The 61,308-nt window shown below is 56.9% G+C and overlaps 5 protein-coding genes across 5 annotated transcripts; 2 read left to right on the forward strand and 3 right to left on the reverse strand.

Moving 5' to 3' along the window:
* The first annotated feature begins 26,883 nt into the window (after window positions 1–26,883).
* LOC117648660 (guanylate kinase) lies at window positions 26,884–30,731 on the forward strand. Its single transcript, XM_034391309.1, has 5 exons — window positions 26,884–27,061; window positions 27,430–27,688; window positions 27,787–28,010; window positions 28,083–28,199; window positions 28,800–30,731. Exons 2-5 carry the CDS (start codon window positions 27,435–27,437, stop codon window positions 29,174–29,176), a joined length of 972 nt encoding a protein of 323 aa, XP_034247200.1. The 5' UTR covers window positions 26,884–27,061; window positions 27,430–27,434; the 3' UTR covers window positions 29,177–30,731.
* LOC117648416 (membrane protein FAM174A-like) lies at window positions 30,732–31,943 on the reverse strand. Its single transcript, XM_034390921.1, has 3 exons — window positions 31,887–31,943; window positions 31,451–31,809; window positions 30,732–31,370 (listed from the first exon to the last, which is right to left on the reverse strand). Exons 1-3 carry the CDS (start codon window positions 31,941–31,943, stop codon window positions 31,226–31,228), a joined length of 561 nt encoding a protein of 186 aa, XP_034246812.1. The 3' UTR covers window positions 30,732–31,225.
* A 381-nt stretch (window positions 31,944–32,324) lies between these two features.
* On the forward strand, window positions 32,325–37,591 carry LOC117648658 (integrator complex subunit 2). The gene is given in 17 exon segments (XM_034391306.1): window positions 32,325–32,716; window positions 32,809–32,944; window positions 33,043–33,304; window positions 33,381–33,511; window positions 33,595–33,801; window positions 33,893–34,065; window positions 34,157–34,354; window positions 34,450–34,633; window positions 34,717–34,865; window positions 34,952–35,303; window positions 35,305–35,587; window positions 35,678–35,830; window positions 35,909–36,089; window positions 36,196–36,424; window positions 36,516–36,626; window positions 36,707–36,920; window positions 37,030–37,591. Coding segments are annotated over 17 exon segments (3,555 nt in total). The 5' UTR covers window positions 32,325–32,432; the 3' UTR covers window positions 37,338–37,591.
* A 169-nt stretch (window positions 37,592–37,760) lies between these two features.
* On the reverse strand, window positions 37,761–41,603 carry LOC117648659 (cGMP-dependent protein kinase, isozyme 1-like). The gene is made up of 13 exons (XM_034391308.1): window positions 41,494–41,603; window positions 41,277–41,419; window positions 40,665–40,802; window positions 40,404–40,573; window positions 40,217–40,319; window positions 39,857–39,995; window positions 39,660–39,793; window positions 39,266–39,482; window positions 38,964–39,195; window positions 38,625–38,788; window positions 38,364–38,549; window positions 38,156–38,222; window positions 37,761–38,066 (listed from the first exon to the last, which is right to left on the reverse strand). Exons 2-13 carry the CDS (start codon window positions 41,329–41,331, stop codon window positions 37,971–37,973), a joined length of 1,701 nt encoding a protein of 566 aa, XP_034247199.1. The 5' UTR covers window positions 41,332–41,419; window positions 41,494–41,603; the 3' UTR covers window positions 37,761–37,970.
* A 1,108-nt stretch (window positions 41,604–42,711) lies between these two features.
* On the reverse strand, window positions 42,712–50,670 carry LOC117648417. Its single transcript, XM_034390922.1, has 8 exons — window positions 50,574–50,670; window positions 48,998–49,088; window positions 48,816–48,925; window positions 47,848–48,126; window positions 45,508–45,859; window positions 45,189–45,298; window positions 44,220–44,498; window positions 42,712–42,775 (listed from the first exon to the last, which is right to left on the reverse strand). Exons 3-8 carry the CDS (start codon window positions 48,917–48,919, stop codon window positions 42,712–42,714), a joined length of 1,188 nt encoding a protein of 395 aa, XP_034246813.1. The 5' UTR covers window positions 48,920–48,925; window positions 48,998–49,088; window positions 50,574–50,670.
* Window positions 50,671–61,308: the final 10,638 nt, after the last annotated feature.

The following is a 61,308-nucleotide window of genomic DNA, read 5'->3' on the forward strand; positions in this document are numbered from 1 at the left end:
TGGCGATGCACGTGACGCCGGGTCGTGACGATACGTCCCCAGGATCCCCCTTCTTGGGGACCCTTATCGGGAGAGGCTCTTTCGCTCGCTTTCGGCCTGCCAGCCTGCCTCCACGAGGTGGAAATGCACCAGGTCGGCACACTGTCCACAAAAACAAACAGTGGGCCAGAAGACCGGTGGAGGCGGCCAAAACTGTATACGCGTTTTGAGCTCCAGAGTCGCTCAACAGGGCTCGAACCGAACGTGTGACCCCACCAATGGATTGCCCTCCGAACGAGGAATCTATTGGTGGGGTCACACGTTCGGTTCGAGTCCTGTTTAGCGACTCTGAAGCTCAAAACGCGTCTTGGGTTTTGCCGCCTCCACCGGTCTTCTGGCCCACCGTCCCGGCCGCTGCCGCCTTTTCCCAGTGCAGTGCCTTTTTCCCCCGCGTGTGTCGCCGGACAGAGGACTCGCCACAAGTCCGCCGAGTCCGATGTCCGAGTCCGAAGGCGGCAAGGCGGCAGGCGGCGCTCTCCAAGCGAAGAGAGTTATGGAGCCGTTTGAACGGAGCGCCGCCAGCAGCCCGTCTCTCTCGCACTGCTCTCCGCGCGGGCTTTCGTCGCCCCGTCTCTCTCGCACCCCCACGGGCCCTCCAGGCTCCCCGGGCCGGGCAGCGAGTGCGAGAGAGACAGTCCAGTTGATAAAGCGGCGTCGGCCCAACAAGGAAAGAGTATGGAAACAGAGGCGGTGGCGTCTCGTCGCGTCTCGCGCGGGAAAGGTGGCCGGTTCAAACGCCGGCCGCGCTGCCTGCCAGCGTGCTGCCAGCTCGGTCCGGCCGGCTGTCCGTGCATCAGTCCGCAGCCTGTCTGCGGCTGCCAGCTCGGTCCGGCCGCCTCGTTGGCATTCCCGTCGGCGTGCTCGCCGTGCTCTACACGTGGAGGGCCACAGAGGACCGTCCCTACACCGCTTTCCCCCGCCCGACTTCCGCCCGACTTCTGTCTCTCTCGCTCCCGCGGCACCCGCGCCGCACCAGGCGGGACGCCCCGCGAGTGCGAGAGAGACAGAACGACGGCCGCCTGCGAATCGGAGGGCGGGCTGCCCGCCGAACCGCCCTGCCCGGCGTGGCGGCCTACCCGCCAGGCCGCCCCACGCGCGTTCAAGTCTCCCGGCAGGCGGCCGAAACTCCAGACGCGTTTTGAGCTCCAGAGTCGCTAAACGAGACTCGAATCGAACGTGTGACCCCATCAATGGACTGCTCTCCGAATGAGGAATCCATTGGTGGGGTCACACGTTCGGTTGGAGTCCCACTTGGCGACTCCACAACTCAAAACGCGTCCGGGATTTCGACCGCCTCCATCGGTCTTCTGGCCCACTGTGCATCACCGCGATCATCCCCCTCCGCTCCCCCGGCCGCCAGATTTGCATGTGGGACTCGGGCGGCGTGATAATGAACACAATTACGTCGTGGAGTCCGAGACAGCCCCCCCCCCCCTCTCCTCTTGGTGGCCGGACTGCCGAAACAATGTGTGAGCTTGGGAGTGCTGGGAAATCGAAAGTGGTACGCTCTTTCCTCTCCGCGTCTCTCTGCGTCCCGCCGCGTCCCGGCGCGTCCCGGCGCGTCTTTCAACGTTTCATTACCGACATCAAGCCACCCTTTCTTCGCCACCTCCAGCTTCCACACAATCATCGTCTTCCTCCTCTTCTTCTCCTCCGCATCGATCCCCATAGATTGCAGTGTGTGGTCAGCGCGCGCGGATCGAAGAAAGGCGCTCAAATAATTACCAATTTTTTTTCCCACTGCCCGGCCACCGGTGTGGTGGTCAGCACCTCGCGTCGTGTGTGTACACTGCCAGTTTTTTTTTTTATAGTAGTGGAGCAGGCTTTGGATGATTATGTGCAGCATTATCGCATTAATGTCAAAAAATGTGTGTGTGTGTGTGTGTGTGTGTGTGTGAGAGAGAGAGAGAGAGAGAGAGAGAGAGAGAGAGAGAGAGAGAGAGAGAGAGAGAGGGGCAGGCCTTATTAGCAGACGACGCCCGGTAATGGCACGGACGACACCGCCTTGCCGAACACGGCGCGGCGTGTAAACGTTTTGTTTCCTGGGTCCGCGAGCCACGAGGGCGGGGTAAGTGTTTTCAAAGCGTGTTCGTTTGCTTCGCCGGTCCGGGCGATTCGGGCGAGCGCCTTGCTATCGCGGCGTGCTCAAGGACCGGGTCACTCTGGTCAGGCGGAGGTGGAGGGGGGGGGGGTCGAGTCTCATTATGGGAAAAGCTGCCTGCAGCTCGTGGCCGGCGCCTTCTCGCTCGCACGAAAGAAGGCTGTGAAGAACATGCGGCCCTTGGGCGGAGTGGAGGGCGACCCACAGTGGGCCAGAAGGCCGGCGGAGGCGGTCCTCTCGGACAAGCCCTCGGCCAAGCCCGGCCAAGCACACCCGCATCGAGAACATGTCCCGCGCGGCCTGCCTGCCTGCAGATCAAATCCAGTCTCTGCGGGCGTGGCGCCTGCCGGCCACCCGAACAGAGAGAGAGAGAGAGAGAGAGAGAGAGAGAGGAGAGAGAGAGAGAGAGAGAGAGAGTGTGAGAGAGAGCGGGCCGACTGCTTTGTGATTTGAATTCCCCGCCTCAGGCATGCGACGCTGCAGACGACGCTCGGCAGTAGTATGGGACGTCCACTCTGACGGATCGCCATTTTGGATCCCCTCAGTGCCGACGGACGCGCCGGGCTCACACTGCGCGCAGTGTACCTGCATTTAACGCCGGCCCACACCTGTGCGACTGCAGTGGCGCCTTCTTCCCGGCTCAAAGTGTGAATCGGGGCAAAAAACCGGGCGGCGGGTCGAATCGCGATGGCAGATAGCGAGGCGGCGTCAAATTATAGCTCCGTCTCTGTCGCTCGCACTGACCGACGCCGCGGGCCGCATTACGGCGCCGTGTCTCTGTCCCTCGCATTATGACGCAAAGCGCAAAAACACAACAACAAAAAACGCTTATTAGGGCTTTGTGCAACAGGGGCGGATAAACTGGAAGAGGAGAAAAGATGCGTTTCTTTTTTCTTCGGGATGGTCACCGTGCTCCTTCCTGTAGTTATTGTTGTTGTTGATGTTGGTAGTGGTGATGGCACCCTGGCGGTGCCCGTCCGCTGCCGTCCTCGTTCGGCCATCGCCGCCAACCTTTGCTGCGCGGACGACACGGCAGAAGCGGCATCCCTTAGAAGGGCCTACGTCCGCGACGGGATGCAGTCTCCTCCACCTAACCCGCGTTGCTTTCGTGTGTGTGTGTGTGTGTGTGTGTGTGTGTGTGTGTGTGTGTGTGTGTGAGTGTGTGAGTGTGTGTGTGTGTGTCAGCGCGCGTACTCGCGTCACCCAATGTGTATGTCCGCCATTAATTGCTCCAGTTCCCCTGTTGGCTGGGTTGCCGGCCTGTCATGCACCCCCCGACATGCCCCCCCCCCCCCCTTTTCGTGCTCATCCTCACAAACGGAAGCTTTCCCTAATCGGATTCCGCGCAGGGCGCCGTTCCGCGGTCGCTGCCAGACTGCGGCCGGCACACTGCAGGCACCGCGCACGCGCGCCGAGTGCTCCGAGGTTTCCTGCCAGAGCGGAGTGCACAGTGAATTTGCCAGAAGACCGGTGGAGGCGGTCAAAATCCCGGACGCGTTTTGAGCTCCAGAGTCGCTGAATAGGACTCGAATTGAACGTGTGAGCCCTCCAACGAATTGCTCTCCGGACGAGAAATCCGTTGGTCGCGATCACACAGATGAAAACGCACGACACCCTTCAGATCACCGAAACCTTTGAAAACGTTTCACCCTGGAGTAGTGTGGCAGCAGTAGCAGCTCGGTAGCGGCCCGAGCGCAGCGAAGGCGTGTGCGAAGCAGTGCGCAGTGGGGGGGGGGGGGGCTCGTGGCGGTCAATGGTGAGGCTAAGCCGTTCCCATGCACTTGACACTGTGTGCCGAGCATCGCGCTGCAAACTCACTCTGTCCCTCGCGCACTCACGGGCCGCTACGTACAAGTGCGAGAGAGACAGAGCGACGCGAACGACTCTCAGCCTACAGGTACGTGCCAGCGGCCGCCTCTGGCTGGCCTGTTGGGTGGTAGCACCAGACCACAACAAAGACGACAACAAAGTACGAGACGAACCGGAAGAGGGCCGTCGCACAGTAGAGGCGGACAAAACTCCAGGCGCGTTTTGAGCTCCAGAGTCGCTAAATGGGACTCGAAACGGACGTGTGACCCCACCAATGGGTTGCTCTCCACACGAGGAATCCATTGGTGGGGTCACAAGTTCGGTGAGCTGGGGCAAAATTGTCCCCCGGTGTGATGTCACTGGTAGTGCAAAAGGCAAGATTGTTGGTTGAACCGGCGCCGTTGACGAGCGGGACAGGCGCCAAGTCTGCATGGTTCTCCCTCTCCTGCCTGTGACGCGGTGCTTTGGGCCCACGTCCGGCCGCGTCTCTCTCTCCGTCTCTCTCGCGCCCCCGCCGGCCCGCCGGCCCGGCCCGTGAGGGCGACAGAGACGGCGCGCTAGAGACGGAACAGGTTCGCGGCAAATTACCCCGGACGGTGACGTCTGGAGGGCGACGCCACGGCGACGCACTAGACGGCCGCGTCGAGACAAAAAAAAATTGTCGAGCAAACATGATGAAAACATATGGCGCTTTCTCCCCGCACGCAGGGAAATGACGACGTATCCCTGCTTTTCTGCCTCTGTGTGTGTGTGTGTGTGTGGCAAAAAACATATCGTAGTTCTGATGGGGTAATGACTGCCGCTGTGAAGAGGAAAAAGCCAAACGACGTGACGAGTTGTCAATCCTGCCTGTCAGTCTGCCTGTCTGTCTGTCTGCCTGTCTGCCGACGCCAACGACATCCGGGCAAAACAAACGGACACTGACGATTGACCGGGTGGTCGTTTTTCGACTGCTGTTTGAGACGGTGTTGCGTCGCCGCCACGTCAGTGGGCGCTAATTCCCCCGATGCACCAATGTCACCAATCTCAGCCTGCCTATTCGACCACTGCCTGGCCGGCCTTCTGTCTGTCTGTCTATCTGTCTATCTGTCTGTCAGCGCGCTGGTCGCTGAGGGAAACGATCGCGATAAAATCGGCTCATGGCAGCGTTACAGGCAGGCGCGTTAAGCCGCCGAAAGGTTGGAACGGCTCTTGGCTGCAGCTTGCTGCCACCTTGTACTCCGTTGTCGGACACCGCTTCATCATCTACCTCGCTCACTGTAAACTGACTGCTTCGTCCGGCCGGGGACCTCAACGCGGGGTAGGACGAGGTCTGCCCGACGATGAACCTGACGTTTTCCATTTTCCAGCATGAAACATCTTTTCCGTGGGTGTATTCGACGAGTAGTAAGATAGGCCATTCTGACCGGTCGCCATTTTGGATCCCCTCAGTACCAGGAGCGTCTGGTTCAGCCTTGGCAGGGGACAAAAAAGGTCCCCACCGAAAGTCGGGGCGAGAGTCATTTAAATGCTCGTGCCTTTTCCCGGCGTGCTGCCGGGATTAGGAAGTGACCGTATCGGCCTATCCTGTCGCGCAGACACCTCCCCCCCCTTCCCTCCGGCGTGCGTTAATGCGCCGTGGTGCCTAACTACTACTGCGGATTGTCTATGAAGCTCCCCCCCCCCTCCTCTTGCAGCCTTATCCTTTCCCTTTCCGAGCAAACGACTTAGCGGTGGTGGCGCCCGGAGAGGCGCGGCGTTCTCACGATTTAGCCCATTTCCCACTACTTGGCGGGCCGTCTCTCTCTCTCTCTCTCGCTCACTCATTCTCGCTTATTCCCGCTCATTCCGACTGCCGACCGCGGCCAGCACCGACGGACAAAAGGAGAAGTATACTGTTGTTTGCTCGCCGCCAGTTTATTCAGGTTCACTCCCGGTCGGGGTGTTATTCAGATTCACTTTCGGTTTCGCACGCGCGTGCCACGCCCCGATGAGTGCATCGAGCCAGCTGGCTTTGAGGGGCCAATTTGACTGGGCTCGGTTCGGCTCGGCTATGCTCGGCTCGGCTCGGCTCGGCTGTCCGAGATGATCGCGTCGTGAGAATGCCACCGGCACTGACCCCGCTGCAAAAAGAAAAATTAAAAGTGCCGCTCTTTTGCCGCGTCTTAAAGGAATTTCTAGACTTAGCTCCGCGGCGGCGGGGCAGTTCAGCTTTCCTCCGCCGTCCCTTGTACGGCGCTCCATGATATAACGAGTTATTCGAATTATCATAAAACGGTCTGCAGTCTGCACTGACGGGTGAATCCCGTTTACCCGGCCAATTTTCGCCATTCCTCCCTTTGTGAAAGATCCACGCCCCGACCAAAAAACAGCCGAGGGCCTCCAGGGCTGCAACTAGTACGTATTGACACAGCGCGGGCCGCCCAGCAGGACGAGCAGGACGCGCAGGACGTTGCAGGTACAGAGTGAAAGCCGGTCCCCACCCACACAAACATGAGCAGCGAGGAAGGCCTCCTGCAAGTACACTGCAAGGCTTGTGTGTGTGTGTGTGTGTGCACGCGCGATCAAACGTCCTCATGCAAGTTTATTGCGCCGTGTCGCGTGCATATATTGGACGTGCCGCATGCGCTTACTTATTGTTACCAAGTGCATGACCCGACTGCCTAAGTCGTATCGTGTGTGTGTGTGTGGGGGGGGGGGCTGATGTATGTGTGAGAGTGTTGTATGCGTTCCCCCCGAAGCTCTCCCGGTCGGCAGAGGAAGCCTGGTTCTGGCCGAGCGCCCGGCGGGTAGGCCTCCGCCTGGTTGGCGGCGCTCGGGTGTGTGGCGTGGCGGCCTACCCCGAGCTCGTCAGGCGCTCCAGCCGCTGTGGCTTTGCCTGAAGGCCGGTGCAGGCGGCCAAATTTCTAGACGCGTTTCGAGTGCCAGAGTCGCTGAACAGGATTCGAACTAAACGTGTGACCCCACCCCACCGATAGATTCCTCGTCCGAAGAGCATTGCATTGGTGGGGTCGAGTCCTGTTCAGCGACTCTGGAGCTTGAAACACGTCGAGAGTTTTGACCGCCTCCGACGGTCTTCTGGCGCCGCGTCTTTTAGCAGTGCCGCCGCGCGGAGGGAGGGAGATCCATGTCGTGGACCACCTGCAGTGACTCAGCGCGGCGGCACGGCGGCACGGTGGCACAGTGGCACTCTGCTGGCGGGTCGGCTCGGCCAGCGCATGTCAGTGCACGAGAGGCGACGGGTGCTTCCCACCCAGATGCCTGTGGTGTGAAGTCGGTGCACATGCATGCTATGTCTCGCTGGCCCAACGAGCTGGAGAGTCCCTCTCGCACCCCTTCGGGCCCTAGGGCCCTTGGGGGCGCCCGACGAGGTCGATACACACCGACGGAGCTAATGCCCTGTTCGGTGTGCAGGAGGTTGACATGCTGCTCTCCCCCCTTTCTCTAGTCCAGACTCCGGTCAGACTCCAGTCAGACTCCAGTCCAGAGACACGTGGGCCGGCCGCCCGGCTAATTCTCACTGTTAGCAGCTTCTCCCGTCTAACCTGTCCCCCCCTTTTCCTCTTTCCCGTTTCCCCGGTCCGGAAATCAAATTAAAAGCTCCCTCCCGACTCGCTCCTCACTCTCCGACTAGTTCCCGAAGTCCCGCCACACTGCTCGATCCTCTGCCCTCTTCGGAAGCTGTGGCCGGGCCTCGCGAGCCGGCGGATCTTAACCCCCCCCCCCCCCCCGCGAAGGCCCCACGTTGGGAGGGGTCAGGGGTCGGCACTGCCATGCCGGTGGCCCTCGAGGATTCGGCAGGTGCCACGGGGAGAGAGGGAGAGATAGAGAAAAGGGGGGGGGGGGCGTGACCGACCGATTAGCGGCAGCGAGATGAGCTTTCCAAAAGCGGTTGTCAAAACAAGCACACCTGTCGAAAGGGAAATGCACGCCGGTCCATAACCCCATGCAGAAGAGGTGCACCGCATGCACTCTAAAAAAAGCAGCAAAAAACGCCTAAAAAATTAAACTTTGGCAAAAGTTTTTTTTTCATGACTCGGTGTCAAAAATTCTTTGTTAAATCGTCTGAACCAGCAGTTCAGGTGACGACTGAGAGAGAGAGAGAGAGAGAGGGGGTGGGGAGGGGGGACCGTTTGTCGTGTCTAATCACGACGACGTCTTAGCCCGCGCGGTCACCTCCTCCAGACATCACTCGCACCTCTAGAGACGTGCCGGGCGAAAGGTGAGACACGTGGGGTCTGACTCGGCATGTGTGTGTGTGTGTGTGTGTGTGTGTGTGTGTGTGTGTGTGTGTGTGTGTGTGTGTGTCACGTTCCGCCGGCGGGTGCGTGTACCGGTGTGCGGCTGTGTGTGTGAGCCGCACGTCCCAAGCGTATTGCAGCTGAAAGAAATGACGGGCCATTCTCTTCCGAAAGAAAAAGGAAAAGCCAGTCTTTCCCCCGCACAACCTAAGAATTTCAGGAGACTAAAATACGGCCCGAAGTGCCCGCACGGGGAGGTCTGGGGGCGGAGCCCCCCAGCGAGCGTAGCGAGTCATACGTCCTCGACTGCTGACACGCTCGGCAGTCGAGGGTCTCATCTTCGGTCATGATTCAAAATTTCAAACCAGACAGATGCTGCAGACTCCTAGAACGAAATCCAAGTTCCGCCGCGTAAAACGAATCGCGAAAAAAAAAGCGAAAGAAATAAATGTGTGAATCCTGGATCGACTCATGCGGTGCCGGGAGAGAATGATCACTTTCCCCGCAATTGCAGTTAATCTGGCGGACGGCCCTCCGCCACGCCTCTCTCTCTCGCTCTGTCTCTCTCCCACTCGCGGCCCGCGTCCCAGGGCGAGTGCGAGAGAGACAGAGCGACGGACGGCCCTGGAAGTGAGCGCGCGAAAAACCCTGCCCTCCTCGTCCCTGTAAGATCAAAACGATTTTCTTTTCTTTCAAACTAGGCTTTTCGGGCGTTTTTCTTTGCGCATTGCTTCGCGCTTGTGCAAATTGAGCTTCTCCGTTTCATTACGACAGCGGGCATGCAGACGTGGCGATGACCGCGGGAGGGAAGAAATCTCATTGGACAGTGCAGTGGCAGGCACGCCACCACAGGACGTGCAGGGACCCCCCCCCCTCCCCTTTCCAGAGGGATTGCGCCACCGCCGTTCGAATTGATTCGCACCGAGGCGAGCTCATCACTAGCCACACCTGCATCTTGTACCTCCCAGACACTGCCGCACACTGCAAAAAACAGTTTTCGCAAATTTTCGTCCTAGAGAAGAGGTGGTTTTTTTTTCAAATCGGGTGTCAGTGAGAGAATTTTTTAAAAAGTCCAAGAGTCAAGAAAAAACATATGTAAATTCAAATTCAAAGTTCGTGAAACTGCTCGTCCATCCTTCTTTGTTTTTTTCTTTTGTTTTTTCGAAAATCCTGGGTGTCGGCGAGTGAACTTTAGGAGCCAGCGAGTCGGGGATTCGGCTCGGACTGTGCCGCGTTTTTCCGGACATGACGTAAACTGCACGCCGAGTCACCGTGTCACCCGAGCGAGCGTCACCAAGACTAACGCGATCTGACTACGGACAGCCCCGTCTCTCTCGCACCCCGCCGGCACGCCCCATGAGTGCGAGAGAGACGAAGAGCGACGGAAGCGCTCTTTGCAAGCAGCCGCCGTCGTCGTGCAAGGCGGGGTGACCCAGCGGTGACCCAGGGAAGCCCCACGGACTTTCTAGGAGCAGCCTTCGGGGCCCAGGCAGCCCTTAGCAGCCCCAGGCAGCCTGGAGCACAAAATTCGAGCCGTCTTTTTGAAAAATGATGCTCCTACACCCCCCAAAAAATGGTTTCTTGATTTTTTTTGTTTTTTGTAAGAAAAAAAAGTCTGAACACGAGAAAATTGTCTGCTTACAAAAAAACTTCGCTAAATAAAATTTAAAAAAAAAAAACAAGAAAATTTGATTTTTTTGATGCAAGAAGTCATATTTTTGGAGTGTAGACCGAGGAGTCTCATCGAACTGCGTCCCTAAGAGAAAAAGTGCATTTCGAGCAGTGCACATCTCGAGCTAATAAAAGAGCCTGGCCCGGTAAACAGAAACAACAGAGGCTACTTAGAGTAACCGATGGGCGCTACCGGGTGTCGAACCCGCAACCCGCGCGAGCACGGTAGCGAGATGTGTCAGTCGGTAACCATGGCAAGGGTCCAAGCCGAGTCAAGTGCGAGTCAGGGCCAGGGGCGGCCAGGGGCATTGTTCCGTTCTCGGTCCATTGTTGTGGCTGAGAGCGGGCCGCTGTGAGACACCGCGCTGTGAGACACCGCGCTGTGAGACACTGCTGCTGGAGCCTTCAGGCTCGAGCGATGCACCCCGCTTCCTACGACACCTACACTGTCGCCGGGAAACCCGCTCCGCGCCACGCGAACGCCTCTCTTTAAAGCCGAGCCAAGTGTCAGGAGTGTGTCACGAGCTTTTTTATTTCACCAACAGTCCCCTTCGCTTTTACGTCGTCCAGTTGTCGGCGCGAACGTCATGTGAGGACGAGGAGGAGGGGGAGGGGGGGGACTACGAACAGGGCGGTCCAAGCCCGCCCGGATAAACGGATCAGTCTGCGGTAGAAAGTCAAATAGGAGCTCTAAGCAAACTTGCGGTTGTGCCTCTGTGTGTGTGTGTGTGTGTGTGGCCTCGTCCGTCTGTGTAACAGTCCGACTGCCTTTCGGCACGTGGTGTCTGTGTGCGTGAGCGCGCTCGCGCATTAACCCGACACTTCGATTCATTGACAGGCGATACTCTCTCACACATACGAATACACACATACGAATACACACACACACACTCACACACTCACACACACACACGACGAAAACCAAATAATCGGCCCCAGTTAGTCCGACGTGTCAGCGACCCCGCCGGATACGTAACACCTGCCACTTAGCCAATAACACTGTAATTTGGCTCCCGTTCTGCCGGGCCGCGGTCCTGGCTGCTGGCAAGTCCATGGGCAAGTCCTGCTGGGAATGCCGCCCGCTTCCTGACCAGATAGCCGTCGCCTACTCATTTGAATCGGGTACCGACAGCAACAGGAGGAGAGAGAGAGACTAACAGACTCACTTTTCACCCGCTGGCCAGCTTTATTGAGTCAATCCCACGAGCTCACACCGCTCCGCAGGGGACGCACGATGAGTGAAATTTTTCGCCTTTTAGAGAAACCGTGTCAACACTTTTCAACGTGTGTGTGAGTGTGTGTGTGTGTGCGGCAGCTTATTGCGTGTCTCCAGAAATCGTCGTGTCGTGAGTGTCCGGCTGTTCCCCCCCCCCTCTCTCTCTCTCTCTCTCTCTCTCTCTCTCTCTCTCTCTCTCTCTCTCTCTCTCTCTCTCTCTCTCTCTCTCTGGCCACCGCCGTGCGTTTGCCACAAAATTTCAAGGCGCTCGTATAGAGAGTCTTGCACAGTGCAGCGGACCTTTGCGGTCAGATAAAAAAAGATGAGGAAACAAAAGAAGACGCTCCTTTCTAAGCTTTTTACTGTCTTATCAATAGACAAACGCGCATAAATTTTCGCGCCCGCTCGCGTCGCGATGGCACACGCCTTAAGTGCGAGTGAGACAGAGAGACTGTCGCTGGAATGCGTTTAATAAATGTCATTTGCATGCGGGCTTGAAAGAGTGCGGAACACACACACACACAAGCACGCGCACACACTCACACAGAGTCGGCGCGCACTTAGAGAAAGTGCACGGGCATATCCCTGAGGGACCCACTATCATAAATGGTACTGGTCGACAGGCACCGGTTGTTGCTCGGCTCGGAGCCGAAGTCGCGGACCGAGACAGAGACGGAGAGAGAAAGAGAAGCTTCGCAAGGTCACGCACCCCCAGGGAATGACCTTGACTTCGCACGCCAGCCTCCGGACTTTGGCTTCTTGTTTACTGGGACACCTCGTTCGGAGGGCAATCCATTGGTGGGGTCACACGTTCGGTTCGAGTCCCATTTGGCGACTCTGCAGCTCAAAACGCGTCGGGGACTTTGACCGCCTGCACCGGTCTTCTGGCGCGCTGCGCGTCGACCGTGCGAATCTAGAGACTGCTAGGGCCCGGCACTGCTAGGGACGTCTAATGTCCGTCTGCCCCACGCCCGGCACGCCCACCGAATTTCACCACTTTTTCTCGCCCGGTGGGTTAGGTCGTCCAACCAGGGGGCCACTGTGAGGCCCAGCGGCGCACAGACGTCTCGCGGTGTGGCGTCAGCCGCAAACCCCCTGTTTCTGCAGTGATTTTAGTTTCAGTCCTCGTAACATTTGCTCTCCCTTTGTTGACAGGTTGGTGCTTTTTAAAAAAAATTGCTGATTTGATCGGCCGCCTCTGCTAGTCGATGATGTCCTTCCTGATGTCAGCCCGGGTGAGTGCAACTCACTCACGCACTGTGTGTGTGTGGGGGGGGGGGGCAGTGAGTGCTTTTGGCACGACTCGCGGGCTGCGCCGGCCCGCGCACTTCATCCCGGGGGGATTAAACTTAATGGCGATTACGGCGCACTGCGATCGCCCGCCAGTGACTCCACATCTCCATTCCTCTCTTCCTCGGATCCCCGAGATGATGCTCTCCTTCCACAGGCAGTCTGAGGAGTGGGGGGTCTCGCTTTGCACTCTGCATTGCCCGCCCCGCCCCGCCCCGCCTTGAGGTGGCGTCTCGCTGGTTCCGGAGGAAATGAAGTCGCCTTGAAAGTAAAATGTGAAATTAATGTGTCCTCGGATGGACGGGGCCAGGCGGGGCCAGGCGGGGCCGCGGTGACGGCCAGACGGTGGCTTTGCCGACTTGGCCAGTGTAGGCGTCGGTGGCGGCGTCGGTGGCGCCCCCTGATGGAGACTCCGACGACTTCCGCGGCCGAAACTCCAGACGCGTTTTGAGCTCCAGAGTCGCTAAATGGGACTCGAACACAGCGAGTGACCCCACCAATGGATTCCTCGTTCGGAGAGCCATCCATTGGTGGGGTCACACGTCCGGTTCGAGTCCCATTTAGCGACTCTGGAGCTCAAAACGCGTCCGAGATTTTTGGCCGCCTCCACCGGTCTTCTGGCAAATCCGCTGCGCGGCGCTGCTTTGCACCATAAATCCCGAGGCTTGCTTCCCTTCCTCGCCCACCTCGCGCGCCCCGCGCAAAGCACGCCCATTACTGAGTTACGACCTTCCTTCCGAAGCTCCCGGTCGCTCCACGGCCGGGTCAGTAAATCTAAGGGCCAGTAGCGAATAGGACAGACTGGGAACGGACGGCAAAAATTGAAATCCAGCCGGCTGGAGCGAAAACGACGTGCAATTCCGGTATCGGGAGCTTGTCGTCGCGCGTGCGTGCGTTCGGTGTGTGTGTGTGTGTGTGTGTGTTTGTGTGTGTGTGTGTGTGTTTTGTGTGTGTGTGTGTGTGTGTCAAGGGGAGGGGGTGCTCTTTCCGAACCCGGAGGATCCCCGTCCGCGTCGGGACGTCACGCAGGGGGGGCTTTCTCCAGGTTAACAAGCAGATGCCCTCCAGCAGTGCGAAATTCCAGGGATTCCAGGAAGCAAGACACGCGCTGGCAACTCATACGCAAAACGAAAACAACGAGAAAGGAGTGGAACGGTTTCGGCGTGGTTTTCGCGTCGTTGCAGGAGGGCGGCTGGGTGAAGGGAAGTCCATCGCGACGCAGTCGAAGCGCAGTGTGTCGCGTAAAAAGGCGCGGTAGTTGAGCGGGTCGCTGCGGCGGGGTGGGCCTTTCGGTCGCCTTCCAGCCCCTCGTTGCGGTCGACGCGATAATCCATTTCGGCCCGCATTCACGGACGCCGCGGGAAGAGCGGCGCCGAGCGGCGCGCGGTGGTGGGACTGGAGTTCCGGACCCGGAGGCTGACCTTTAGCACCCCGCCGAGGAGTCGGCCAGGGGTCAGTTACCTTTGTGGAGGCCCGCGGTCCCCGTGGTGCACGGCCACCGCCACAGCCACCTCCGCTGCACACAAGTGTCTGTTAAAATAAAGATGTATCGTGCGCGGTCTGACACCTATAAAAAGTAATTTATCGGTTGAGTCGTGCTGGCACGAGGGGGCGCCAGCAGCGAGAGAGAGAGGGGGGAGGGGGCATGCGCGAGACCACTGCATAGCACATCCTCTCTTCGTGCCCGGGGCCTCAAAGTACTGCAAAAAGACACTGGTGTGTAATTGTCCGGTGGTTAGAGTTAGACCTGAGAATCTGCGCGGCAGCAAGCGGCAGCCGCACAGAAAGTCCTTTTTTTTTCGTCCCTTAATGAAATCAAGAAAACGCCTCCGTCGCCCCTTTTACCATTTCTTTCGTTTGCTGCTGCTTAGGCAGCACAGTCGGAACTCGACGGGGCTTTACTCGCGGATCGTGGAAACGAAGTGTGATTCGTCGCATTTTTATTGGTCGGACAAAATGCAGGGAAAGTTAATTAGGTGTGATCTTCGCCCCTTGCTCTGTCTCTCTCGCACCCCTGTCGGCCTGTCGGCACGCCCCGAGAGTGAGAGAGAGAGAGGGGGGGGGGAGACGCAGAGCGACCTGCTGCGCTGGTCTAAGTGGGGGCCCTCCCCGACCGGTCGATTAATTAAACGACAACCTGCAATCGGCTCACGATTATGCATCATTCATCATTCGCTTTGTGGGGGCCATTTGTAATTTATTTATTGGAGCGACTTTGCACCGCTTTACGCGGTCGAATTTTCGCAAATGGGTAATTGATGGTACGTACGTGTGTGTGTGTCTGTGTGTGTGTGTGTGTGTGTGTCTGTGTCTGTGTGTTCACTTTCCGTGCGCCCTATAATGAATGTCGCGTCACAGAGGCAGAGGCTTCAACTGCATATTTATAGTGATTCCGACCACGCTTGAAAAAACAAAAATATAGGATCCGCGTGCAAAAAAAAATGGTTTGGAGAGAGAGTGAGCTAGGGCCGTATGGCGGGCTGGACAAAGGATTGGTGCCCCGACCTTAAGGGAAGTGGGGCTCCGATCGGGCAGCCCGGCCGGCCCCTAGTCGGGCCATAAACTTGGCCCAGCCTCCACTTTCAGCGTCTCCCAAACTAAAGACTGTCTGGCCCAGAGACACACGAAGCGGCGCCCGGCGCCCCGACGGGGCATTCCGATTTAACGTAACTCGCTCGGCTGTCCAGTGAAAGGTTTGCTGGCGGTCCGGGCTCTGGACTCCAGGCCCTGGACTCCAGGCTGGACTCCAGGGCTTCGAATCTCGTCGTCGGTGCGCGCCGATCTGCTAAAGTGCGTCCGTTTCGTTTCGTTTCCTCGACGAGGCTGGGGGCTGGGGCCGCAGGGCCTGGGGCGACTTGGCTACCAGCGGCTAGGCTCGCCGCCAAGGCACCTGCTGAGTTCAATGACTCAACACGTTGGATCAGCGATGGCTTTCAGGCAGGTTAGCCACTCAGCTGGCTGGCTCCACTGCACTACACACTACACCGCCAGGAGCCGTTTCTTGAACCAAGAAAGTTAGGTCCTGACTCACCTGATTGAACCAAAACCTCCCCAACAAAGCACTTGGCTCGGCCGACGCCGCGCTACGCGCGCTACCGTGCTGCTTGCCTAGGCCACTCCGAACTTTACAGCCCATTGACTGAGGCTGGGCCGAGTGATACCGCGGCGTCACATGGTCTGCAGCGCAGCGCTCTCTGTTCTCTATCTGACAGAGATAGCCGTTTAGATCGCCAAGCAGATTGCCCAGCCAATGGCTCTCGGTGCGTTTGCCACGCGCGTGTGTGTGCGTGCGTGTGATTGAAAATGCCCGTCCGTGTGTGTGTGTGTGTGTGTGTGTGTGTGTGTGTGTGTGTGTGTGTGTGTGTGTGTGTGGTGAGTGAGTGAGTGAGTGAGTGAGTGAGTGTTATGTGTGTGTGTGCCCCAACTTTGGCGGTGTTCCGCGCTGGGCGGGCTGCTTGCTACTTTGGATGAAACTGAGCGATAGGTGGTGCCTGCAGGCCTCGAGCTGCTTTGCCGATCTTGCTCGGGGTGTGTCCCGTCCCGTGCCCGGGGCGGTCCCCGAGGCGGTCCCCGAGGCGGGCCGGGACCCCCGCGAGGCCAGTCCGCCGCCCGCACTGCGTCTCTCTCGCGCCCCCACGGCACACGCCACGAGTGCGAGAGAGACGGCGGCGGGCCGGCCGACAGACCACCGAGACGTGTGGGGTTGCCTCGCCGCCGTCCGCTGCCCGTCGCGACACTTCCACATCCACTTTCACCGTCGGTCGCCGCTAGTCGCCGCCGGTCGCCGCCGATCGCACGAGACGAGAAGAGGGAACGGGGAGGGGACCTGGCCAGGCCTGACCGACGCGGACGCGCCTAGGCTGCGGCGGCTGCGGCGCGGCATCAGGTTCCGTTCAAGGATGTTGCGCCTGTCCACTCCGAGCCCCAGGACTGACTCCGGGAGACCTTTTATGTGCCACTTCGTCGGCAGAGCGTTTTCGCTAATGAATAAAACTCGCGACTAAAATGTGTGCCACGTTTTGCGTCCGCGTTTTCGTTCAAAACACGTGGCGTACTTTTTTTTTGTTTCGGGCAAAATGAGTGTTAGTGTTAAATTTCGAAATTAACAATTTAGAGAGCATTGAAGTACATCTATACTGACACTGAAAAAACGAGATAGTAAAGGACAAGGATACAATGACTCTTTCTAGTAACTAACAATTTTTTTTTTTTTTTCAAAAAATTTTAAAATTGTAATTTTTTTTTGTACCGGTATAAATTATTTTTCTGTTGCCTTTGTTGGTTTTTGTTTGTGAATCCCCGGTCTTTCTCGCAACGCTTACCGAGCTTGTTACCCGGGCGCCTCTCTGGGCCTCGCCGACAGGCCCCGCCCCGCCCCGCCCCGCAACGACATATCGCGGGGCCGGATCCTCCCACGCACTCGCGCGCTTTTCTGCTTTTTCCGCGGCGGGGTCGGCGAAGGGAAAAGAAGATGCCGCGAGGGGGAGGGGGAGGGGGGAGGGAGGCGACGAGGAGGACGCAGAGAAAAGGAAAGGAAAGTTACCCACAACGGCGGCGGGGCCTACACCAGCAGGGCCTACAGGGCCTTCAGGCCGCCGGGCAAAGATAAGAGGTATAGGACACAGGCGCTACCGCGGGCTTGAGGGTCAGGGCGCGCGCACCTACACACACCTACGCACACCTACACACGCGCACGTTCCGGCGGGCGGCCGCGCTCACGCACACGTCGCCGCGACAAAACGTGCGCGCGCCGAAATTGGTGTAACAGTCATCGTCCCTCCCTCTGCATCTTGATGGCGGGCCGCGGAATGGGGACCCAAACGCCGGAGCCGGGCGCTTGCGACGCAGAGAGAGAGAGAGAGAGAGAGAGAGAGAGAGAGAGAGAGAGAGAGAGAGAGAGAGAGAGAGAGAGAGAGAGAGAGAGAGAGAGAGTGAGAAGGGACAGGGTTCAGTTGTCGACCGCCGACAGCGCAATGCTCCATGGATGCGCCATTCAAGGCGTTGCACCTGACTCCGAGTGTGTGTGTGTGAGTCTGTGTGTGTGCACACGCACAGGGGCGCCGGAAGTGTATTTCCTCAGGGGGGGCAAACAATTTTAAATCCTACGTTCCTAATTACCCCCCTCCCCCACCAAAAAAGGTGCTTAAAAAGACCCTACTCTTTCATGCACCGCCTCGGGAAGGCTTTGACCGCTGATAGTTTAGGAGCAGTGGTCTCGCAAAAATGGTCAAAAAGTGAATGAATTTCAGACAATCATCGTTTTTGCTGACTTTGAGCGGTCACTGCATCCAATTTAGTTGCGGTCAAAGGCCTCCCTCGACGCCTTACTATCCTAAAGACCCTACTCTTTCATGCCCCGCCTCGGGAAGGCTTTGACCGCTGATAGTTTGGGAGCAGTGGTTTCGCAAAAATGGTCAAAAAGTGAATGAATTTCAGAAAATCACCGTTTTTGCTGACTTTGAACTGTCACTGCATCCAATTTAGTTGCGGTCAAAGGCCTCCCTCGACGCCTTACTATTCTTAAGACCCTACTCTTTCAGGCCCCGCCTCGGGAAGGCTTTGACCGCTGATAGTTTAGGAGCAGTGGTCTCGCAAAAATGGTCAAAAAGTGAAAGAATTTCAAAAAATCATCGTTTTTGCTGACTTTGAGCGGTCACTGCATCCAATTTAGTTGCGGTCAAAGGCCTCCCTCGACGCCTTACTATCCTAAAGACCCTACTCTTTCATGCCCCGCCTCGGGAAGGCTTTGACCGCTGATAGTTTAGGAGCAGTGGTCTCGCAAAAATGGTCAAAAAGTGAAAGAATTTCAAAAAATCATCGTTTTTGCTAACTTTGAGCGGTCACTGCATCCAATTTAGTTGCGGTCAAAGGCCTCCCTCGACGCCTTACTATCCTAAAGACCCTACTCTTTCATGCCCCGCCTCGGGAAGGCTTTGACCGCTGATAGTTTGGGAGCAGTGGTCTCGCAAAAATGGTCAAAAAGTGAATGAATTTCAGAAAATCACCGTTTTTGCTGACTTTGAACTGTCACTACATCCAATTTAGTTGCGGTCAAAGGCCTCCCTCGACGCCTTACTATTCTTAAGACCCTACTCTTTCAGGCCCCGCCTCGGGAAGGCTTTGACCGCTGATAGTTTAGGAGCAGTGGTCTCGCAAAAATGGTCAAAAAGTGAAAGAATTTCAAAAAATCATCGTTTTTGCTGACTTTGAGCGGTCACTGCATCCAATTTAGTTGCGGTCAAAGGCCTCCCTCGACGCCTTACTATCCTAAAGACCCTACTCTTTCATGCCCCGCCTCGGGAAGGCTTTGACCGCTGATAGTTTAGGAGCAGTGGTCTCGCAAAAATGGTCAAAAAGTGAAAGAATTTCAAAAAATCATCGTTTTTGCTGACTTTGAGCGGTCACTGCATCCAATTTAGTTGCGGTCAAAGGCCTCCCTCGACGCCTTACTATCCTAAAGACCCTACTCTTTCATGCCCCGCCTCGGGAAGGCTTTGACCGCTGATAGTTTGGGAGCAGTGGTCTCGCAAAAATTGTCAAAAGTGATTGAATCCCCGCAAGTATGATTGTCATTTCATTGGATGATGTTGATTATTTCACTGGTTTCCAACTAGACGCGCAATGATTATCTTGAGTCGGGTACCCCTTGGAATATGCTGTCCCATTTTTACCCCGTGTCCTATAATTGCTCCAACTGACCCTAATACTAATATAAATTATTCAATTCAAGGGGGAGGGGGAAGAGGCCGCCGCGCCGCGTCTCGCCGCTCACTGCGGAGATACTTTGCGCGACCGGTGCCCGCCCGCCTGGCTCGATTTTCGCAGCTTCCCACCAAAGTCCAGGGGGGGCGATGCCCCCCCTGCCAAATCCCAGGGAGGGCAGCCTGCCCACCCTGCACCCCACTTCCGGCGCCCCTGCACACGCAGGGCACCCCTGTCGAATGGGCCATATCCGTGGCCTCCGAGACGAACCACGGCGATGCGAGCGAGCCCTCTGTTGTCATGCTGGAGTTTGTTCGTTTGTTGGAGTCTTGTTGGTTCAACTCTGTACTCCTGCTCTGTGGCGGTCTTTTCTCCGCGGGTACTTTCTCGATGGCGGATTTTCCTTTTGTGAAAATTTGAGCCGGCCGTGTAGTGAGCGGCGAATTCCAGTGCCAGGGCCGACGGAGTGACGGAGTGAAACTAGGAAGGGTCCAAACTCAGCGACAGTAGTGACAGTTCGGCCAGTACGGGCTTGGACGTACAGCGTCGCGCGGCGCAGCGCTTCGAGGGGTTTTTGCCCTGGAATGCCCGCCTCCAGCGGCCTCTGGCTTGCCTCTGGCTTGCCTCTGGCTGAGAAGAATGTGCAGCTACCGGACACCATCCGGCAAAAGGAGGGGGGGGGGCTCCCGAACACGGCGAGGCTCTGCATCACGCAGGGCAGCGCCGGACAGCCGCCGGTCTAGTCGGATTTGCCCGATATCTCCATCGAGTGAAATTCCAGCTCGCCGCAACGCTGCTGGGCTGTCACGCTGTGGCGACGAAACTCCAACAGCTCGCGCGCGAGTACCCCCTAACTTATTTTCAAAAATATTTTTAAGGAGGCTTGAAGAGACACTTTTCGAAATGACCGCCCGGCGTGGCGGTGAATCCTAAAACAGTGTGGCGGAGAGGTTCGACGGTTTGACGGCGAGGTGCTGACTGTGCTTGTCTGTCTCTGTGCCCAGGTGGCCGTGCTGCTGGCGCTGGCGGCGAGCCTGGCCGTGCTCGTCGAGGCCCACAACCACAACCGGCACTCGGGGCGGCCGTCCCGCCACGTCAAGCGCCACCTGGAGGAGTTCCTGGAGCCGCCGCCGCCGCCCCGCAGTCCGGCAGGGCCGCCGGGGCCGCCGGGGCCGCCGGGAAGCGTGGTCCGCAGCCGGCGTGGCAACATGCCTCCAGGGCCTCCCGGCGCCATGGCCCCCGCGCCCCCGGGCAGCCCCTCGCTCAGCCTGGGGGAGCGCATCGCGCGGTGGTTCTACGCGGGGCCCAACGACGGACCCGGCGGCCCTGGGGGGCCCCCCAAGACGCACGGCAACAAGGGGCCCCTGCCGCCCCCGCAGCCGCCCACCATGGTGGGGCTGTCCCCGCCCCCGCCCCCCGGGCAGCACTCCGCGCCCCTCGCGCCGCCCCCGGACGCCATGCCGCACACCGCGGAGGCCGTGGCGCTGATGGAGCAGAAGCCCCCGCCCCCACAGCAGCCCCCGCAGCCCCCGCAGAGCCAGGACCAGCACGCCAGTGGCACTGAGCACCAGGCGCAGGGCTACCACGGCGGTGGCGGCGGTTACCATGGCAACCAGGGCGGCTACCAGCAGCAGCAGCAGAACTACCCCGTACTGATGCCGCAGTCGTACCTCCGCACCACGGACTGCAACCCGTGCAACAACGTGCCCTGGATCCCCATGTCGCGCGCGCACGCCACCGGCAACAGCAACGCCGGCAACACGCCGCAGGACAGCTACGGGCCGCCGGCCGCGGGGACGGGAGAGGCGTGGGGCCAGGCGTCCGACGCGGTGCCCCTGGCGCACGCGCCCATCCCCTTCCCCGCGCTGCACAAGGGGCCCCTGCCGCCGGTGTTCCCGGCCGAGGACTTCACGCGAGTGCCGCCCGAGCCGCCCGCGCGCCCCGTCGGGCTGCGCGACCACCTGGTGCCGCCCACGCCGGAGCACGACTCGGTGGTGTTCACCATCAACGAGGAGCAGCGCGCCGAGCCCGAGCAGGCCGAGCCTAGCACCAACGACCTCGGCGGCGAGGGCGAGGTGAAGGCCGCGCCGGACCAGCTCCACCAGGGCACCCTGCACCACCACCACGCGCTGCAGCACCAGGTGTCCGGGCACGCGCAGCACAACGTGCCGCACCTGGCGGCGCACCCCCAGCACCCCCAGCACCACGTGCAGCACCACGTGCCGCCCGTCAACGCCGTGCCCGACCACGTGCCGTACAGCGCGGCCAAGGGCGGCGGCGTGGAGCTGGTGCAGAGCGTGCCCATCGCGTCCTACCTCGCCTCCATCGAGTACCCCATGACGTTCATCCAGTCGCCGCTCATCGAGATCCCCGTCAAGAGCGTGCCCGTGCCGCACGGCTTCGTGGCCCCGCAGTACCAGGTGGTGGCGCCCACGCCGCTCAGCTCGGCCAGCCAGGCCGGCCAGCACAGCCAGCACGTCGACGTCCACCAGACCCACGCCGGCTCCCTGCCCCTGCAGGGCGAGCACAACCAGCCCAACCACGCCCCCAGGCTGGCCGACTCGGCCTCGTCGTCCTCCGCCGCCATCCAGCACCACAACCTGCCGCCGTGCCGCCACTACGCCGCGCTGGCTGCCGCCGCCGCCCAGGCCAACCAGTACGCCGCGCAGCAGCACCACGACGACGCCGCCACGGCCAACTCGCAGACCTCGCACGCGTACGCGCAGGAGCTGGCGCACTTCGAGAGCCAGAAGGTGTCGCCCACCGCCGCCCCCAACAACTACCGCCTGCTGGAGGACGGCGCCACCGCCAGCTCGGCGGCGTCCTCGTCCTGGCCGTCCACGTCCGCCGCGCCGCCCACCGCGGCCTGGGACGCGTCCGCCGCCGCCACCGTCACCGCCAACGGCGCCAGCGGGTACTCCGCCCCCAGCGCCCCTTCGGGGCCCGGCGCCCCCGCCGCCCCCGGCAAGGGCTCCAAGAAGACAAAGCAGATCCAGATCATCGTGCCCTACACCATCGACAAGGAGAGCGGCCAGGTAAGCGAGAAGGCTGAAAAATGTTGAGCGTTGTTCGTTGTTTCGTCGCTTTGTCTTCCTCGCGCCTCCGGGGCGCCCCGTGAGTGCGACGGAGACGGACTCCTCGGAGTGGTCTCACCGCCGTGCGGTTCCAGGTGCGGTTGCACAGCGAGCTGATGCCGGACGAGCTGTCGGGCGCCGGCGCCGAGTCGGAGGGCGTCATCTCGTACACGCCGCCGCCAGGCCTGCCGCCGTCCGCCGGCGCGCTGCCCTCCGGCCTGGAGGCCCTGGTGCAGCAGACGGCCAGGAAGGTGCCGCACCCACCGGCCGCCGCCAACCACCAGCAGCCGCAGGCCCAGGAGTCCGTGGTCGTGGCCGAGCTGAGCCCCACGCCGTGGCACTCCGCCGCCCCCCAGCAGGACAAGGCCGTCGGCGCGGCCGACCCCTTCGCCGGCCTGCAGCACATCCTGGCCACGGACCTGCGCACCCTGCTGCGCAACGAGGAGGACTCGGTGGACCGCCTGCGCCTGCAGAAGAACATCGACAACTGGACCGCGCAGGTGAGGGAGAAGTTGGCCAACTCTAACTAGCTCCTTCTCGAATAAAATTTGTCGCCTGGCAGCTCCTCTCATGGCAACTTGTATCTCTTCTTCCTTCAGGAGTACTCCTCCCTGAAGGCGACGAGGGACACTGAGGCGCAGGAGGCCAACCCCGGCGTGGTGACCTTCAACTTCACGTCCACCACGGCGTCGGTCGGCACCTCCGCCTCCTCTTCGGCGTCCTCGTCAGCCTCGTCGTCGGCATCCTCCGTCCACGGCAAGCTCAACCCGTCCAAGAACATCCCCAAGGAGTACCTGACGACGACGCCGCTGTCCGCGTCCCCGACGCCCAGCACGACGCCGGCGCCGACGGCCAGGTCGACGCCGCGACGCAAGGGCACCGAGCCCACCAAGCGGCCCGCCAAGATCCACCACGTCCGGAAGAACGCGACCCGCGACGACCGCAAGACGAAGAACGGCTGGACGCTGGTGGACAACCTGGTGGTGCCCGGGCCCAGCAGCACCGCGTCCACCGCCGCCACGCCCGACAACCACCGGTCGGAGCAGACCCGCGCGCCCTGGGAGCGGCTGCAGGTGTCCATCTCCCCGCTCACCAGGGAGAAGGTAGGCCAGTGGCGCCAGCGCCGAGGCCAGTGCAGTATCGTCCTCGCAGATGTTCAAACCCCGTCTCTTTGCAGGTGTACGTCGTGACCCCGCAGACCCCGGCCAACGGCGAGGCCACGACGCCGAGCCCCACGGCCGCGGCGTCCACCAGTGCAGGCACCACGGCCACGGACGCCGACAAGCACGTCAACATCAACGACCTGAGCCCGTTCCGCAAGTGGATGGACGTGCCAAGCACCACGCCGTCGCCCGCGCCGTCGGCGTCCTCGTCCACGCAGCACACGCGGCCGCGGTTCTCCATCCGGCCCACGCCCGGCTGGCCCAAGCCCAGGCCCCACGGCTTCAGGAGCACGCAGGCCACGCAGGCCACGCAGTCCCAGGCCCAGACCAGCGCGGCGACCACCGCGGCGCCCACCGCCGAGCGCCTGGCGTCCACAGGTAGGCAACCCATCCGACGAGGGTGACGGGCGGGCTGACCACCGCTCCATTACCATTACTACTAGAGGCTAGACCACTGTCACAATGAAATCGGACATTCGCGACGTGATGTTGAAACTGTTACCCCTCGCCTCTGCAGGTTCTGAGACGACACCCACGCCCGTCACCGACAAGGTCACCAAGTCCTCCCGCGCCACGCCGCGAGGCTTCGCCGTCGAGACCATCTCCGGACACTCAAAGGTAACGAACCGATCCGGTCGAGGGTTCGAGTCCCGCAAGCGAGTTGTGCCCAATGTCTCACTTTCCGTTTTTCCTTTCAAGGTGTTCACCGCCACCACGTCGACGTGGTCCAAGAACAAAAAGGCGGTGGACTCGGACGCCAAGAAGAGCACGACGGCCAAGCCGACGACGGCGAGCGCCAGCAGCAGGACGACGCGCGCGCTGAAGCTGTCCGAGGACAACGCCGAGGACAAAGCCGAGGCCGTGACGGTGGCCCCCGGCGACGCGCTGAGTAACCACCGCGTCGACCTGAGCGACATCGACGCCGAGGCCAGCGCCAGCGTGCTGCACCGCCACGTCGCGCAGCTCACGCCGCTCGGCACTGCCATCCTCAAGGCCACCGTCGAGGCCACCACCACGGAGCACCCCACGTCCTTCGTGACGCCCAGCAGCAGCGGCGCTGACGACGCCACCACGGAGACGCCCATCGTGCCCGGGCCCGAGATCGTTATCGTGGAGAGTCGCAGAGAGGTGACTACGGCCGCCACCACGGCCGCCACCACGGCCGCCACCACGGTGGAGACGACGGAGGCCAGCACCACGGCGTTGGACGCCTCCACGACCGCAGGCTTCACGGCCTCCGCCGTCACCGAGGCCACGTCCTCGCGGACGACGCGCGCCGTCAAGACGATCGGTCGTCGGCCAGACGGCTCGCGGTACATCCTCACGGACGAGGAGGCCAAGCAGCAGAACGGGCTGGCCGCGCAGCGCACCAAGCTGCAGGTAAGTGCTGGACGCGGTCGCCTGGCTCGCAGGGCTCCTTGCCATCTTGACTCTGTTTAGCCAACGCTTCGTCTGTTCCAGGCCGTCACCACCCCCAAGAAGTACGAGTCCCCGCCGCCGCGCCCCAAGCCCCAGAAGCAGGCCGCCGCCGAGGCGCTGTTCCGGCGCAAGCCCAGCCGACGGCCACCCCACCTCGTCATGACCCCCGACAGGGGCTCCTACCTCTGGAACTTTTCCGAGTTCTCGGGCACGTCCCACGAGGACATGGTGGAGGACGACATGACCGCCATCAAGGGCGCCGTGGTCGAGCTCAAGAAGGAGTCGACGCCAGGGGAGGCTGAAGCGGCCTCGGCCTCGGCGTCGACGTCGTCTTCGGTGACGGAGACGACGTCGACAGCGGCGCCTGCGTCGTCTTCGACACCAGCGGCCTCCCCGACGTCGCCACCACCGCCAAGCAGCGCACAGCACCAGCGCCGAGCCAGCGGTGTCGGCAGCGTGAGAGTGGCGGGCTGCGTGGCTGCGTGGCTTCGGCGCGCGCTGTCCGCCTACAAGAGGGGTAAGACACCGACGGACAGTCGCCAGACGTTGCACACGGCCCCCACGACCCCCACGGCCCACGACAGTCACGAAGGATGATGCCAGGCCATCAACGGCACTTTTGCCTCGACTAAATTATCTCAGGGAACGTCACCCAATCCTCTTCCTTGAAAAGAAATTTTGGCTAAATTGATAAGTTTCGGAGATGTTTCCAAAACAAAGACGAAAAAATGTAGATACGTAGTAATAATAATAAGTTACTTTATTTATCACATTTGTGTGGTTTCCTTGCTTATTGTAGGTAACAAGCAAGTGAAAACTCCTGCTGTACCTTCAAGACTGATTGGACCGTTTTAAGTTATTTGTATTGTTAGTCATGACAAAAGGAGACACCACAAAGGATGGGAGTATACTGTGAAATGGTGGGTTGACATAGTGATAATCTTTTATTTGCTTTAGTTTGAAAAAATTGAAGGAAAGGGTGAAATCTTTTCTACTGCTAACATTTGCCTTACAAAAAGCCTTTTGTATTTTAAAGAACCCATATTTAAGCTGGTTGAGAGTAATTCATGTTTTTCTCCTTTGTCGAAGAGACGTAAATTAATTCTTCCTTTTCTTCACTTTGCTATCAGTAATATTGAATGTCCTGTTTCAAAATACTCTTGTAAATACCAATTATCAGTCAGGAACCAAAAAAGAGGAAAACGAGGAATAGCATGATCAGGGTGTCTTATCAAGCGTATTTTCTCGGCAGTATTGTTTATAAGTGTTTTTTGATTTTGCTGAAATACTGTCACACTTTCCCTTTGTATTTATAGAATCAATATCATGTATGTGGTACCTGATGTACAGTAGCTCGGGTATCCAGAGCAAAGGGATTGAGGGCACTTATTACAATGTAAATATGACCGAAATTAGTGTTTAAGGAAATTTTAGTGCCCAAGTGTGTCAGGAACTTGCCCAGGAATTGTATTGTACAAAGGAGAATGATTTATATCCTCTTGCCCATACGGCTGAAGGCCTTCTAAGCCGCATTTGGGCTTAAAATTTTTACTGCTTTGCTCTTGCTCATACTGCACAACCATTTCCTGATTACGTTCATACGATAGAAATTTGTTAGATTAAGTGTGGTCTATCTTATTGCCATAAATTATGCATGTGTGTGTGAGTGTGTGAGTGCGTAAGTGAGTGCGTGTATGGGGAGCGTCTTATTGTATAATCCGTGATCTACTATGTATGTTTGAGCTGGATGATGAAGCAAATAGTGATTCAATAAATTAAACATATCTGAACTACAATTGTATTTGTATTTTGTTCCTTTGGCGCATTGGGGGCATCGTCAAAAATTCACTCCACAAAACAGGATTTGAATTAAGCACAACACCCACCCTACCCACCCACCCCTCCCCTCAGGAGGTCATGAGCCGGCTTCCTTTGAAAGTCGCGGTTTTCAACCTATTTTCGGAATAACCAACTTATCTTTTAGACAGCACTGAACTACACATCAAAGTGAAGGCGCTAGGTTGCTTTTCAACGAAAAGATACTTTTTATAGTAACAAAATAGATTTCACTTTTTAGCAATGTCAGTAAAGCAGAAAATCCTGTAAATTCTCCTCAGTTTGGAATAGAAAAAAATGTGTTGGCTGCTCTGAAAGGGCTCCCTTTCTGCTGAGGGTTTGTGACGTCAGAGCCGGAGAAAAAACAACAACAGAGAACGTGGTTTGTTTTGTTCATCGATGTTCTAGAGCGAGGAAGAAGGCGCACGTCGACGCACGTGTGTAGAAAACATTGAAAACGGGGGTCTTGCCCGTCTCCCTCGCGCGTGGACTGTTCGGCCGTGGGTTTGCATCTTTGGCAGGTGGGTGTCACTTGAATTTCAAGAGCGAGGAAAGCACCAACGAATTTGAACGCACTTCACACCCCTGGAAGCCTATTCTACGCCCTTCCCTGACGTTTCAAGTCATTAGGCGTGTTGTCAGATGTTTCCACAATCGATTCAGTGCTGCCTTGACCGTCATTTGTAAATTTTCCTCATTTCCATCACGTTTGAAGAATTTGTTGACGCTTGTGCAACTTCGGTGTTGCCTTGCTGGTCGAGGTTATGTTTGCTCCGTCATCATGATGATGTCAATTCTGTGTATTGTGTATTAATGCTCTGACTTTTATTTTGGAATTAGATGTATTTTAATCCCAATTTGCTTACTTCATGCCAAAATCTTCTTGCAGGTACCATGGTGCACTCAATGCGTCCCCTCGTTCTGGCTGGACCATCTGGTTCAGGAAAGTCGTCACTCTTGCGCCTTCTGTTTGAGGAATTCCCTGACAAGTTTGGATTCAGTGTGTCTCACACAACACGATCACCTCGCCCTGGTGAAGAAAATGGCAAGCATTATCATTTCACCACACTGGAGGAGATGAAAGCTGCCATTGAACGGGGTGAATTCATAGAAAGTGCCACATTTTCAAATAACATGTATGGAACAAGGTAAGCAAGTCCTTTAATGTCAATCTTAAAATTCAGTTGCTGTCGCTTTCATGTGAAAGTTTTCATTGGTTTGATTTCTAACTTTGAATGTTTTGTAGCAAAGCTGCAGTTAACGCTGTTCAAGCAGAAGGCAAAGTTTGTGTACTTGACATTGAAGTGGAGGGAGTCAAGCAGGTCAAGCTGACAGATCTGAACCCCCTTTTCGTTTTCGTAAAACCACCCTCCATGGAAGAACTGGAGAAGAGGTTGCGGGCTCGCAACACTGAAACAGAGGACAGCTTACAGAGGAGGCTGACCACAGCTCGTTCTGAGCTGGCTTACGGTATGTGCTATCTGCGACTTGGTTCAACGATCTTCGTTGACCTACTATTTTCTATTCGTTTTATACTTGCAGCCGAAGTTCCTGGAAACTTTCATCTGGTCTTGGTCAATGACAGTCTTGAGAAGGCCTACATTCGCCTGCGAGACTTTATTCTTAGTGACATGGAAGCTGCAAGCCCCAGCTCTGCAGGTAAGTTATTTCTTTGAATTGGTTAGACTGCTTTACAGTAATGGTTACCCAACATTTCACAAAATTATCGTCATGCCCTAAGAACTATCACAACTTTTAGATAGAGCACAAATTTGCATGCATTATTTGAAGTGGGTTATTTCATGTCAGAAAGTGCCATGCAATAAAAAGATTCAGAGGAAATCACTTTTGAAATATGTGTGTATTGCTTCACTGTGTGCAAAGTGCATGTGTTTGTTTTTGTTTTGTTTGTTTGTTTTTGTTGTGTTTTTTTTTTCACTCCTTGGTTTTTTTGTTTGATTTTTTTTTTCTTTGGGGGGAGGGTTTTTAATTATCTTAATGTGGGATGCATCATTCATGGCATCATTTTGAGGGAGATTACAATGGTTCTGCCTCTAGTCTAATCCAAATAAGAGTAGTTTGGATTATTTTCTTCACCACACGGCACCAACAGTGTAATGTTGCTTTACATGGGGATTCGTAATTCAGTGTTAGCCTGTTAAACTGATTTGAATAGTACTTCTGGTATTTGCTTCATTGCATTCCTTACTCTTGGTTTTTAACTGAATCAAAATGCTTTCATATGTGCTGTTGCTGCAGACTTTTGGTGCTGCCTGGGATCAACTTCATCAGATCGTACATCGGATGATTACTACTATATGTCCACCAATCAATCAGTTGCTAATGCAACGGTTTCCGGTATTAATAACTCATCTGAGAATGCTGTTGATGTCAACAATCCATGTGGAAGCCTCACTGATGATCGACCCTCATGTCAAGCGGATTCCTCTGCAGGAAATGACTCTGCTCAGGGATGTGATAACTCTGGGGAAAGGAACAATTCATGGGGGGCTGCTGATTCTAGTGGGGGTGGAGGCATTGAATCAAGTAGTGGATGCGATTCTGGTGGTGGCTTTGACTCGGGTGGGGGCTGTGACTCGGGTGGGGGCTGTGATTCGGGTGGTGGCTGTGATTAAGTGGGGAAATGCAAATATAAATGTGATCCTATAAATGCCTTCAGCTTATAAAATTTTTGAGCTATTTTTTCACTTATAGCGCAATTTCTTTACTCTTTTATAAGTTAATACTACTAATGGTTCTTTTTTTTAAGGTTCTTGTTCTACAGTCCAAGCCTGCCTCTTAAGGGAACTAAGGTCTTAACCGTACTTGCTAGCCTCTATGTGGGAAAAAAACTGAACAGAGACTGCTAATTTTTCAGCATATTTCATCTAAGGACATTTGAATATTTTTTTAACACTGTCCCTGAATTTTATTCCTCACCCATCTTATTCTCATTCAGTTTGCTGAGTTTTTTCTGACTGATGTGGGCTGGTCTTTTGGTCTATTTTTTCTCCTCCTTTCTTAAGATATCTTTTTCTTTCATACAGACACAACCAATCATGGCTAGATAGATGGGCCCCATGGAGAGACCTTGTCGTAATGACAGGTTTGAGGAAGAGTATTGGAGCAACTCAAGTTTGCCATTAGCAATACAGATTATTCTGCTGTGACTAGGAAGTTGAGCTCGTAAGGGTAGTATTTCTCCTGTTACTTCTTTTTTATCATTTTGTCCCTTTTAAAATTAATTACGTTTAGTCTCACTTTTTCTGTAGAAAGAAGTTTTGCTTACTAGGATATGGATATGTGTACTAACGTTTTTTGATTAATTTTGTGTCATTCCATATTTTTTCACTCTGTAACTGGATATCATGTAACTTAATGCCTGTTATCAAGAAAGTGTTTGTTTTTGTACTGGCTTCTTATGTCAAGTTTGTGCTTTATCAATTTCTGTCAAAAATCAATTTCTGTCTTTTGATAATGATCTTTTATCTTTATTTAGCCAGTGAATCAGACCACTAGTCTTAACTTATGTAGTGAAGTTACAGCAACTGCCTCTGATATTGTGATGTACTTGTGATTTTAACTTGTATGGGTATTCCATGTGTGCTAGTATTAACAAGGGATTGTTTTGGAATTTGTGAGGCATTTTCTGGATACCACCTCCAATATGCATTTCAGTCTACTAAGCTTGTTCTTCTTTCTCAGAATTACACACAAATTCTCTTGCCTAAAAGATGAGGTTCCATCCATTGATGTTTTAATCTCATATAATCCATAAAGTAGGACTTTTTTTACGTTGAATTTTTGTTGGACCTTCGCAGGGTACTGAGTACTCCTGGATTAGTATTAATTAAGTAGATTGCGGTAGAAGTTGTTACACATGATAAATTGTGAGAGTACTAGTTCTAGCCTGAGCTGCTTGAAAGTTAGACAACTGCCTTGCTGGCACATGCTGTTTGGGTTGCTGAAATGTTGCAATTTTGGATTGGAGTTGACATTACAAATGAAACTCGGCTCTTTCACTTCATTTGCATTTAATTTATTAGTCTGATTTACTGTTAGGCCATATTGTCCTTGTTTTTCAATTATAGTAAGGTTTTGAAGTAGTTTGTGTTAAACATTGCAGACTGTGGGCCACGAGGCAGCTGTTACTGGCATAATGTAAACCAATAAATCAATTGCTAAGACAAATATACCAAGAAGCATTTACTTCATTCCTTATTGAAGTGAAAAATATTCTCAATGTTTCCTTTCCCCTACATGGTCATAACGAGAGTGTTTAGAGAAACTTCGGTTTCCTTTCTACTCTATTATCACATAAGATTACCATTTAGGTTTTATCCTACATACTGGTCCCAACATACTTTCACAAGAGCTGACAGGCAAATGCAACTAATATACATAAACAATGTAAGAAACAAACTTAAACAAATGCTAGAAGTCTTAGTAATTAATCACAATTGGGCTGTAAACCAGCTCCATTATCATCTTAAAATGTCAGGTACATAACAGACATGCAAGACTGGAAAATCAAGCTCTCAGCAACCAAATTAAAAATAAACATTTTTTTCTGTTAAAGAAATGACTTGAAAACAAGCTTGTAAGCAATTCTCTTGAAACATGAGAAAAAGCTGGAACTGGTGTACTAAAGACAGGTCTTCCCAGAAAACCTTAAACAAAGCCGATCATGTCTGCAGTCGATGGTTACTGATATCGAAATGGGTAGTATCGTCATCATCGCCATCATCTGAATCCAGTGGAGCCATTTCCAAATCATCTCTATTTCCTACAACTCCATATCGGTGAATCTGAGTTGGTCGCTTTCCGAAGCTGCAGGAGAGAAACATTCTGAATATTAATAGACACTTCTGAAGTACTAAGGATAATAGGATACATGATTTTCTACCTACCTTTTCCAAGCAATGTAAGCCATGACTATTATGCTCAGGCCAACAAAAACATAAAATCCTCTCATTAACGCCTCAGGGTTGAGTTTCTTGGAGAGGTCATCGCTGTCGTCGGATATGTGCACTATGCCCTCAGCCTCATTTGGGAGGGATGCACTGGCGTTACTAGGGGCTTTGGCACCAACTTCACACGGCTTAGAACCACAGTCAGGTTGGGAAGCGTTTCCGGGCTTGTCCCCAACTTTAGGGACTGTTGCATCACTGTGGACTAGCACCTGACTTTGCGAAGTGTCTGGGCCCCTTCCTGGAGATGGGGCCGACAGGGACCCGTCTGACTTGAAGACGACTGAGACTGTGATGAACTATTTGAATGGCTAATCCCTACCGGCTGCACGTCACTCGTGACAGTGCCACACATCAATGACATTAAAATTACTACAAGCGACAGGACTTTGGGTGACATGATAACACTTTTCGTGGCAGTAGTAGGGGACATGGTTGATCCAAACGGAGTTCTTCATCTGGCATCCGCGACCACACGGCTGAATTCTAGTTCCCACTTCCAGCTAGAGGCTCTTAGAATGTGTCAATGAGCTCAACGAAAAACTCATTACGTGGGTCATGTTCATTTTTCTGAGGTTATCTCCAAAATGTTTGTTTACTCGGATATCGGAACTGGAAACATGAGAAATGTAGCTCTATGTTTAAACGAGCAAATCTAAAATCCCGAAGCAAATGAGAACTCAAAATATTAAATAAATATCACTTCTTCGTTTTTTCAAAAAGTCAAACGTGGTCAAATGTGTCTGCTTCACCACATGAGTCACAAACCTTCATTAGCAGACTAGTGTTGGCTACACTGTTCGGTCTTTGTTTTTGTTGTTTCAGAATTTGTTGTTGTTGTTTACCGCTGGCGGTGGCTTTTCTGCTAGATTGCTCCCATGTAAACATTTATTGTACCGTCCGTCAAAGAAATCGTTTCAGGATGAATTGCACGCCACCAGTCTCTCCTCGAGTGTTTCATGCTTTACAAAGTTTGAATGTATCAGAGCTGCAGAAGTTCACCGAAGATGAAATACGTCCGATTTTGCCCTGTCTAGTTCGCATGAGTTTGATATCTCCTTTAGAATTGAATAACAAGTGCTCTGAAAATCGCAAAAGTATCCTCACATTACTCGCTGGCATAGACGTGGTCAATTCCCTCGTGGCTCTGCTGTCAATTGAATTTCACGTGTTGGAGCAAGATGTCAAGAAAGAGCAACAGTTGAGGTTAGTGTTGACAGCTGCACTGGGGATGTCAGATGAAGTTTTCTCTTGTAACGATCAACCATTCTAGTAATTTGTTCAAATTTATGTTACAGGCAAAAGATTGGCTCTGGTCATTCTGACGGACTCAATCAGAATCTGCCCAATGGAATAGCCATTGAGTTTGAACGCAGCCCAACGATAGAACGAATGAAACTTGTCTTAAGTGAAATATTCCTCATTAACTCTCAGGTTCGTTAAGTACCTCTGGATGGCTTACAATTTTATTATTTGATGAACGAAATGACCGCAGGTACAGGATCTCAAGTACATAATTACTTATTTTGCAGATTCAAGAACATGCTCGCAGTGTACAAGTTGCCCAATCGTCTGGGCAAATCAGTGGTCCACCAGAATTTTTCATGAAGCAATCAGAGCTTTTTGATAATGCTGTTTACATTGATGAAATATGTGATGTCATTTGTATCGCACTCGAAGAACTGCCCAGTATTTTAAACCACATTGAGGTTGTGGAAATCTTCCTTCACGTACAACATGGCCCTAGAATCATCTGTACTATCGTCGCCAACCAGCCTGATGTTTTCAGAGAGGGTATGCGACTTATTCAAAATTTTTCTTACCTTCACATTTTTGCTAGTGTTTATGCTATCTTATTTTCTGCCCCTAGTGTGCACAGCTTTGATTACAAATGGAGAAAAACAGGAAGAAGAAAGCTTAAGTAACCGTATCAGAATGCAAACGTTGAGCATGTTGTGCCAAATGAATCCACTTCAAGCACTCAGTATTCGGGCCAAATGTGTAAGTTTACATTTTATCTTTCATCTTGTCTCTTTCTGTCTTGTGTTGCTGACAAATTATTTATTGCTATGCAAAATGCGCAGGTTGAGCTGTGTCGGATGCCAGCCCTAGCAATCATGTTGACTCTGGGCAGAAGCATGGAGCACTTGGAGGATGCTGACAATATGGAAATTGATGATTCCGAGATGCCGGATGACAGTGATATCGTAGCTTTTGTGTCTGGACTTCTGCTTGGAAATGATCAACAGATCCGTAATTGGTTTGCCTTGTTTGTTCGCAATGGTCAAAAGGTGGGTCATAGGCTGTAGTAAATAAAATATTTAAACCAATTTCTTCATTTATTTTTAAAAATATTTTATCATTCACTCTTTAATTTTTCAGAGGAAGTGGGAATCGCATGCTGCATTACAACTACTTCGTAGAGCACTATTGAAGCGCCTGGAAAGCATAAACCGATTAGCGGCTGCTGGTGGAAATGTTGCAGACACTCTTGTGGTACAAGCCTCATCGTTACTTCGACTCTATTGTGCTCTGCGGGGCATTGCTGGGATCAAGTATGAGTTGAATTCTGTACCTCTTACTAAATAAGACGATTGATTAATGATGAATAGAAATGTGACTGACCTTGGGCATTCTGTCTCACAGGTTTCAAGATGAAGAAGTTAATGCACTCATTCAGCTGTTGACTTGGCATCCCAATCCCTCCACAGCCGGTGTTCGCTTTGTCTCTATGGGCTTATGCATGCTCATCGCATGCCCAACACTAATATCATTAGCTGAACATGAGAAAAAGGCCATTGAATGGGTGCAGTGGCTGGTGCATGAAGAAGCCTACTTTAAAAAGTGCGTTACTAGTTTTTGTTACAAAACCCTTTTAGAAAACTTGTCCTGTCTGTGATTAATTTAAGTTGCTTGTTCTTTTTCTTTTAAATATTCAGAGCTAGTGGAGTAACAGCCTCCTTTGGAGAAATGTTACTGCTGATGGCGATCCACTTTCACAGTAACCAACTTTCAGCTATAATTGACCTGGTTTGTTCCACATTGGGCATGAAGGTGTTGTCCAGATCCAACAACATGAGCAAAATCAAGCATCTTTTCACTCAAGATGTTTTTACAGAGCAGGTAGCTCTTACCTCCAAGTAACTCTTGTATGCTTTTCTCTACCCAATGTTTACTTTTCAAGTAATGTAACATACATTTTGCAGGTTGTAACTTCCCATGCTGTGAAGGTTCCTGTAACTCCAAATCTCAATGCAAACATGCAAGGGTTCTTGCCTGTTCACTGCATTCATCAGCTCCTCAAGAGCAGAGCATTCACCAAACACAAAGTACCAATTAAAGAATGGATTTACAGGTCCTTACATCTTTTTTAAAAAAATTGCTGAAGCCTTTTTTTTTAGTGTTGAATCACTATTAACAATTTAATTTTGTTGCTTACAGTCAACTTATATGCAGTGAACCTCCACTTCATCCTGTACTCCCTCCACTTGTGGAAGTCTACGTGAATTCTATGCTGGTGCCTAGTGCCAAAGCTCCATTAGAGTCAGTAAACCAGCCCATCACAGAAGATGAAATTAGGAGTGTTTTTCAAAATTCATTTTTTGGGGAACTGTTTGAGAACAACAGCAAGGTAAATGTGAATTTCATGGGTTTTTTATCCAATGATTTAGAAATGATAAGCACTGAAAATAACTTTGTATTTTAGCACGCATCAAGAAATTCAATAGGAGCTGGAAAACCCCCGTCACTCACAGCTCAACTCCTTCTATTATACTATCTTGTGCTGTATGAAGGATGTTCGTCTTGCCAATGCTCATGCGCATGCTCAGTCTGGAGTATCACCTCGGAGCTATTCTACCGAGTTCCTAGCCAAGCTGCCCATCAAGCACCTTCTGCAACAGGCACAGCGAGACCAACACAGCTATGCGGGTCTCTTTTCACCTTTGTTGCGTTTACTGGCTACACACTTTCCCCACCTTTCACTTGTAGATGACTGGTTGGATGAAGAGCCAGCACTGGATTTGGTTCACAATCAGAGAGACAACATAGAACTAACAGCTTTCTCCGTAGACTGTGGTATGTTGGACATTTTTCTTCTATCATGGTCCTTGAATTGTTTTTATTCTTCCTGTCCGGGTTCAAACCATTGTCGTTTTTGTCTTGCAGCCTTTAACAACCTTGCCAAGGATCCTGCCCATCTGGCTCGAGTCTTGAGAAGACTAACAGTTCTCCCTGCGACAGATGTTTGGCCTTTTGCTGATACTCTGATAAACCACTTTTCAACCATGTTAGGTGATACTGTACCCCGATACATTCAAGGTAAGTTTAAGTCTTTCAATTTTTTAAAAAAAAAAAATTATTTTAAATAATCTCATTTTCAACTCTTTTTCAATGCAGAACTGTACAGAAGAGTTTGGCTTCGTTTAAACTCGGTCTTGCCGCGTTGCTTATGGGTCATGACTATCAAGGGGCTTGTCAAAGCAAGTGACCCAATCCAACAGAAAGCACTCTGTTTAACCCAAGAAAATCTCATGCAAGATCCGCTTCAAGTTCTCCGATGTGACATCAGAGTCTTTAGGTAAATCCCATTTCAGTTGTCATTGGTGTTCTTATCTTTTGTAAACTGTACTTGTATGGAACAAGTTCCTGATTTCCTTATGTTGATATTTTCCCTGTTTTTGTAGATGCGCAGCTCTTCTTGCTATTGTGTTGAGAGTGCTGCAAGCTTCGCTTGCGGCATCCAGATCCCAATTAGCGAGGCATATTTTGGATAAGCCGTTAGTGCCAGGGAAAACAGGCCAACTTACGACTGAAACTGAGCGGGAGGAACTAAAGACTGCGCTGATTGCAACACAAGAGAGTATAGCCGTTCAAGTGCTGCTGGAAGCATGTTTGCCCACTAATGAGGATAAGGTAATGATTCGCTTTCTCTTTCTTAATTTCCATATTTCTATTTTTGACACTGATTTACGGTATATTGATCTGTTCTCTGTGCCATTTGCAGGATGTCCCGGGCCAGCTGTGGTCCTTGAGGGAGGTGAGATCTGTAGTTTGCTCTCACCTACATCAAGTCTTCATTTCCGACCCATCCTTAGCTAAATTGGTCCACTTTCAGGTAATTCTCAAACCACTCTTATGTATGTGCCAAAATCATTTTCAAAAATTTTATTCTGAATTTTTTATTTTTATTTTCAGGGTTATTCTAGACCTTTACTAGATGTGACTGTGCCGGGTATACCATCAATGCACATATGCCTTGATTTCATCCCGGAACTTCTGTCACAACCAGACCTACAAAAGCAACTTTTTGCGGTTGACTTGGTTTCACACCTCGCTGTTCAGTATGCTCTCCCCAAATCGCTTTCTGTTGCGAGGTTGGCAGTCAACACTCTTTCTACACTTCTGGGAGGTATGTTCTCTAAAGAGATTTTGATGAATATCACATTGAGGTTTCTGTTTTGTTGTTTTTTTGCCCAGTCAGTATTTGTCAACACTGTCTTTGAATTATTTTCTTACAGTTCTACCCAACAATAGCAGAGTCAAGTTATACGGTAGAGCTCTTCCGGCGCTGGTGAGGATTTGTCGAGCCCTGCCACCACTCATTGATGATGTCGTGTCCCTTCTAATGCAACTAGGTCGAGTGTGCATGGCAGTTGCCTCTCTGGACACAGGATCTAGTGCCTCTGCCATACGTTATCAGTCGACGATGAATTGTGCAAAGTATGAGCAGTCCCTTAAGTTCAGTCACCAGCTTCTTTGTTTGCAAATCCAACAGGCTTTCTCTGAAATTCTAGAGAGAGCAGTTCTCAGCACAAATGTGTATTGAGGTTTTCTCCAAATTATTTCCTTAAATCATATCAATTGTGTTCGTTTGTGATTTTAATGTATAGGTTGTATTTATGAAGGTTTTGCTGGACAAAGCTCTACTTGCTGTTACTGTACAATAAAATGTTCGTCTATGAAGTAAGAGTGGATGTGATGAGTTTGTTTGTTACCACATTACATTTTGTCTATGTACCTGGTTAAAATACTTGCAAAGTATTTAAGCAACAATTGACCAATTAAAATTAAGAAAATGTGCGCTATGTGTGTAAATATTTAATTAGAGGCATGTGGGACTGTCTTCTTCTACTCAAAATTCTTGTGAAGAATCAAACCTGTAATGAAGCTAAGTTATATGATGGAGGCTTAAGTGCATACAAAATAACCCACCAGATTCTGTATTTTTTTTTTCATTTAATTTTCATCAATTATGTTATAGTTAATGTGCACATAAATTTAGTTCTCTACCAGAGATCAAGGCATGTGAGTTTAAGTCTGCTAATTGTATAAGTGTACTTATGTAAGTAATGTAAGTGGAATGTACTGTATATTTTTAATTGTGATTAAAAAAACTGTGTTTAAATTTGACTTGTATTTTCTTCCCCATTTCCTATCTTCCTACTTGCCGGCAGCCATGCTAAAAGTCAGCTTCCCAAAGAGAAAGTTCTGTCGAAGCAATATCTTCCTCCTTGCCGCTTGTGTCAAAATTCGACATATCAGTGGGACCCGATACCTTGAAACCAAAAACACAAAGTGCATTGCTATAGAAACTTCAATATCGGAACCACGACATCATAATGGGAGAGGGAGGGACCACTATACCTGTGGTACTATGGGTGGCCGCAGAGTTTGCTGGACCAATCCTTCCCAGTCAAATCCCTGGAACCACCTGTGTGGACAAGCCACAGATAAATTATGCAGTACTTGCACTTTACTCAGTCAAAAATCTCACCAACTAAACTTCAAAAAAAAAAATGGGAAAAAAAAAAAAAAGAGCAAGCACCGAAAGATGACCGTGACTAGGACGCACTTGTGCTGGCGGACGTCCTGGAGGCCGGCGCGCTGGTAGCCGAGCCGCTCGGCGGGCGCGGGCCGGCACAGCCTGCGGATGAGGTGGGCGGCAACCCTGCCCACCGCCCTGGGCATGGCCACGGCCTCGATGCCCTTCAGGATGAGGTTGTACGTGCGCATCGGGTCCGCACCAGTGAACGGCGGCCTGCAGACAGGACAAGGACACAGGGGCTCTCACTCGGGTTCAAGTTGAAACGCATTTCACAGTGGCGCGACTTACGCCCCCGTCAGCAGCTCGAAGATGAGCACGCCCAGGGCCCAGCAGTCCACGGCGCGGTCGTGGCCTCGGTTCAGGATCACCTCGGGGGCCACGTACTCCGGCGTGCCGCAGAAGGTCCACGTCTTGCTGCTGCTCACCAGCCGCTTGGAGAAGCCGAAGTCGACCTGTCGAACCGCAGGGCAGTAGACCCGTGGAGGCGGCCAAAGACGCGTTTCGAGCTCCAGAGTCGCTAAATGGGACTCGAACCGAACGTGTGACCCCACCAATGGATTCCTCGTTCGGAGAGCAATCCATTGGTGGGGTCACTCGTTCGGTTCGAGCTCCGTTTTAGCGACTTACCAGCTTGACGTAGCCGCGCGCGTCCAGGACGAGGTTCTCGGGCTTGAGGTCGCGGTACACGACGCGCCGGGCGTGCAGGTAGTCGACGGCCTGCACGACGCACGCCACCGCGAACCGGGCCTCGTGCTCGTCCAGACTGCCGCGCTCGCGCAGCATGGACCACAGCTCGCCGCCGAGGCACGCCTCCAGCAGCATGTACACGCACAGGTCGTCGCGGAACGTGCGGAACAGCCTGCGACACGGAGGTCACGGGTTCAAATCCCAGTTTGAGTGCCATTTTCGGTGGGCGACGAGCGGCTTGCCTGACGATGAACGGGCAGTGGATGGACAGGAGGATGTCCTTCTCGCCCAGGACGTGGTCCTGCTGGCCCGTCGCCACCACGTGGTTCTTGTTGAGGCACTTGAGGGCGTAGCTGTGGCCGCCGGGGGCGAGCACGAGGCGCACGGAGCCGAAGCCGCCCACGCCCAGTGTGCCAACCACGTGCAGGTCCTCCAGCCGCAGCAGCTGCACCTCCAGGTCTGCGGGCCGGACCGGCGGAGGCGGTCAAAATTCCAGACGCGTTTTGAGCCCCCGAGTCGCAAAACAGGACTCGAACCGGACGTGCGACCCCACCAATGGATTGCTCTCCGAACGAGGAATCCATTGGTGGGGTCACACGTTCGGTTCGAGTCCTGTCCGAGCGAGCTGCAGCCCACCTGACGGACCTGACGGCGACAAGTCGCTCGAGTGCACGCTGAAGGCGGAGGACGTCCGGGACAGCTGGCGGTTGTCGTCGCCGTAGTCCTTCTCCGTGAGCTCGCTCAGGGAGCCGATCAGGGACAAGAAGGACCTGGAAGACGAGGGCGGGGGTTGGCAGGCGGAGGCAGGCAAAGGCAAACCTTGTGAGACTCACTCCCTGTCCAGCGTGAGGCACTCGACGCCCGGCGCCGTGGCGACCACGCTGGCCGTGCGGTGGTCGTCGTGCAGCAGCGCCTGCTCCCCGAAGTAGTCCCCGCGGCCCAGCGTGCGGATCACCACCTCGTCCGTGGAGCCTGCCGAACGCCCAATGGCGCCAAACGGGGGAAAGTTTGAAGTTTGTTTCGTCGCGCTGTCCCTCTCGCAACCCTACGGGACGCCGCCGGCCTGCGGAGCGCCCGCGGAACGGCGGCTAGGCTGTCCCGCCACGCAGCCGCGCCCCGAGTTGCCTACCCTCCGGGCGCTCGGCAGGCTGAGGTAGGCAACCCTCCCGACTCTGCGCACAGTGTACACGCACCTGGCACTCGCTGCGTCACCTCCACGGTGCCCCCGCTGATGATGAAGAAGGTGTGCCCGGTCGCGCCCTGCCTGACGATGTAGCTGCCCGCGGGGTAGAACTCCTGCATCAGCACAGACGGACACCACTTAGACCGACTCCGAACAGCGCGCTGTCGCGTGGTCACGCAACAGAGACAGAGACTCACCACCTCCAGGACGTCGGCGACCTTGCTGAGGGTGCCGTCGGACAGGTGCTTGAGGAGGGGCACGCTCGTGAGGAAGCTCATGTTCTCCTCGATGCGCTGGATGCCCGTGCGCATCATGATCTGCTGGAACACCTTGCGGTCCAGCACCCACACCTGGAGGTCGGTGACGGCTGGCGCCAGAATCGACCGTTTCAGTCAGTAGCAGGGTCTTCTTTCAGTTTTAATTTTTTTTAGGGGGCGAAAGTGCGTCACCACTTGTACCTCGAATGCTGGCGGTGCGCGTGCAGTTGTACAGGATGGCCAGCTCGCCGAACGCCTTGCCGGGGCCCATGCGGCCCAGGACCGTCCCCTCCTTGAGGACCTCCATCTCGCCCTCGGCCAGCACGTACAGGTGGCAGCCTGCGACACACGGTCCTCACTTTCCGCGCGCCGCCGCGAGTGCGAGAGAGAGGGGGGCAGTCTCTGTCTCTCTCTCTGTCTCTCTCGCCAGGGGAAAAGGGTCCTCCCGACGGCGCAGGGTGCGGCCTGACACTCGCCAACACTCTCTGGGGCTGCGGCCCGCCGGCCCCGTCGCCGTGAGTGCGAGGGAGAGAGACAGAGCCGCGTTCTCTCTCGCACTCACGGCGCCGCCCACCCTCCAGGGCCCTCCAGGGCCGTCCAGGGCAAGAAGCGCCGCGGGTCACGCACGGCCAGATAGAGGGGTGTGCCCGTCCACATTACGTCATTATCGCGCGAGAGGACCTTGTCCGCGCTGGGAAGTTAGGTTAAGGTCGGAAAGTGGGTGGACTGGGCGGTTCGCGGTTCGCACAGCGACCTTGCGACGCGGGGCACACTGCCGCACGCTGGCCGTCGCGTGGCACTGCGAGTACCCACCTGCCTCCCCCTCCCGGATGACGTAGCTCCCCCGCGTCACGCTCTGGGGGTACATGCAGTCCACCAGCTCGCGGATCTGGCCGCGCGACAAGTTCTTCAGGAAGTCGTTGTCCAGGATGGCGGCCTTGATGAGCTGCTGCGACCTGCGCGACCGATTCGGTTACACTCTGCGGGAGCGCGCGGGGGCAGCGACGGGCAGCGAGGGAGGGAGCCGCACCTGAAGTCCTTCGGGAAGGTGGTCTGCGTGACGGCGGAGCTGCCGGGCACCGAGCTCTCCCCGGAGACGCCCTGCTTCTTGGAGGCCGGCGCGGAGGCCGGCGCGGCCGAGGCCGAGGCGCTAGAGGGCGCGGGCACGGCGCAGCCCCCGCCGGCCCGGCCGCCCGCCATGGCGTGGCGCGCCTGCAGCGACGTCAGCAGGATGCCCTCCTTGGCCTCCGCGCCCACCGCGCCGTCCTCCACGCCGTCCTCGACGCCGTCCTGGGAGAAGCTGGTGGCCTGCTGCAGCACGCTCTGGAGGAAAGACGAAGGAAAAAGCGTTGGCAACCACCGGGACTCGAACCCGCGTCCCACCGTCAAGCAGGCCGTGGCCGGCCGCTCTGGTCCGCTCACCCGCAGCTTGTGGATCTCCCGCCGCAGCCGCAGCTCCTCGGCCCTGCGCGCCTGCAGCTCCCTGCGCAGGCCCAGCACCTCCATCTCCAACGCCACCACGTCCCAGCCCGGCGACAGCTGCAACCCGAGGGCCAAACCTCCTACACCGTAGTTCGTTTGGGCAAGCTGGTTCCTTCCATATGAGGCACGCACCTGCGCGTTGGCGGTCGCGGTGCCGGCCCTGGCGGTGGCCTTGGAGGCGCTGTCCGCGCGCCCGGTGGAGCCCCGCAGCCCGTTGACGGCGTTGACGGCGTTGAGGGCGGCGAAGGTGCGGCCGACGGGCTGGCTGTTCCTGGCCGCCACCTGCACCAAGCTGGTGCGCAGGGACTGCCCCGCCGACGCGGTCTTCCTCCGGGACGCCCTGGCCGGCGAGGCGCTGTGCGCGCGCTTGTGGGCCCCGCTGGGGTCCGCGGGGGCGGCGCTGGCCTTGGCGGGGGCCGGCCCGGGGGCGGGCTGCCGGTCCCTGCTGTGGGGGCGGCTCGGCCCGCAGGCCCCGCAGGCGTCCAAGGCCGGCGCCGCCCCCGGCCGCGGGCCGCACGCACTGCAAGCAGACCGTCGCGGCGACTCCGGGGTCATCCGGCGGCGGGCCGCGCCGTCCGACGTCGAGGACGACGACGAGGACACGGTCGCCGAGGGTGTCCGCGGGGGCGGCGTGGCGGCGCGCTCCAACGGCGACCTCGGCCGCGAGGACACGCTGCCGCGTCGCGCCCGCGCGTCCGAGGACGCCGACGACGCCGTCGACGGGGACGTCCTGCCCTGGGGCACGCCCTGCGGCACGCCGGCAGCGCTACTGGCGGCGCTGCTGGAACGGCTGCTCTGCAAGGAACACGGCGGATAGAGTGGCGCCAGATCTCCAAATTTTATTTCAGTTACTGTCCCAGTTACAGCTGCTCGGTGCTCACCGTAGTGTTGGCGGGGAGGCTTCCTTTCGCGCCGGGCGTGGCCAAGGATGCCGTCTTCGCGGCGGTGGACGGCGGCGCCGACGGCCGGCCCACGACGGCGGCCTTGGCGACGCCTGGCTTGCTCTCCGAGGTCGCCGATGAGGCACCTGCGTTGGTGGAGGAAGGCGACTTGGTCGTGGATGGTGGCTGTACGTTTGCTGGAGTGTCGGAGCGTGTTGAGGGTGGCTGCACGTCTGCTGCAGAGCCAGCGCGTGTTGAGGGTGGCTGTACGTTTGCTGCAGTGTCAGAACGTTTTGAAGGTGGCTGTACGTTTGCAGCAGTCTCAGAACGTTTTGAGGATGGCTGTACGTTTGCAGCAGTGTCAGGGCGTGTGGAGGGTGGCTGTACGTTTGCTGCAGTGTCGGAGCGTTTTGAGGGTGGCTGTACACTCGCTGCTGCGGCTGCAGCCGGACGATAGGGCTTGTTGTCGGTACTTTGGTCTCCGCCTCGCTGGGTCGCTGACAGGTCGCGTTGTTCCTTGTCAGCTCGTACTCCTGCTGCACCTGGAGTCTCAGTCCCCGCCGCCCTGCCCTGGCCTTGGCCGCCCTCGTTGTTCTGACCGGCCTTGTTGGGCCCCACATTTTTGCTATCTTGCTCCGCCACCCTGAAGCGAACTTTATCCTGCTCTTGATCTCGGGACTTACTCTCCGGATTGTCCTGCAGTGCGTTTCTGGCGCGAAAGGGCTGAGTCTCTTCTTTCGCAGGTTTAGGAAGCTTCGTTTCCTGCTGGAGGTCTTTGACTGGCATTTTCTCTTGGAATGGCATCCTTACCGGCTCTCTGCCTGGAACCCTGTCCTGCCTTATTTCATTCTCTTGCTCCTTGAATGCCGCCCTGTCTTGCTGCTGGGTCGGCCCTCTCTCTTGCTCCTTGAATGCCGCCCTGTCTTGCTGCTGGGTCGGCCCTCTCTCTTGCTCCTTGAATGCCGCCCTGTCTTGCTGCTGGGTCGGCCCTCTCTCTTGCTCCTTGAATGCCGCCCTGTCTTGCTGCTGGGTCGGCCCTCTCTCTTGCTCCTTGAATGCCGCCCTGTCTTGCTGCTGGGTCGGCCCTCTCTCTTGCTCCTTGAATGCCGCCCTGTCTTGCTGCTGGGTCGGCCCTCTCTCTTGCTCCTTGAATGCCGCCCGGTCCTGCTCCAGGCCCAGTGGGGCCCTCAGCGGCGCCCCCACGGCGTAGGGCCGCAAGCTGGGCCCCTGGTCCAGGGCCCGGAAGTGGCGGTCGTCGTCCTGGAGTTGCTGGAGGCCCTGGAGGCCCTGGGCGACGAGGCTGCCCCGGCGGGGCTCCGCGGCCGCCACCCCGCCCACCACCTTCTCGGCGTGCGGCAGGGAGGCGGCGCGGGCGGCGGGGGCGTGCGGGGGCGGCGTGGCGGGGCGCGGGGGCTGTCGAGGCGCGTCCTTCTGCTTTCTGTCCTTCTCTTTCTCCTTCTCCATGTCCGGCTTGCTGCGGCCCCAGTGCAGCAGGCTCTCCAACTTGTCGCACTTCTGTCGGATGCGCTCGATGGCGGACTTCTTGGCGGTCTTCCTCACCTCCCCCTCCCCCTCCCCCTTGTCCTGATTATCACCGCCTTGCTCTTGCAGTGGCGGCGCAAGCAGCGCCGCGCCGAAGTCCTCGGTCACGCTCAGCGTCAGGGAGACGGTCCTGCCGAGCACAGCGATCACACAGTGATTGAAGAAGACCGGTGGAGGCGGCCAAAACTCTAGACGCGTTTTGAGCTCCAGAGTCGCTGAATGGGACTCGAACCGAACGTGTGACCCCTCCAATGGATTCCTCGTTCGAAGAGCAATCCATTGGTGGGGTCACACGTTGCTTTTTACAAAAATTTTAAAAGTCTTTTCCAACTCCGAGGCTGAAATGGAATGTGTCCGTTTCTGAGTCACAGCTAATTGCGGAGCCGAGAGAGACATGCCTGCAGCGCGCGTGCCACGGCGTCCCATTCATTCCGAATCACGTCTCGCGGGGCTGATTCCGCGCAGCGCGCTCTCTCTGTCTCTCTCGCACTCGTGGGGCGTGCCGGAGGTGTGCGAGAGAGACAGAGAGGAGCACAACTGTACGGCACATCAGCCTGCTGGCGGACTGGGTTCAGCAGCATGGTCAACAACACGGTGCCTGGGACTCTCTCCGTCTCTCTCTGTCTGTCTTTCGGAGCCCTCGCGAACATGCGCGACATGCCATGTGCGCGGCCAAATAACGTCACTGTCTGTCTGTCTGTCTGTCTGTCTTTGTCTGTCTGTCTGTCTGTCTGTCTGTCTGTCTGTCTGTCTGTCTGTCTGTCTGCCCGTCCGTCCGTCCGTCCGTGCGTCCGTCACTACAAGCGAATGAAACACACACTTGCGCGTTCTGGCCGGGGCGCCGGCGTCAGCAGGTGCGATAGTGGATTCGAGGTTGCCGATGAAGCCGTCCACTGAAGCTCGCCGGTGGCGACTCAGATCCATAGCACACTGGAACACAGAGCACATAACGCGGAGCGTCAAGCAGTTGCGCGCGACGAGTGGCGCGAGGCACGACCTCACCTGGAACGCGTCCGCCGTGATTCGACCTCTCGCGACCTCTGGAGGAAAGACGAAGGAAAAAGCGTTGGCAACCACCGGGACTCGAACCCGCGTCCCACCGTCAAGCAGGCCGTGGCCGGCCGCTCTGGTCCGCTCACCCGCAGCTTGTGGATCTCCCGCCGCAGCCGCAGCTCCTCGGCCCTGCGCGCCTGCAGCTCCCTGCGCAGGCCCAGCACCTCCATCTCCAACGCCACCACGTCCCAGCCCGGCGACAGCTGCAACCCGAGGGCCAAACCTCCTACACCGTAGTTCGTTTGGGCAAGCTGGTTCCTTCCATATGAGGCACGCACCTGCGCGTTGGCGGTCGCGGTGCCGGCCCTGGCGGTGGCCTTGGAGGCGCTGTCCGCGCGCCCGGTGGAGCCCCGCAGCCCGTTGACGGCGTTGACGGCGTTGAGGGCGGCGAAGGTGCGGCCGACGGGCTGGCTGTTCCTGGCCGCCACCTGCACCAAGCTGGTGCGCAGGGACTGCCCCGCCGACGCGGTCTTCCTCCGGGACGCCCTGGCCGGCGAGGCGCTGTGCGCGCGCTTGTGGGCCCCGCTGGGGTCCGCGGGGGCGGCGCTGGCCTTGGCGGGGGCCGGCCCGGGGGCGGGCTGCCGGTCCCTGCTGTGGGGGCGGCTCGGCCCGCAGGCCCCGCAGGCGTCCAAGGCCGGCGCCGCCCCCGGCCGCGGGCCGCACGCACTGCAAGCAGACCGTCGCGGCGACTCCGGGGTCATCCGGCGGCGGGCCGCGCCGTCCGACGTCGAGGACGACGACGAGGACACGGTCGCCGAGGGTGTCCGCGGGGGCGGCGTGGCGGCGCGCTCCAACGGCGACCTCGGCCGCGAGGACACGCTGCCGCGTCGCGCCCGCGCGTCCGAGGACGCCGACGACGCCGTCGACGGGGACGTCCTGCCCTGGGGCACGCCCTGCGGCACGCCGGCAGCGCTACTGGCGGCGCTGCTGGAACGGCTGCTCTGCAAGGAACACGGCGGATAGAGTGGCGCCAGATCTCCAAATTTTATTTCAGTTACTGTCCCAGTTACAGCTGCTCGGTGCTCACCGTAGTGTTGGCGGGGAGGCTTCCTTTCGCGCCGGGCGTGGCCAAGGATGCCGTCTTCGCGGCGGTGGACGGCGGCGCCGACGGCCGGCCCACGACGGCGGCCTTGGCGACGCCTGGCTTGCTCTCCGAGGTCGCCGATGAGGCACCTGCGTTGGTGGAGGAAGGCGACTTGGTCGTGGATGGTGGCTGTACGTTTGCTGGAGTGTCGGAGCGTGTTGAGGGTGGCTGCACGTCTGCTGCAGAGCCAGCGCGTGTTGAGGGTGGCTGTACGTTTGCTGCAGTGTCAGAACGTTTTGAAGGTGGCTGTACGTTTGCAGCAGTCTCAGAACGTTTTGAGGATGGCTGTACGTTTGCAGCAGTGTCAGGGCGTGTGGAGGGTGGCTGTACGTTTGCTGCAGTGTCGGAGCGTTTTGAGGGTGGCTGTACACTCGCTGCTGCGGCTGCAGCCGGACGATAGGGCTTGTTGTCGGTACTTTGGTCTCCGCCTCGCTGGGTCGCTGACAGGTCGCGTTGTTCCTTGTCAGCTCGTACTCCTGCTGCACCTGGAGTCTCAGTCCCCGCCGCCCTGCCCTGGCCTTGGCCGCCCTCGTTGTTCTGACCGGCCTTGTTGGGCCCCACATTTTTGCTATCTTGCTCCGCCACCCTGAAGCGAACTTTATCCTGCTCTTGATCTCGGGACTTACTCTCCGGATTGTCCTGCAGTGCGTTTCTGGCGCGAAAGGGCTGAGTCTCTTCTTTCGCAGGTTTAGGAAGCTTCGTTTCCTGCTGGAGGTCTTTGACTGGCATTTTCTCTTGGAATGGCATCCTTACCGGCTCTCTGCCTGGAACCCTGTCCTGCCCTTTTATTTGCATCATCTCTTGCTCCTTGAATGCCGCCCTGTCTTGCTGCTGGGTCGGCCCTCTCTCTTGCTCCTTGAATGCCGCCCTGTCTTGCTGCTGGGTCGGCCCTCTCTCTTGCTCCTTGAATGCCGCCCTGTCTTGCTGCTGGGTCGGCCCTCTCTCTTGCTCCTTGAATGCCGCCCTGTCTTGCTGCTGGGTCGGCCCTCTCTCTTGCTCCTTGAATGCCGCCCTGTCTTGCTGCTGGGTCGGCCCTCTCTCTTGCTCCTTGAATGCCGCCCTGTCTTGCTGCTGGGTCGGCCCTCTCTCTTGCTCCTTGAAAGCCGCCCGGTCCTGCTCCAGGCCCAGTGGGGCCCTCAGCGGCGCCCCCACGGCGTACGGCCGCAAGCTGGGCCCCTGGTCCAGGGCCCAGAAGTGGCGGTCGTCGTCCTGGAGTTGCTGGAGGCCCTGGAGGCCCTGGGCGACGAGGCTGCCCCGGCGGGGCTCCGCGGCCGCCACCCCGCCCACCACCTTCTCGGCGTGCGGCAGGGAGGCGGCGCGGGCGGCGGGGGCGTGCGGGGGCGGCGTGGCGGGGCGCGGGGGCTGTCGAGGCGCGTCCTTCTGCTTTCTGTCCTTCTCTTTCTCCTTCTCCATGTCCGGCTTGCTGCGGCCCCAGTGCAGCAGGCTCTCCAACTTGTCGCACTTCTGTCGGATGCGCTCGATGGCGGACTTCTTGGCGGTCTTCCTCACCTCCCCCTCCCCCTCCCCCTTGTCCTGATTATCACCGCCTTGCTCTTGCAGTGGCGGCGCAAGCAGCGCCGCGCCGAAGTCCTCGGTCACGCTCAGCGTCAGGGAGACGGTCCTGCCGAGCACAGCGATCACACAGTGATTGAAGAAGACCGGTGGAGGCGGCCAAAACTCTAGACGCGTTTTGAGCTCCAGAGTCGCTGAATGGGACTCGAACCGAACGTGTGACCCCTCCAATGGATTCCTCGTTCGAAGAGCAATCCATTGGTGGGGTCACACGTTGCTTTTTACAAAAATTTTAAAAGTCTTTTCCAACTCCGAGGCTGAAATGGAATGTGTCCGTTTCTGAGTCACAGCTAATTGCGGAGCCGAGAGAGACATGCCTGCAGCGCGCGTGCCACGGCGTGCCATTCATTCCGAATCACGTCTCGCGGGGCTGATTCCGCGCAGCGCGCTCTCTCTGTCTCTCTCGCACTCGTGGGGCGTGCCGGAGGTGTGCGAGAGAGACAGAGAGGAGCACAACTGTACGGCACATCAGCCTGCTGGCGGACTGGGTTCAGCAGCATGGTCAACAACACGGTGCCTGGGACTCTCTCCGTCTCTCTCTGTCTGTCTTTCGGAGCCCCTCGCGAACATGCGCGACATGCCATGTGCGCGGCCAAATAACGTCACTGTCTGTCTGTCTGTCTGTCTGTCTGTCTGTCTGTCTGTCTGTCTGTCTGTCTGTCTGTCTGTCTGTCTGTCTGTCTGCCCGTCCGTCCGTCCGTCCGTGCGTCCGTCACTACAAGCGAATGAAACACACACTTGCGCGTTCTGGCCGGGGCGCCGGCGTCAGCAGGTGCGATAGTGGATTCGAGGTTGCCGATGAAGCCGTCCACTGAAGCTCGCCGGTGGCGACTCAGATCCATAGCACACTGGAACACAGAGCACATAACGCGGAGCGTCAAGCAGTTGCGCGCGACGAGTGGCGCGAGGCACGACCTCACCTGGAACGCGTCCGCCGTGATTCGACCTCTCGCGACCGCTTCTGACCAGTCCCAGTGCCAACCGCAGACTGACCGAAGCGGCGCCCTCACGCTGCGAGAGTAGGTGGCGAAAGGCTCAATAAAAGCAATAAAAGTAGTAAAACCGTGAAGCAGGGCGGGTTTCGGCGGCGGAAGCTACACTAGAAACACCTGTCACGGGAAGTCTCTCTGCCCCCCCCCCCTCCCCCTTCTCTCTGACCCATTGACCGGTCGGAAACGCATATCCTTCCAAGAAGATACAGAGAAGCCGTAGTGACCCTGCAAGGCCCTGCAAGGTCGATCCTAGAGGACGCGGCCGGATGGCCGGAAGTTCGTTTCGAAATCACGGTGAAACAGGATCCACCGCGAGCGCACGCTGAAAGCGACCCAAATCTAATAAACAAAAACAAAAAGCGGGGGAAAAAACAGAATTCAGGAACACTTTGTGTGAGTCAATTTATTTACTGCCGCATAATAATTCGGCAAGGTTCATCCTTCGCTGAGCGACTGTCCGTCGGTTTGGACGCAATGGACGCAATGGGTGCGACAGAGACGGAACGCTGCCACGCGCTTGGGGCCGGCGGGGCCCGTCGGGACCAGCTTCGCGTGTCACGGACGTATTTAGGGGCGTAAAGCCCACCCACAGCGACCCCGTGGCAAGGTGCGTGAGCGTGTGTGGGGAGGGAGGGGGGGGCCTCGAAACTTAATTGATGACTTCTCACGACTCCCGGTTGTATATTTTCATGTCGAATCATTTCTCTCTCCCGCTCTGAATCCGACGTACGGTGCGTCATTTCTCGAAAAAAAATAAGCGCGCTACTGTATTCACTTTTACGAGGAGCAGGTCTCCGTCGTCGACCTTGATAAACATCACGCAAAAAAATAAAAGTCAGTCCTGAGCTAACTTTCTTAGTTGGCGTTTTTTAGCACCACAGCTAAAAAAATTGCAACTCTGCTAGCGACCTCTGCTGAGTAGCGCTGCTCCTTTAGTTGAGGGTCTGCCGGAGATCGGCTCTCCCGGAACCTATATTTCTGGAGGATTCAGCTACTTCAGTTTGCTGCAGTGCTAATCAATCGCTGCAAAAATGGGATTTACAATGCAGCAAAAATGTTTAGGAGATAGGGCAAGGCTAGGTTCGTTCCGTGGCGCTTCGCTCGCGCTGATGGCTAGCAGTGAGAGATGGGTTAGTCGGGGAACGGATGCTCCCCACGTTCTCACCGTGACATCACCCATGGTCAGCAATTTTTAAAGTCTCTTGAGACACGACTGACCCGGAGGAGCCTTACGCCTCAGGACGACTGGACCGTCTTAGACAGAAAATCCCGCACCTTCTAATAAATATCATAATCATGAAGAATTCTACAATGCTAATGCAGCTAGAGTTGCCACTAATCTCCGTTTTCTCCATAGCTAAATTTACCCAGCTAATAATTTTTAGCTGTGCAGCTAAAAAATTTGCTGGGCCTACAGAGCTAGATAAATTAGCACTGGTGCTAACTTTTTAGCTCTGAATCGATTTATTTTTTTGCGTGATGTCCGTCACTCCCTTCTACTCACGACGCATTTTCCCGCGAGGCCGCCGGACTTCCGGCGCCGCGTCGTCTGCTACGTCGTCTGCTGCGTCGTCTGCTCGCGGCTGGCGTGTCCGGCGCCGTCACCGTCCCCCCTCTGACTGATGGGTCGCCATGGCGTCGCGACGCCGGGCGCCGCGCCTCTGGGGCGTCATCGTCGTCGTCCCGAGTGACGTCGTCGTCCGCCACGGCCTGCACGGCCAGCGCCGCGAGCGCCGCCCCATTTGACGCGCAGGGTGTTTTGGCGGGAAAGCGCGCCGCCAAATTTGGCGGGAAATGGGTCGCCGTTTGAAGTGCGTCGTTGGCGCCGCGTGGCGAGGCCGCGCCGCGGCTCGCTCGGTCTCTGTCGCACTCACGGGGCGCCCCGTAGGACCCTAGGGGTGCGAGAGAGACAGACGCTGTGCGGAATGAGTCTGCGGGCCGCCGATAATAGGTCCCAGGTGCTAACAGGGACGTCTTGGTCATCCTTGACCTCGCGTTCTTCGCCGCTTCGCCGCCGCCACAATCCCTGTGGTCATCGCGGTCCTCGCGGTCGTCGTCCACAGCTACGCCGTGCCCCGCAGCCCACCACGAATTCTGGCGTCAAGTTGGGCCGCTTCGTTGCCGCAAGCGAGGACATTGCGCTGTGTCCGCGCGGCGCGCTGATGGGAATACCCCTCGCCGCCCGCTGCCGCGCAGATACCCCGTGCCGGCAGAGACGCCGCGCGTGGAGACTCTCGCCGCCGCCAGAGGGCAGGAGCGCTGCGTTTCGCTGTTGGCGGGCCAGAGCCGGCAGAGCTTCCCTCTCTCAAGAGCAGCCAATCGCAGTTGAGTCGGTCGTTCGACAGACGCCGCTTGAACATGGGACTCTAACCGAACGTGTGACCCCACCAATGGATTCCTCGTTCGGAGAGCAATCCATTGGTGGGGTCACACGTTCGGTTCGAGGCCCATTCAGCGACTCTGGAGCTCAAAACGCGTCTAGAGTTTCGGCCGCCTCCACCGGTCTTCTGGCAAATCCACTGCGCTTCCGCCGTGCATCCGCCCTCCGCTTTCCCAAATTCCCGGCAGATGTGTCTCACTTTCCCGATGCAGAAACGAGGAGCGGCTGGCCGAAGGTCCCGAAGGGCGCCGAAGGGCCGAAGCCCGAAGGGCGGAGGGGCGGCCCGAGACAAAGGCACTGCCCGTCTCTCTCGCACTCGTGGGGCGGCCCGCCCCGCTCCGGCCCGTTCCGCGCGGGTGCGAGAGAGACAGAGCGATGCCGTTTAGCCGGGCCGGAAGTGCGCCGGGGAATAAGCCGTAAAACAGGAATGAATGAATGAGGCGTCTCTCTCTCTCTCTCTCTCTCTCTCTCTTCTCTCTCTCTCTCTCTCTCTCTCTCCTCTCTCTCTCTCTCTCTCTCGCTCCTCTCTCTCTCTCTCTCTCTCTCTCTCTCTCTCTCTCTCTCTCTCTCTCTCTCTCTCTCTCTCTCTCTCTCTCTCGCACCCCCACTAGTGCGAAGGAGACGCCAGCTCTGCGGAAAGAACGGGGAGTGAGAAAAACCGCGGAGGAAACGGACAAGAGCGCAAGTGCGACGGATAGCGAAGAACGGCGGAGAAAGGCGCAGAGGGGCCGAAGAGCGACGCCCGGACACAGTGGGCCAGAAGACCGGTGGAGGCTCTAGGCGCGCGTTTTGAGCTCCAGAGTCGCTAATGGGACTCGAACCGGACGTGTGACCCCACCAATGGATTCCTCGTTCGGAGAGCAATCCGTTGGTGGGGTCACACGTTGGGTTTCGAGGCCCATTTAGCGACTGTGGAGCTCAAAACGCGTCTGGAGTTTTGGCCGCCTCCACCGGTCTTCTGGCCCACTGTGCGGCCCCGCCACTGGCTTTGGAAATTCGCGCCCCCTCCCCCCTCCACTCCCCCGCCACGGCCGCTGCGTGCATCCGAACGGCGCCATTAAGGGCTTTAGGGTGCATGGCGGGAAGCAGACTGTTACAAATGTCAAAAACGGTGAGCGAGCCGAGCCCCCCACCCCTTTCTTCTGTTTCGATAAAAATCTTGTGCAAAGTGGGGCTAGTTCATGATCCCTCGCAGGCGGAGTGGGCCCCGTTTATGATTCTGCTTATCTGTGCATCGGCCGAGCCACTGTTGGCGCGTCCTAGCGGCAGGAATTGCAGTGCCGCAGTGTTTGCCCGCCTGGGCGCGCCTGGGACTTCCACCCACTTCCATAATGCAGCAGGATCTCGACTCACTCGGCGTCTTGCCGTTTCGCTGTTTACGGCAAAGATGACGTGTCGGCCGCGCTGATAGGACGCGACTGCCGGCGAAGTAGCAACATTTTGCACTCACAGTGGGCCGGTAGACCGGTGGAGGCGGTCAAAATCCGGGACGGGTTTTAGCTCCTTTGTCTTTGAAAAATCGTGTTTTGGACCGACTTTAAGCAGCCACTGTGTCTGATCCGAGGCGGTATTTCGTACTCCCTCAACGGGCATTTGAGGTTTGGACCTCCCTTTAGCATGCCTTTGTTACGGAGTGCGATTATTCACCTTAGTTTCGGAGCAGTATTGTCTCAAAGTTGATCAAAACGGTCACAAATGTCTTAGAAAAACGTGTTCTGGACCAATCGATTCATGTGTCATCGATCCACGACGGGTTTGTCCAGGCGGCCGATAGTGCCTTTCCCTCTGAAGCGACACAAGGAGTCTTGCCCCGGAAACGTGCATATCCGTCTCCGATTCCTGAAACAAACGTGGAGCAGGGCACGGCCTGGCGCACAGTGGGCCAGAAGACCGGTGCGGCCAACACTCTCGACGCGTTTTGAGCTCCAGAGTCGCTAAATGGGCCTCGAACCGAACGTGTGACCCCACCAACGGATTGCTGTCCGAACGAGCAATCCATTGGTGGGGTCACACGTTCGGTTCGAGTCCTGTTTAGCGACTCTGGAGCTCAAAACGCGTCCGGGGTTTTGGCCGCGTCCACCGGTCTTCTGGCCCACTGTGCGCCGCGAGCGTGCCGAGCTGTTTACCGTACTAGTCATGCATTCCGTGACCCGCCGTAAGCGGCGCGCCGTCCATGTGGTGGCTTTCCTGGGGTAATATCGCCGCTACTCTACAAGGAGTTGCATCTCTTTCCCTCCCCACCGCGGGGCTCTAGGTGCTCTAGGTGCTCTAGGCGGTCTGTCTTCCCGGAGGCGTATCTTCGCGGCTATCGCCGCCCGCGCCGCCCGCATAGCGTACTCCTTTGTGGTGGCGACACCGTTCAGGGAACACGCCGCCAAGAAAAAAACAACAAGAACAAGAACAACAAGAACAACAACAAGAACTAGGTCGGAATACGTTTCAAGACAATGTCTGCGGCGTACAGTGACCGGTAGTGACCGTATTTATCGAATCTTCCGCTGGCCATCTTCTTTTTTTCCAGTGCAGCGGTCTTTTCGCGCCACTTGGCGAGAACCCTCTCCCCGTTTCCCTTCATCGGGATGCAAATTCGTGTGAAAATATTCGCCATTTGCCGCTACTCCGTTCGCCGCGCTCGCCCCGTGCTTTGCTCATTAGCACCTCCTTCCTCCCGATTCCGATTTCTCCCCGGGTTTTCTTTTTCCCCTCCGCCGTCTCTCTCGCACCCGCGGCCCAGTGTCGTAGGGTGCCTAGGGGTGCGAGAGAGACGCAGCGACACTGTGCCCGGCTGTGCCGAGCCGCCGCTCCTGGCTGACGCGCTGCGACGCCACGTCGACGAGCCTCACTTCATGGAATAACCTCATGTCGTTTGCAATGCGCGCGCGATGTCCGCGGGGCGTGGCGGGGCGGGGCGGGGTGGGGCGGGGCGTCGCGAGGCGGGGCGTGGCGGGGCGTGGCGGGGCGTGGCGGGGCGGGGCGGGGCGTGCCGTGCCGCCGGGCCCCGTTCTGTTCATTGTGATGGTAACGCTGCGTGCGAGTGTGTGAGTGGGCCTGTCTGTGTGTGGCACTGCATGTGTTGTCGCCGTTCGCTTTTGAGCCTCATTGCCGATGCACGATTTCACGCTCGCGGCAGCGGGCCACGTGATCCGATGCCAGTTCACTGTTAAACATGATTAATCCAGAAAATATTGCTTTTCGTCGTACCGACTGGCCGCACTGCACGACTCTGCGAAAGCATAGTGAATTCCATTTCGCGAATCGGGTCGTCAACGTCAGCACCGCGAGCCAAGGCAACTGTACAGTGTCGGCAACTAAAATTTAAAAAATCAAACAATAACTAAAGAAAAATTCTCGAGTTTGTTGCAAAATCTCAAAATTTTTGATTTGGTTTTGTTTTTCTTAGGCGTACGCCTGTTACGTTTTCCAGTGGGATTTTCGTCATGTAAGCTGCTTACAGCCCCGCGTTCGATGTTGTCAAACACGATTTTTCAGTTCCCAACAAAACCCCTTTTTCCCCCTTTTCTTTCAAAACTGGTTTGCGTTTCCGAAACTCTTCTCTTCTCTTCTCTTCTCTCTCTCTCTCTCTCTCTCTCTCTCTCTCTCTCTCTCTCTCTCTCCCTATCCATTAGCGGCATGACAATGAGCGCGTTACCGTTTTTTCGTTTTTTCCCTCCGGCTGACCGCGCCTCCCAGCTAAACGAGAAGCCCCAAGCAGCGAGCGTGCCCATGACTATGACTCATTGACTCATGGACTCGTGGCGCCGGTGGGGGTTGAACCACTGACCTCTGTTTTCGAAAAGCGTTAGCCCCAAATTAGGGCACGGCTCTCCTCAACAAAAGCATTTGGAGGGCAGAGTAGCCACCAGCTTCAAATATATAACACGCCTTGTAATGCGTCAGTCACATCAAGAATCAAACTTTTCTTTACTTTCATGAAAAAAAAAAAAGACGCAAGAAATGGAAAATACGAAAAGAATACAAGAGCCGGCCGATTGGTCACGCAATCTGGTGACGGTTTCATTGTCATTCATATCCATTCATAAACGGCATCACATTCGTATGGAAGCGTGGCCTGTTGCTTATCAACGTGTGCGTGTGTGTATAAGAGAGATAGAAAATTTCAATAGTGAAATACATGCCGTCTTCGTTTCCTTGTCTATCTTTTTTCTCCTTCCCTCCTCCCTCCCCCCCTTCCCTTGCCGGCCTCGCTGTCCGGGGGGTAACAAATTGTTCTGCAGGAATCGACAAGTTTGAAGGAAGGCGCATTGCGGCAGCGCGGCGGCAAACCCACCCCCTCGGAGGGAGGGAGGGGGAGGGAGTGCTGGTGTTGATGAGATGAGCGAGAAAGCAATAACGCATTGACAGGGCTGGCTGGGCTGCCACACTGCCACAAGGCGCCCGACTCGTTCGAATTGGGGGCGCAGTGCGCGCAGCGACGCCAAATCTATCTCTCTCGCACTCACGGCGCGTCCCGTGGGCCCGTGGGGGTGCGAGAGAGACGGAGCGACCAAGCACTTTGAGACTATACGTACTACCGGCCGCCCTCCCCGTGTGGGTGGGAGCGAGATAGAGCTCGGTGCTCTGCGGTCCCACGGCCTCGGCTACATAATGAACACTGTTTCCTTCCTACCCTGCAAAACTACAGGGACCGCCTTGCGTGCAAAAAAAACCCTGCAAAAAACGCAAATGATTGCATTTATTTTTCTGCGCGTTCTATACATGGAGTGTTTCAACAAGTCCCCGCTCGTGAGTATGCGACACAGAGACAGAGGGACGGAGCGACAGCGCCGTGTTTCGAGGATGTTAATTTTTATTTTCACAGTGTGGGCCTTCCTGTGCCGGGGAGCTTCCTAGTAGTAGACATGTGGGTCCCTCGGGTCCCCCCCAAGCGAATATAATAAACAGCTGAAGCTAGGATATGCCCTCTGCTCCGCGCTCCGCACTGCTCCCCCTTATCTGGAGCAGCCAGCACGTGTCCCCCACCTGGTTGCCGACAGCCACCGCCCCTGGGGGGGGGGGGGGTGCTTCTGCCCCGCAGCCCCGTCGGTCCAGCGGATCCACACCGCTCCTCAGATGAGCCCCAACAGTGTGTCCCCCCCCCCTCCCCCAAAGTCACGGTCGTGCCGAGCACGCGCGTCTGCACGGCGCCTCAAGGCAGATTCCGGGGGAGCGCTCTCTCTCTCTCTCTCTCTCTCTCTCTCTCTCTAGCATCCCTTCGGCGCGCCGCGCGAGAGCGAGAGAGACAGCGACAAAAGTGTTTCTTTCGCTGTCTTTGCGTTCATCGCGGCGTGCCGGCTGCTCCCGGTTTGGAGGGTTTCAACACCCCGACAGTGTAGTGCGTTTGGGAGGGAATCGCAAGGAAGAGCCCCCGCCGCCCCCTCACTCTTGTCGTTTGCTGTCGCACACGTTCGGTTCGAGTCCCTTAGCGACTCTGGAGCTCAAAACGCGTCCGGGATTTCGGCCGCCTCCACCGGTCTTCTATGGCAAATCCACTGTGCGTGCCGGCTTGTCCCGGTGGCGGACCGCGGGACGTCGCCATTGGCTGTCGGCGCCGTGCCTCGCGGCCGCCCCGCCACGCCGCGCCACGCGGTCGGCAGCCTTCCCTTCGCTTTATTCGCGGCGATAAAAAAGCAACTGGAAAGAGAATCCGAGGCGCCCCGCCCCGCCCCGCCCCGCCACGCCGGCAGCGCGGCCACGCCCCCCGCCTCGGATTGGCGGCCGACCGGCGGGCGGTGGTGGGGGCCCCGGGGGAGGGGCGGGGAGGGGCGGGCGCGGTGGAGGGGGGAGCGCGCGGCCGGCCGGCCGAACGAGCGGCATTTCGTCGTAGCGTCCGCTACGCGTCGCACGTGTGTTCGCGACGCTCCGCGCCCCGGCCGTGTAGGCTGTGCCGTGTCAACACCAAGCAGTCAACAGTGGACGCGCAACGCGCAGCGCGCGCCCAGTTGCTGGATTCCGAGTGTGTCAGTGCGAGTGTCAGTGTCTGTGTGTCAGTGCCCCGCTGGATAAGTGCACCAAGTGGTTCCCCGTCATGGTGATGGGCACGTGAGCCCCGGAGTGGATTGTCTCGAGGCTAGCGCGGTGCTAGCGCGAAGCGGCGCCAAGGCAGTGTAGTGGCAGTTGGATCCTTTCGTCTGCTCGTCGGGTGTTGGCCTCGTCGGCAGCACACCCGCCCCCCAGCCACCAAAATTCGGGTCAAAAACAGAGAGCCGGTCCCGCTCTACCAGCAGATGGAGCACACTGAGGGCAGTGATATGGAGGATGGCATGGTGAGTGCTTCGAGTGTAGTGACAACCTTCTCGGCGTCCGCGCCGTGCGCGCCGGGGGCGCCCCCAAGCTCCCCGAGACCCAGGCCGGGGTCCGCGATCCCGCCTGCGCCTGCACGCCCGCCCCCGAGCCGGGGACAAGGGGGTAGGGGTAAAGTCCGTCTGCTTCACCTGGGTCCTCGCTGGGCGGGTCACCGAAGGGGTTGACGAAATGACTCGAAACGCTCGTGGACGGCCCCGACTCCCCCGAGCCTGGCCGTCGTCAGCGTCGCTGCGTCCTTCGGGGAAGTCTGTACCTCGCAGGGGCGCGTCCGTAAAGCCTCAATCGCCCCGATCAATTTCCAGTGTCGGTCCCGCGCGTTGACGTCCCCAAATGGGACTCGAGCCGAACGCAATCCATTGGTGGGGTCACACGTTCGGTTCGAGTCCTGCTTAGCGACTCTGCAGCTCAAAACGCGTCTTGTGGCCGCCTGCACCGGTCTTCTGGGCCACTGTGCGCCTCGGACAGGCTGTTTTGCGCCGAGGAAACCCGGGCCGGCGCAGGCTGGCGCCTCTCCCTGCTTCGCGGAGGCGCGGTGGGAGTTTCCCCGCTCGCTGGAGATCCGCGTCCTGGAGTCCAGGAAGGGCGCGCCAATCAAGCGATAGCGGGGCGGGCATCGCCTCGGCACAGCCTGACGGCCGGGCACTTCCCCGAAGTCCAGGAGAACCCAAATCGGCCGCGAGATACACACGGTGGCGGCCCGGCGGCCTGGCGGGGTGGATGACGTCGGTGGAGTTGCTCGCGGTACGCCCGGGCAGCACTCGTCGCTCCGTCTCTGTCGCACTCACGGCGCCCCCCAGGGTGCCGCAGGGTCCGTAGGGGTGCGAGAGAGACAGCTTGCTGGCCCGGGCTGCCCGGGGCGGCGCTCAGACGGAGACACGGCGCTGCAACATTATCGCGATGCGCAATTGTCGCGTTCTCGATATCGCTGTCTTTGTCTTTGTCATTGCCGGGCCGGCGTGGCTGGCGTGCACTGGCGTGACGGTGACACGTCTCCTCTCTCTCGCACACCCCACGGGCCTCTCGGGCCGCGGCAGCCGCGCTGGCCGTGAGTGCGAGAGAGACAGACGGTGGACAGACGTGTCGAATCTCGCATTCAAGTCGCCGGGCCCCCCAGCCCCCCTGGGGGTGCGTTGGCCCGGGGCCCGCCATTCAGCGAGCAGCCTCGACGCACAGCGGCAACAATTGAAGAATAATGGAAGAAAAATTTAAATCGCGGCGGTAGTTGAACCGTCGACTGTCAGCCTCGCGCGCCACACTGGCAGGCTCGTTTCCCTTCCCGCGTTTTCGCTGGTTCCGGTTTGCGGACGGCCCCCCGGTTAATGGCTTTGCTCGTTTCGTGTGTTCGCTTTGAAATGATATGAAATGATACGCGCAAGTGCCGCACGAAAACGGCCTTTTCCTCCACATTTTTTCTTGTTGCTGCGTGGGTGGTTGCTTGACATGCGCGGGTTCGAATCCCGGCGCCGGTTTTGGCTCGAATGGCTGGCAGTGTCGCAGCCCGTCTGGTGGAGCTTTCACCCTAATCTCAATCTTCTTGAGCAGGGCGGGCCTCTCGGCGCCACAGTGGATTTGCCAGTGCAGTCGTAACTCGCTGGATGGGGCTCGAACCGAACGTGTGACCCCACCAATGGACTCCTCGTTCGGAGAGCAATCCATTGGTGGGGTCACACGTTCGGTTCGAGTCCGGTCGGCGAGGACGCCGCCGACGTGGTGTCCGGTGGACTCTGGAGGCCGTCGTCGGCCACCTCCAAAGAGTACGTCGCTGAGGTGTTCTGGTTGTGAACGTCGGCGTGCAGGTGGTCGTAGACTTCGTAGACTTCCGAGGGCGTCGACGGCCACCTCCGTGCGTCACCCAGCTCGGCGGTTGGCGCAGCGGCGCTGCGGCGGGGTCAGTGTCCTCGCCGTCCTCGCCGTCCTCGGACAAGCCCGGCATTGTCTGTCCTGTCATTGCAGTGTGGGCTCGCTAATGCCAATAAGCTGAATTCCATAATGCGTGTGCGGGCCGCGCCGTCTCTCTCGCACTCCCGGGGCGCCGCGTGCGGGAGCGAGAGAGACGGAGCGACGAATTAACGACGCTGCCAGGGCCTTCCCAGTGTACCGGCCGATCCATTGGCTTGGCCATGCCTTTGCAGTGCAGTGCCAGGACCACCTCCTCGCTGTTATATCTCCCTTAATCCGATGGTCTGCGCGTTTATCATGTGAGAGAGAGAGAGAGAGAGAGAGAGAGAGAGAGAGAGAGAGAGAGAGAGAGAGAGAGAGAGGCAAAAGAAGGCCTCCTTCGACCCTGGGCGCCCTAGGGCACCGCGAGTGCGAGAGAGACGGAGGCAGCCTAGACCAATCGCAGCGCGCCCCGCCAGCGCCCCGCCCCACCACGCGGTTTGATTCCCGGCGGCGCCCTTCCCGCAATCTTATCTGAGGCCGGCGCTCTGTCTCTCTCGCACTCGCGGGGCGGCCCGCCGGGTACCGCAGGGCGCCGCAAGGGTGCGAGAGAGACAGAGCGAGTGTTTGTGACCGGGGCGGCGTTTCGCGGAGAGGGCCTCTGTCACTTGATATTCGGTGCCGTCCTTTTCCGCGTCAGCGTGGCGGCGTGGCGATGGCACAGCCAAGGCACAGCCAAGGCACAGCCAAGGCACGGTGTAGTAGACAGGAGGCCGCCAGGGGCGGATCCAGCGTAAGGAACGGCTCAGGTTGGACGCCTCGAGTGGCTTCTGCCTGCCTCGAAGGCGCCGCACAGTGGGCCAGAAGACCGGTGGAGGCGGCCAAAACTCTAGACGCGTTTTGAGCTCCAGTCGCTAAATGGGACTCGAACCGAACGTGTGACCCCACCAATGGATTCCTCGTTCGGAGAGCAATCCATTGGTGGGGTCACACGTTCGGTTCGAGTCCTGGCCGCGCCTCCACCGGTCTTCTGGCCCACTGTGCGGCGGTGCTTTTCCTTAGACAGGCATCGCCGCGCCTGTCCCTATCTATCGCTGGGGCGTCGCGTCAGGACGTTCCAGTGCGGGCGCGATGAGGACGCCGACGACGGATCGCCGGAAATCCGGAACCGCGCCGCGTATTTATACGGCGCGGGCGTGCCGCGTGTCTTGTTGTTGTTGTTGGTGGTGTCGCCGCGGTCGCTCCATCAAACCGCCGCTATTTTTGGCGCTATCGGCTCCAGCGCCTCGCGGTCGGCCCGTCGGCCCGGCGGTCTCGCGGAGGGGCGGCGGCGGGGGCGGCCGCCCGGTCGTGTCGCTGGCGCCGCGCTCCCCGAGTGCGTGAGGCTGACTGGCGGCCGCCTCGCCGCCCTGCCCCCGGGCGCCGGCACGCCACTGGATATCCAGCACGGCGGCGCACAGTGGCCCAGAAGACCGGTGGAGGCGGCCAAAACTCTGGACGCGTTTTGAGCTGCAGAGTCGCTAAACGGGACTCGAACCGAACGTGTGACCCCACCAATGGATTCCTCGTTCGGAGAGCAATCCATTGGTGGGGTCACACGTTCGGTTCGAGTTCCATCCAGCGACACTTCTGCAGCTCAAAACCCGGCTCGCCCTGTGAAACTGAACCCAAATCCGAG

The sequence above is a fragment of the Thrips palmi genome, unplaced genomic scaffold, assembly GCF_012932325.1.
Source record: "Thrips palmi isolate BJ-2018 unplaced genomic scaffold, TpBJ-2018v1 HiC_scaffold_3, whole genome shotgun sequence".
NCBI lineage: Eukaryota > Metazoa > Arthropoda > Insecta > Thysanoptera > Thripidae > Thrips > Thrips palmi.

Excerpts from the sequence above, each read along its gene's own strand:
- LOC117648660 (XM_034391309.1), top strand. The coding sequence starts at position 27,435 with ATGGTGCACTCAATGCGTCCCCTCGTTCTGGCTGGACCATCTGGTTCA. Across the intron at positions 28,011-28,082 it reads TCGTTCTGAGCTGGCTTACG|CCGAAGTTCCTGGAAACTTT; the intron begins GTATGTGCTATC and ends TTATACTTGCAG. Across the intron at positions 28,200-28,799 it reads TGCAAGCCCCAGCTCTGCAG|ACTTTTGGTGCTGCCTGGGA; the intron begins GTAAGTTATTTC and ends CTGTTGCTGCAG.
- LOC117648416 (XM_034390921.1), bottom strand. The coding sequence starts at position 31,943 with ATGTCCCCTACTACTGCCACGAAAAGTGTTATCATGTCACCCAAAGTC. Across the intron at positions 31,810-31,886 it reads CACCCAAAGTCCTGTCGCTT|TTCATCACAGTCTCAGTCGT; the intron begins GTAGTAATTTTA and ends CCATTCAAATAG. Across the intron at positions 31,371-31,450 it reads GCTTACATTGCTTGGAAAAG|CTTCGGAAAGCGACCAACTC; the intron begins GTAGGTAGAAAA and ends TCTCTCCTGCAG.
- LOC117648659 (XM_034391308.1), bottom strand. The coding sequence starts at position 41,331 with ATGTACCCCCAGAGCGTGACGCGGGGGAGCTACGTCATCCGGGAGGGG. Across the intron at positions 40,320-40,403 it reads TCGCCGACGTCCTGGAGGTG|GAGTTCTACCCCGCGGGCAG; the intron begins GTGAGTCTCTGT and ends GTGCTGATGCAG. Across the intron at positions 38,789-38,963 it reads CGCGCGGCTACGTCAAGCTG|GTCGACTTCGGCTTCTCCAA; the intron begins GTAAGTCGCTAA and ends GCGGTTCGACAG.
- LOC117648417 (XM_034390922.1), bottom strand. The coding sequence starts at position 48,919 with ATGGATCTGAGTCGCCACCGGCGAGCTTCAGTGGACGGCTTCATCGGC. Across the intron at positions 48,127-48,815 it reads GCCCCGGCCAGAACGCGCAA|GACCGTCTCCCTGACGCTGA; the intron begins GTGTGTGTTTCA and ends TGTGCTCGGCAG. Across the intron at positions 42,776-44,219 it reads CCCCCGCGCCCCGCCACGCC|ATCTGGCGCCACTCTATCCG; the intron begins GCCCCCGCACGC and ends TAAAATTTGGAG.